Genomic DNA, 71828 nt, shown 5'->3' on the forward strand with positions numbered 1-71828 from the left:
TGAGACACGGCTTTCTCCATGGTCCTCTCCATCTGTTTGCGGTAGCCCCCCCTCCCGTCCACACCAAACTGCCTCTAAACACACACACACAGCAAGGGGTCAGGGTGAGGTCACCACCACACTCAGCATACATAAGCAGACACACATATACTGTAAACCATGCTTGCTGACGTGCAGAAACACAAATATACCACACACTCCTACATAAGCCATGTGACAAAGCACAGACACGCATCATATTGTGCATCATGCAGCAAGGTCAAATCCACTACTCCAGGCGTATTATGGTTGTGCTTTATAAGGACCTGCAGCTTCTTGAACTCCTCAGCCTCCCTCTTGGCCTCCTGCTCCTTCCTCCTCTGCTTCTCCTCCTCCTGCAGCCGTCTGGCCAGCCTCAGGTCTGAGCCAGGGCTCACTGCAACACACACAGCGTCAGTCACAATTCCCTCTCTCTAATACACCATGGGAATCAACCTAGTAGACACAAAACTGATGTGAAGACAGCTGCATGTGTGAGCTCAGCGGCATGAGCTGGCAGGTTGTATAAGTTCCATTCAGTTCAAACTTTATAGTCCCCAGAGGGAAATTCATAGTTCAAAACTGATCACACAAAGGACAAATTACACATCATTATATTGCAACTTCAGGAGCTGCCTGGCAATAAAGTGCATGTGCAAATCAAATCAAATACGGGGTACTACACCATTCTCTATCTCTACCGAGACCCTGTGTTTACATGTTTATGGTATAATAACAGTCATAACATTGTTATAACATGGCTACATCTAAGTAGGAGATAAAACATGTTGGAAGCATAACTAAATAGATTTCTCATGAACCCTTTACACCCATATACAGGTAGAAAATAGCCGATTTGGGCACTAATAAATGCCTAAACTGGAACTCACTGGCTATACAGTAACATGCTATACATGACATCAGAGCTCTGGCTCTGCGCTTCACAGCACTGTATGGGTTTTGCCTGACAGCAGTTCTGAACTTGAGCATCTCGCGCAACAAGAAGTTGTGCCGATACCTCCCGCTAATTGGGCAACTTTTGCAAATGTTTTGTTGTCTGAGTGAGGGAAATGCTGTAAATTAAAAGGACTCCATGTATTTTGAAAGATGAGACATCGATGATTAGAATAAATATCGCTTTGATGTCATACAAGCAAACCACACACCCGTGAGTCCAAATGTGCACTTCACATTTCTATGTCATAAAACTTGTGTCAAATACAGTGTCAACATTTATGATCGCTATGTTTGATATGCAGTTACAAGATGACATGGCGTAATATCCTGGGCTGTTCTGAACAGAATGAGCCCATGTTTGTTAATTGTGAAGAAAATTTGCAGAGGCACACACACCTGAATGCACTCATGACTCGTTTCTATGCGCACCAAAATGATGATCTGGTTCTCTGAATTGCATTGTGAAAGCCTATCCCTGTACTGTTGTATTTTATTACTTAGCTAGTCATGTTGGCAATAGAACAGGCTTTCAAATGATGCCCATCTGACCCAGATTGCGATTTATAAATGGACAATTTTTGGATTGTGTAAACAACAGTAATTGTGTGATGGCGGGGACGCAGGGCTGTGTTCCAAACAAAACAACTACAAGTGTGCTTGCTCTAGTTCCTCAATGGCACAACTAGGAGAGCTCAAACAAAGCACCTTATAGTTGAAGACTTTTCTTTGAGTCAAAAGTGCATTGAAATTACTTAGGAACTTTGCACACTTTGGAGAGGTGTGTGGCCACTAGGAGACACCAGTTAGTCCTCTCACTCAAACCTTTGTATTAATTTTGTCTTATCTTGCACCTATGCCCACATTTTCCAGGAATATTCTTATCATGTTACTGAATGTATCCAGAGTATTTTCAGATTTCGTTATCTACAAATGCAGTGAAAGTACAGTAAATGTAAAATGCACATACAAACAACACTAATGTTTGGATTCAGTCTGTGAACTGTTGTGTCCTCACCTTTGGTCTAATAATTTCCCCATAATCACCAAACTGTTCCCCTTCAACTGCTACCATGGTTATTCATCTGCTTTTCATATTTCTTCCTTAAGATACACTTCTAATTCAGCCCTATAGGACAATTCCCACAAGTGTAAACACAAAATCCCAATTAAACCTGTGTTCCCATCACATATGATTGTTTAAATCAAGCCATACCTGCACTAGTGGCTGTACCATAGTCAAGATGCAGCTCCACATGTTCCTGTAGGGAGTAGCAGTCTCCACACACCACAGAACACAGGGGACACTCATAACTCTTCCCACCTGAGGACAAGGTCAGAGACACACACAGTGGTTAAAAGGGATATCAACGGGGCATTTTTATTCATCCAGGTTATTCTTGTTGAGATAAAACCTCTCTTGCAAGTTCATTTTGCTTTTTGGGGGAATATTATACCTTAATCAGTAAGACATGGGCAGAGAGAGAGCCTCAACCTCTGTGGATCTGCCATAGGCAGGCTTCTTCCTTTGTTTGGTTGAACTATATTTGTTCCTATGAAGAAAAGCATGAGACAAACCTGAGCTGTTGCTGGTTGATGCTGCCTCGGTTGATGATGTGGCCCCCAGGACAGCCTCTGAAAAGACAGATACAGATTATGTCGGAGTCAGAGACTTAACACAATGGATTGGGCCTCATGTTCTGTCTGTGCTGAACTGTGTAGACTCAGACTGTCATGAGTTTGTACAGTCACAGTGTGTTCTGTGCTGAACTGTGTGGTCTATATGTTCTGAACTGTAGATACTGCACCTTCAGCTGGGCTCTCTTCCAGCAAGTGCAATTCAACATGTTCCTGTAGGATGAAGGCATCTGTGCAGACCAGAGCACACATAGGACAGGAAAACTGCTTCTCTACAACAACAGACACACAGTACATAACAATGAGACACAGGATGATGAGAAGACTAATGCAATCCATAGCGAGGAGTTTTTCAACCCACTCCACACAGCACTTGAATGCCGCACAGTAGCAGCTTCGGTAGCAGGTTCATCCTGCCCAGAAGCTCCACAGAGCAGTTCAGAAGACCATTTTTACCCACAGCCATGAGGCTTTTTAACAAGTGTAAATGACTCATTTATGATGCCTTCTCAATAGGAATTGCCTTCTTAGGTGTCTTCTAAATCATTTTTATCATGTGTTTGTCATTGTCTTTGTAATTTATTAGTGATGCTGAGTGAAAACTATTTCCCAAGTTGGGATCAATAAAGTGCTACTCTACTCAAACCAAAGATTATGGATATACTGACAATATACATCTCCCCGCCCTAACGATGGGCGTCGTTGTCCGCAAAGCGGCAAGGCAGACTGTCTAGCTCCTGCCTATCTTTTCTTTGGATTGGTGGATTATTGTAATCCTTTTTTGAATATTCGACAAGGGTTGTTGACGTTAACTGCCTGTATTCAATGGCGAGAGATGCTGCTAGCCTCATCCCATGAATATGCATAGCCATCTCCGAGATAGTGTTTGTTCTCAAGTGACAATGATGTAATGTGTCCTACTTATATCAGTACACTCATAACTTAAGCATTACAAAACTTATATTACAAATAAACTTCTCGTAGCAAATAAGCCATTCATTTTATTGTTGGCTAAATTCGACAATCTCTTGCTTGGTGGACGAAACAACAAAAAACACCACCTGATGGAGACAGACAGATTGTCCGCTGAGTTGGGCCTCTCTCTTCCGCTTCGGTACAACAAACCAACTAAACCTAATATCAGTCAGTACAAAAAAACAAACTGATGAGGTTTAGAAAAACGTGTTGCAATCGAAGACTGATTAAAGTGAGGCAGAGCTCGCGAGCACCAGATAGCATGGACTGTTAATGGGATGCATTGACAGTTCATCAATGGGCTATCAAACCACCTAATATCAGCCAGTACGACAAACCACCTAGTATCAGCCAGTACGACAAACCACCTAATATCAGCCAGTACGACAAACCACCTAATATCAGCCAGTACGACAAACCACCTAATATCAGCCAGTACGACAAACCACCTAGTATCAGTCAGTATGACAAACCACCTAGTATCAGTCAGTATGACAAACCACCTAGTATCAGTCAGTATGACAAACCAACTAAAATCAGTCAGTACGACAAACTCTACTTAAAAGATTAAAAGGTCGCAAAAATGTTAAATATCGGTTATCGGTAAGGAAAATATCGGATATCAGTACCGGCCAAAGATGTCATATCGGTGCATCACTATCAGTTAGTACAACAAACCACCTAATATCAGTCAGTACAACAAACCAGGACAGATGTAACATGTTGAATAAACAAACACACTTCGGACACCCTCTAAAATAAACCTTTAAGTGGGGAGGAGAAACGCTTCTGTTTGACTTTGGTGTGCTCTGCGGATCCCACTCCCACAGAGTCCTCAGCATTACAGTGTCTGCTAGTAGGCCTACTGGAGTCCTGAGCTGATCTCAGAAAGCCCGTAGACACTGAAGAGGCGGGTTCAACAATGGCCACTGCTCTTCCTCCACCGAACTCCCCCCTACTAAAAGCTTGGGGGGATACAGTCATTCGCTCCTTAGACTCCAGTGTGCTATTGGATGTCCTGAGTGAGACCCCTCCTCCAATGGTGTCAAACCTGTTCCCATTGGCTACTCCTTCTTCAGAACCCTCAAACCTAGACAAACCAATTGCTTGTTTGCAGTGACTGTCCACTATGGTGGTAGTGGGAGTAGGACTTGAGCTGGGCCTGACAAGACTGTGACCACCTCTACCCTCTGCTCCTCCGTCATGGTCCGGTTTCTCTTTGTGTGTGGTATTGATGTGGAAGCAGAGTTCGTCATAGGCGACTCCGGACCAGGAACAGAGGGGGCAGCCCATGTCATTCTCCATGTGGCTCAGGAGGAGATGGGTCTTCATGTCCTCCTCCAACACCAATTCCTCGCCACAGATCTCACACGTCAGCATGGCTTGTTGTTTCTGGTGCTCAGCTGTCACACTGACACTGAAATGAAGATAAACGAAGATAACATTAATTGTCAGTAAATAAATAGGAATTAACAGGATGGATATCAATCCAATGTACACCAAATATACCCAATAACGAAACAACGCAATGCCCACATTTGTCAGCCAAGATGCAACAACGCAATTCCCATCTTTGTCAGCCAAGATAGCTAGCCAAATTCTAACTCAGCTATCATAGTTAATTCTGAATTTGTCTAGCTAGTCAACATGTCAGGCTATGGACTAAAACGTGACTTCAAAACGCTGAAAGATTGCTAGCTATCTAACCATCATGTTACTCACCGATTTCAAGAATATGGACGATGTGCCGTACTAATGCTTGACTTATGTGACTACTTTCAAAATACATGTGTTTCTGTTTCACTTTTCATTCATATGCCATCTTAGCAACGCTAGCTAGCTAACAACTTGACTTGTCAGCCCTGTTGGCTTCTCCTCCTTCAGTTTGAGCTGATGGATTTAACGTCACTGGTTGTTGATCCAAGGAGGGTTACTGGGAAATTTTGAAGCGATACAAGACGCCATATTGCTCTCAGCTGGACTCGGGAGTTTGCGTGAAGGAAATAATAATACCTAGCTACACCTAGGCGTTTCTGACATCATTCATCTTAAATGGGTAAGAGCAATACAATCGTCACAACCTTTTTATTGTTGTTTTCTTTTTTTTATCACGAATTATCTGGTAATTTGGCATGACGATGGTTGCTAAACGAGGGGACAGGAGAGGGGTGTAAAGGAGCTAACGTTAGCTAGCTATCTTGCTGGCTGTGTTATTAGCAAGAACAATCTCTTAAAAAGCAGTGGTTTGGGTCTAATGGCAGTTTTAACTACCGTTGCCTATTATAATTGGTTTTACAGCTGATTTAAGTATTATTTTGCTAACGATACGAATACGTTAGGTTTTTGAACACCATGTAATTTAATTCAATTAACACTAATATTTTTTTAGCTAGGTAGCCAGCATGCTACTACTGGTTACTGTGTGCTAGGCCAGTGGCTCCCAACCTTTTTGGGTTATTGTACCACCAACTGAATTTTGTTCTGCCAGGAGTACCCCTGAAGTACCCCATCATGTGCATTTTACCAGTAAGCCTAAGGTCTCGTGAGTCTTCTCAAGTACACCCTTTGGATAGGCCAGGTACCCCTCCCCAGGCCAGGGGTCCTACTAGGTAGTACCGCTGGTTTGGAACCACTGTACTAGGCCGTACTGTACTACTAGCTAGAGAGGAACCCGGTTTCTTGCGATTGGAGATATCCAGCCTGGAAGACGACTGATTCCCCAAGAAAATACAACAAACAATGTAAATATGACGCTGCAGCAAGACAGTGGTTAATGTTAGCTAACATTCATTAGCTGGCTGATGCGCATGTCATCTTTATCTAGCTAACTAGCCAGCCAGGAATGGCATTATTTGACTCGCTAGCTAACACAAAGATTACTAACAGCTGAGATCATCGAACACTATTTTTGTTTTATCTTGACTAATCTAACGTTGATGATATTATGATGACAGCGAGCGAGAAACATTTGGTATTGTGTTTCTTTGATCACCAGTCTTCTTCATCAGCTGTCAAACTGTTACCCAAACTGCTGTTTTCGTGTGAAGATGTGCATGGCAGGGTTTGTCTTCAAATCCCCTTTTGGCCAACAAATCCAAATTCACATCGAGAGTTATTTCATTTATTTGAATTTCCATTAAGCGCCTATGTTAACAACAACCTTAGCTAGCTAGTCAGTCAAGTTTGCCTGGTTGTGGCTGCTATGAATTCACAAGTTTGTATATTTGATTGTTTAGGATAACATTATGTTTATCCTTATTTCCCCAGACGAGATGGCAAGCCCAGGGAATGACCGAATGAAGAGTTACAAGAACAAAGCGCTGAACCCACAGGAGATGCGCCGGAGGAGAGAGGAGGAGGGGATCCAACTCCGCAAACAGAAGAGAGAAGAGCAGGTAGGGTGCTTCTAGTTCTTATGCCTGGACCACTGAATCAGCTACTCTCCATTTTATTTATTTAACTAGGCAAGTCAGTTAAGAACAAATTCTTATTTACAATGACGGCCTAGGAACATTGGGTTAACTGCCTTGTTCAGAGGCAGAACGACAGACTTTTACCTTGTCAGCTCTGAGATTTGATCTAGCAACCTTTCGGTTACTGGCAAACGCTCTAACAACTAGGCTGCCTGCCGCGCGATTCTGTGGAGACAAACCTAATCTCATTCAATTTGACCATGTAAATGCCTTTTGAATGGTAAATCTTCTCCAGATATGAGTAATTTTTTTATTGGCCTGTTATAGTTATTTTTGGTTTGTTTGTGTTGTATTGAGTCAGTGTCCTACTAACACTTACCTCTTCCCCCCAGCTGTTCAAGAGGAGGAATGTGTGTGTGCCCTCGGGTGATGAGTCCATGTTGGAATGCCCTATCCAGGACCCTGACATCAGCTCCACTGCACCAGTCTCAGGTGTAAGTGACCATTACTCCAATTGTCACATTTTCTTACTCTTATGGTCTACACTCTGCACTGAGGGACAAGTTACCTGTTGAAAGACATTGCCTTTACTCCATAAAATAAGTAAAAAGAATGTTGGGGAAACAGAAGATTCTTAAACACAGTAACCATGTGTTTAAGAATCTTATTTTTCCCCAACATTCTTTTTACTTATTTTATGGAGTAATGGCATTGTCTTTCAACAGTTAACTAGTCCCTCAGTGCAGAGTGTAGACCATGTCTTTTCTCTTCAGTATCCAAACAAGACAAGAGTTTTTGGTTTTCAAATCAATCTGTGATTAAAACTAGATGAAGGTTGTAAGTCCTAAGTGCACTTTACGTGATCAACCTGTCAGGTGTAGCACTACATCGCTTGCCCTGCAATATGTGTGTGTATTGTCAGAGTACATGGTTTTGTATGTCATTCACGTCTTTATGTATGTTGACTTGTGTAGGAAGGTGTCATAACTCCAGACATGATCCAGATGATCTTCTCTGAGGATCCAGACCAGCAGCTGATCGCCACACAGAAATTCAGGAAGTTACTCTCCAAAGGTCTGTGTGAATCATTCAATTCATAACACCCCCAATGGAGGGCTCATGCCACCTGTATTTTCTAGGTTGCTTCCCCGATGGTACACAATTCCCTATTTAGTGCACTACTTTTGACCTGGGCCCACTATATAGGGAATAGGGTTCCATTTGGGACAGACACATAGTCTTGTATAGTATGTTTTCTCAAAAACAAAGATGGATTGTTCTTTCCAAATGCCTGCAAGTAATGCAGGCATTGTTGGAAATGATGCTATTCCTTCCACACCGTATTGGAATGTTTCAGCATCACTTTTCAGCCATGAACCAGGATGTATTTAAGCTAGTAGTGTGATGTCATTGTCTTGCACTCTTCTCCCTCCTCATCAGAGCCCAACCCCCCCATCGATGAGGTCATCCTCACCCCAGGGGTCGTCAATAAGTTTGTGGAGTTCCTCAAGAGGAGTGAGAACTGCACTCTTCAGGTTGGTCAGGTGGCTGGGTCTCTGTCTGTTAGTTGGATGTGCTGGGAATTCTTGGTTTGGTCTTTTAGAAATCGTAAAATGTAAAAGACATAGCTAGTGAACTTTCCTCTGCCTCTTTATGACACTCAGTCAATCGTAACTCTTCAGCCTGTGTATCTGTCTATGAGGGCTTGTACTATGCTCCCCATGTGACCGTGGTGTAAAATGTGTTTGTGACACAGTTTGAGGCAGCCTGGGCCCTGACCAACATTGCCTCTGGGACCTTCCTGCACACCAAGGTGGTTATCGAGACGGGAGCCGTACCCATCTTCATCGAGCTGCTCAACTCAGACTACGAGGACGTCCAGGAGCAGGTGACTGAACAGCCTGGGGCTGGGCAAGGCCCTGGGGGGGAGGCTGAAGCCCTTGGGGCAGGGTTGCAGCCAGATGGGACACTAACACATGGGTCACAGTGATAGCTAGCAGGAATGGGAATAAGATGTCATTGGATTTGTCCCGCTAAGAAGATTCTATCTGGATAGTAAACCAGCTATGTTTGCGTTCCCTAAATATAAACGCTGTGGCTGCATTCTGATTTTCTACCGTTCTCCCTGAAGTGTTCTCTTATTCACTCCCCTTCCATGGGTTTTAACGTAAACAAATACTAAGCAATCCCAGCCCAGTATGGTCCTAGCTGTGTGGTTATATAGCTGTAGCAGTATATGGTATGGCCCTCCAAGCCCAGCTCTATATGGTGCTGACGTTTGTGTGGAAATATGGCTCAGCTGCAGTACTGTATACTATGGCTCCTAGCTGCATGCAAATATAGCTGCACTGTTACAGAATGGCAATATGCATGGCTGCTGAGTTAGAGGTGATGAGTGATTGGTGTATTTCAGGCCGTGTGGGCCCTGGGGAACATCGCCGGGGACAACGCAGAGTGCAGAGACTACGTTCTCAACTGTGGCATCCTGCCCTCCTTACAACAGTACGTGTGTGTGTGCACACTTGGTTTTATCAATCTGTAGGCCCATGTCGTTTTAACAAGGAGAAGTAGAGTTTCATACCATTACCTAATATGTTGTATAATCCGATTAGTCAGGTTTAACAGTTTAATTGTGGTCAGAGAAACAAGGTGTACTAAAAACTGTTCTCTGCCCCCGCAGGCTGCTGGCTAAATCCAACCGTCTCACCACAACTAGGAATGCTGTATGGGCTCTGTCTAACCTGTGTAGAGGGAAGAACCCCCCTCCAGACTTCATCAAGGTAATAGGGTCTATTCCCACACTGCCCAATCAGAGGACAGTTCTAACAGTCCAACAGATCTCACCTGTCAAATGCACAAACCACTCTGGGATTTTGACAAATTTCTCTCAAAGCCATTCTCTTAGCAAAACTTAATGTTCTCCTTTCACCATTATCCCTCTTTCTGTCGTCTTCCTCCCCCTCGCTCTTTTCTTCTTCTCTGCTCTCTCTCTCCTCCCCAGGTGTCTCCCTGTCTGAGTGTGCTGTCCAGGCTGCTGTTCAGTAGTGACCCAGACGTGTTGGCTGATGCCTGCTGGGCCCTCTCCTACCTGTCTGACGGACCTAATGACAAGATACAGACCGTCATCGACTCTGGGGTCTGCCGCAGACTGGTGGAGCTACTCATGTAAGTACTGCTAGACACAAACCCACACAAGAAATTGAGATGTTGGTGCACACTGACTGGTGTTTTTGGTCTTCCCCAGGCACAGTGACTATAAGGTGGTCTCTCCTGCGCTGCGTGCTGTGGGAAACATAGTGACAGGAGATGACATTCAGACTCAGGTAGAACTCGTTTTTATTTTCTTGCTACCTCCTCAATGGCTTTGTCTCTCTTCACCCTGATGTGTGTGGAGTTTTGATCCTTCACATGGTCCTAGCTGTGTGTGTTGATTGTTCCAGGTGATTCTGAACTGCTCGGCGTTGCCATGCCTATTACACCTGCTCAGCAGTCCCAAGGAGTCCATCAAGAAGGAGGCCTGCTGGACTGTGTCTAACATTACAGCTGGGAACAGAGCACAGATCCAGGTGTGTGTGTGTGTACCTGTGCTTGATGGTAGCACGGTGTTTTAAGTAGTTGTCTGAGGGCTTTTATCATTGAGTTATACACTGAGTTTACAGAACATTAAACACCTTCCTAATTTTGAGTTGCACCTCCTTTTGCCCTCAAAACAGCTGCAGTTCGTTGAGGCATGCACGCTACAAGGTGTCAAGTGTTCCACAGGGATGCTGGCCCATGTTGACTCTGTTGCGTCACACAGTTGTGTCAAGTTTGCTGGATGTCCTTTGGGTGTTGGACCATTCTTGATACACACGGGAAACTGTTCAGCGTGAAAAACCCAGCAGCGTTGCAGTTGTTGACACAAACTGGTGCGCCTGGCACCTGCTAGCATACCCTGTTCAAAGGCACTGCAGGCTTTTGTCTTGCCTATACTTTTGCCCATCGTTTGTCTTGCCCATTTGTCTTGTTCAATCCAGGGCTCAAGGCTTAAAAATCCTTCTTTATCGTGACATCAATAAGGGATCATAGCTTTCACCTGGTCAGTCTGTCATGGAAAGAGCAGGTGTTCATAATGTTTTGTACACTCTGTAGGTCATTATTGCTAAAGTGTCACAAGGTGCAGAGCGTTCAATTTGCCTCCTGGGGTCAAGGAGACCCCCAGCTCTGGAAAAACCATTGACAACTACATGCTGTTGTCAAGGGATTGTTGAAATAATGTTAACTATTTGGTTGTTATAGCATCCCCTTAAAAAAGTACTTGCTTTATAACTCTGATAGAGCTGAATGTGGAATAATATGAACTGTGTAGTTCTGGGGGGAGAGGGGGTGTGTATATAATATGTCATCTCACTGTTCTATCTCTCTGTCTTGGTCAGACTGTGATAGATGCCAACATCTTCCCAGTGCTGATAGAGATTCTTCAGAAGGCAGAGTTCCGCACCAGGAAGGAAGCAGCGTGGGCTATAACCAACGCTACCTCTGGGGGCACTCCTGAGCAGATCAGGTAATAATGCACGTCAAATTCTTAAATAGAACCGGAGCATCATTTTGGAGACTTGTTGCTTACACCAAGAATTCATGAAATTAATGGGAGTAGTCTCATGCACGGCAAAGGTTTTGTCCCAGTGTAGCAAGCCTGTATAACCGTATATCTGCTAAACCAAATTTAACAAATGTGAGTAAATGTAAATCTGTCTGTCTTGCTGTCCCTGTAGGTACCTGGTTAGTCTGAACACCATCAAGCCCATGTGTGACCTGCTGACAGTGATGGACAGTAAGATAGTGCAGGTGTCACTGAACGGCCTGGAGAACATCCTGAGACTGGGAGAGCAAGAGGCCAAGCAGAACGGCACCGGCATCAATCCTTACTGTGCCCTCATAGAGGAAGCCTATGGTATGTTCAACATACACACACACCATAAGAGAATGGGACAGGCATCAACCCTTAAATGTACGCTCAATTCTGTTTCTCCACCTTTTCCTGAAATTGCACATTTCTCGTGGATTTATAAGGAATGCACTGACATAAGGAGGCAGAGGGAACGATTGCACTCTTCAGGGAGAAGGAGAAATGTCATTAGGCTATGGATAATCACTTAGCCAGTGGATTGCACACACTGTTCCACTAGATGGCAGTAGAGATGTTGCTGTGATGTGATTAGTGTACTCTGTAGTTCTTATCTAATGAGATGCAAGGACACATGCTGCCAAATTTAAACAGCCATTAGTTAGTGATTATGACTCAGTATTGTCATGCGAGTCACTAAGGCCTGATATTAATTTGTGTGCGTATGTGTATCCGCTGGCTTTTCTTACAAGCACTGATTTTAGCTTATGGCTGCTTTACTTGAGGAAGTTTTATTTGCAATGACTGTGTGGATGTCGTACCTACCTTCGTTGAATGCACTTGACTGTAAGTCACTCTGGATAATAACATCTGCTAAATGTAAAAATGTCCACGGCAGGTCTGGACAAGATAGAGTTCCTGCAGAGCCATGAGAATCAGGAGATCTACCAGAAGGCTTTTGACCTGATCGAGCACTACTTTGGTGTGGAGGAGGAGGACGCTAGCATCGCCCCGCAGGTGGACCAGAACCAAGGCCAGTTCATCTTCCAGCAGCAAGATGGGCCCATGGAGGGCTTCCAGCTCTAACCACACCCTGACCTTTGACCTTCACCCCTCTGAGTCTGTCTCTTATACACATCTAGATGTGTATAAGAGACAGGTTTAGACCTGAACTGATGACACTACCCCATCTCTCCTCTCTCACTGGACACACCTGCTCTACCTCTCTCTCCAAATCTTCCTCTCCTGCAAGGCTAGCCTTGCCCTGCCACAGCACCCTATCTGGAAAGAGCAAGAGAGCGAGCACGAGAGAGAGAGCCTGACTGACTGAAAGACTGACTGAGGACAGCTCATTCTTAGTGTTTGAGGACAGCTCATTCTTTCTATTGTAGACTATACCGTCTGTGCAGTGGCAAGCCTAACATGGTAGGCATAGGAAAGAAAGAGTTGGCTAATATTTTGTCTTACTCCCTAAAATGTTTTATTTTATTTTATAATTTCCTGTGATATTATTATTACGACACTGGTGTCTCAATCACCCTCCATATCTCCTTTTTAAATGTGAAACTACCTCTTCAGTCTTCAAAAAGAAAACAAAAGATATGAAGCATTTGACTGAGGATTCTCTGGATTTCACCAGATAGTCCAAGTAAAACTCCTATCCCAACTAGTGTCCTGAAGAGGTTTAGTGACTGTATCAGCTCATTTCCTAACTTCTTGTACCCTTTGACCAGAGCTGAGAGAACAGTTGGCTACAGACAGCCTACTGTTTTCGTTGGAGGATGTACATTGTGTCAAGATGATGATGATGATGTGTGTATTCCAGTGACATTATTATTTAAGTTGGAAAGCAGGTGGACATCTTTCGCTGGGGTCTCTCTTCAATGATAAAATTGACAATGGTTGACCTGGAGATTCCTAATCTTATTTATTCCGTTGAAATGTCTTTCAGTTCCTTGACCTTGGCTGCAATATTAACTTTAGAATAACATCAGAACACCAGTTGCATCGAACTGACTGCAGTAATGTAGATGCATTGTGTAGGGCAACACTGCATGTCACTTGCTGCGTTAGTCAGCATAGCGTTCAGCCAGGCTTATGCTTATCTGTAACAACGTTACGGTAGGTTTGACACAACGTTAGGGCAACGTTGAGGAGTGTTCTGCTTGTGTGAGTTCTCCTTTATTGAAGTGCCGCCAGCCAGCCACAGTACAGGGCCAGACGGGTTAGGTTCAGTGACTAGTATCTGTTGTGTGATGCAGTGTCTGTCTGTAACAATCTCCAGGTGAATAAAAACACAGGCTCTCAGAGTTCTTTTGTAGTTGTWGTTTTTTCCCGTCATCTCACCATGAGTTATTATGATGTCATGACTTATTTGTTTTGCTGAAGTCTTTTTTTTGTTTTATCGGTGGTGGTTAACCTTACATTGGACTTAACGCTATTGGACGTTGATATAAAATGCTCAGTTGAACTTGAGTGCTTTGTATATTATATATACATGTAAGAAATTATATGGGGGAAAAAAATACCTACTAATTGGAAGGGGTGATTTATTAATTGCAGTATAATGTGTTTTCTGACTGAGATATGCAATGTTGTACTTATTGTTGAGTCTTTGCACACTTACCTGTTGCTGCTTTATTCTGATATTTTGTTGGGTATGTGTTTGTCTCCTCTGGTTCCCCTCACCTTTACAACTGCTTCTGGAACATGTTTTGTTTAAAACTGCTTCTGGAACATGTTTTGTTAAGGACTCCTTACATTTTTTTAAATAAAAAATGATATGAACTCTTGATTGGTGAAGGAAACCCAACCTGGCTAAACTGAACTGCTGAGCCTTTATTAGTGTGTGACCAAGTATTTCAGCATTCTACTTTTCTTTTAGTTTTAAACTCATCACTCCTGAAACCTGGCTCGTTACTTTTGGCATGTTACATTTTTTTTAAATTGATGCTGTATACATTTTGAGTACCATATTAATTGATCCTAGGACTTGGAAATGATATATATTTACGTGAGATGGAAACAGTTTGTAGTGCTACATTTTGTCATGCACATAAAAAATTGTGTATAGTTTTCTAATATTTCTTATGTTTGTACGATTGGATGATATATTATTTTTATGTTTTAGGTTGATTTATTTCTCCCCCATTTGGGAATTGTTTTGGCTTTGATACAGAGGCTATAAGGACTGCTGTGGTATTCTGTCCAGAATCCCGTAGTTTAGGTGATTACCGTATCATGCCGCCATTGTGGTTCTGTTTCCTTTAATCCAATGGACCACAGAGGGCTGTGTGTGAAGCTGGACTAAACAGCTCCTCTCTGTGTTACTCATGGAGCTGTTGTCTGGCTCTACTTTGAGGGGTTCATGTGGAGTTGACTGTAAAATAATGAAGAATAAAGAAATACAATGATCTGTTACACAAGGCCTCTTGTCGACTGGAATATTGGGGATTTTGTCTTCAATTTGTTTTCATAGGAACTTGTCTGTTCAATTCTTATGAATGAAACACACACGACCTTACAATAGACCTTGTCTAGCCTGTTACAGTTCCTAAGGAGGACTAGTAGGGACTCTGACTGCAGCTGATTTTAGAAGTCTGGTCCTGGCCCTGTTATCAGAGCCTCTTTGCGGTAACAGTGCATACACTACATGGAGGCATTAGTCCTATGTGTGACTGCTGGAAGTACAGTGCCTTCAGAAAGTATTTACACCCCTTGAAGTGTTACACACTGAATTAAAAATTGATTAAATTGAGAGATTGTGTCACTGGCCTATACACAATACCCCATAATGTCAAAGTGGAATTATGTCTTTAGAAATGTTTACAAATGAATAAAAAATGACAATCTGCAATGTCTTGAGTCAACTATTGAAATCCTTTTGTTCTGGCAAGCCTAAATAAGTTCTGGAATACAATTTTGCTTAAGTCACATAAGCATGGGCTCACTCTGTGTGAATTAATAGTGTTTAACAATATTTGTTAATCACTACCTTATCTTTGTACCCCACACATACAATTATCTGTAAGGTTCCTCATTCGAGCAGTGAATTTCAAACACAGATTCAACCTCAAAGACCAATTAGGTTTTCCAATGCCTTGCAAAGAACAGCACCTATTGGTAGATGGGTAAAATTAAGTTATTAATTACATTTTACATTTTAGTCATTTAGCAGACGCTCTTATCCAGAGCGACTTACAGTAGAGTGCATACATTTTATTACATTTTTACATACTTAGACAAGGATATCCCTACCGGCCAAGAGCAGACGCTCTTATCCAGAGCGACTTACAGCTTGGATGGTGTATCAATACATCCAGTCACCACAAAGATACAGGCGTCTTTCCTAACTCAGTTGCCAGAGATGAAGGAACCGCTCAGGACAATGGTGACTTTAAAATAGCTACAAAGTTTAATGGCTGTTATAGGAGAAAACTGAGGATGGATCAACAACATTGTAGCTACTCAATAATACTAACCTAAATGACAGAGTGAAAATAAGGAAGCTTGTACAGGATAAAAATATTCCAAAACATGCATTCTGTTTGCGATAAGGCACTAAAGTAAAACTACAAAAATGTTTGCAAAGAATTTCACTTTGTCCGTCATACAAAGCGTTATGTTTGGGGCAAATCCAACACAGCACATCACTAAGTACCACTCTTCATATTTTTAAGGTGGTTGTGGTTGCATCATGTTATGGGTATGCTTGTCATTGGTAATGACTAGGGAGTTCTTTTTTGGTAAAAATAAACAGAATAGAGCTAAGCACAGGCAGATTACTAGATAAAAAAACGGGTTCACTCTGCTTTCCAACAGGCACTGGGAGACAAATTCACCTTTCAGCAGAACAATAACCTAAAACACAAGGCCAAATATACACTGGAGTTGCTTACCAAGATGACATTGTTCCTGAGTGGCCCAGTTACAGTTTTGACTTATATCGGCTTGGGAATCTATGGTAACACTTGATAATGGCTGACTAGCAATGATTGACAACCAACTTGACAGCGCTTGAATAATTAAAAAAAGTAATGTGCAAATATTGTACAATCCAGGTGTTTAAAGCTGTCAGAGACTTACCCAAAAACACTCACACAGCTGTAATCGCTGCCAAAGGTGATTCTAACATGTATTGACTCCGGGGTGTGAATGCTTATGTAAATTAGATACTTTTATCCATTATTAATTCAGGCTGTAACACAACAAAATGTGGAATAAGTCAAGGGGTTTGAATACTTTCTGAAGGCACGTATAACTTTTCTGTATGTGGGCACTGTATACGCAGCTGATCCAGTTCCACCCCCAGCTGATTCAAATAATCAACTAATCATCAAGCTTTGATCCTTTGAATCAGCTGTTTAGTGTTAGGGCAAAAAACAAAAGTAGCACCCCTCGGGGTCCCGAGGACCGAGTTTGGGAAACGCTGACCTAACGAAACCTCAGTGTGATTACAAGAAGAAACTAGTAGGAGTCTACCTGAGTGCGTCATACAGTACGTCACAGGATTGGAGTCATCTACTGTAAAACAACAACAACAACTTCACATCACACCACCGTTTACCACAGCTAGACAGACACAGATGCTGCGTCTCAAAATTACTCCCATCAAAGGAAACTGTTGTTTATTGTATATTTTTCACATCATGATAGCAGGTCTACAGAGCTTGCATATGTTGCTCTGTAGTTCTAACTGTTGTGTTGCACACACAAACACCTAAACTCTCCCTATTTATAACTGTAAACAGTTTAATGCTACATTTTGTCAAGCACATCAAAAATTGTGTATAGTTTTCTAATATTTCTCATGTTTGTACGATTGGATGATATATCATTTTTATGTTTTAGGTTGATTTATTTCTCCACCATTTGGGAATTGTTTTGTGTTTTCGTTTTGGCTTTGATACAGAGGCTATAAGGACTTCTGGGGTATTCTGTCCAGAATCCCGTAGTTTAGGTGATTACCGTATCATGCCACCATTGTGGTTCTGTTTCCTTTATGCCATTGGACCACAAAGGGCTGTGTGTGAAGCTGGACTAAACAACTCCTCTCTGTGTTACTCATGGAGCTGTTGTCTGGATCTTCTATGAGGGGTTAATGTTGACTTGACTGTAAAATAAGGAAAAATAAATACATAAATGATCTGTTACACATAATGCCTCTTGTCGGATGGAACTTAGTGGATTTTGTCTTCAGGACATCTGTGTATTCTTCTGCACAAAAGCGATGATGGTTTCGACAGAACTAGTTCAGTTCCTATGAAACACACACACACACACACACACACACACACACACACACCCCCACACACACACACCACACACAACACACACACACACCACACACACACACACACCACACACACACACACACACACCTAAAGCACAACCAGCTCTGTATGTGGGTGCTGTCTATGCAGCTGATCCATTTCTACCCCCCAGGCCTTTCACCTAACCCAACTACGAGAAGAAACCGGTAGAAGTCTACCTGAGAGGGTAATACATCACAGGATTGGAGACAACCACTGTAAAACAACAACGACAACGACAACTTCACTTCACACCACTGTTTACCATAGCTAGACAGACACAGACTGTGTCTCAAAATTGGTCCCATCAAATGAAATAGTGTTGTTTGTTGTATTTTTATGTTTGACTGTGGAAGCGTATTTTTTGTTCACACCATGATAGCAGGTCTACAGCGCTTGCATATTTTGCCTTGTTGTTCTAATTGTTGTGATCCACATAAAAAACACCCAAACTATCCCTATTTATAACACATTGTCATCTTTTTCTCACTAACAAGTTGATTAGCAATCCAGAATCAGGATTGCTGTCATAGAATAGTAAAGTATTAACACATTCAGTTAAAGCTGTCTCTTCCTGCTCAAGGGCAATTATTTCCTCAGAGTGTTAGTGACTAGGCATTCTAAGAGAAGAATTCCATCCACATCCTATTTCAGTGTAGAATTTGTCCAATGTCAGTTAACCGGAATTGAGTTTATGGTCTGTTGAGATGGGTTCAAAGTGTGAGAATGGTCTAAGCTGAGTTTCTGTGGAACTCTTTCTGACTAATATTTAGCTGTTATATACTTAGTGAGGGTATCATCTGAATTGATTAGGACACCCATTCTTGATAAAGATATTCTTGACAGAGATCATGGTTTCATTTTGATGCTGCCTGTAACCTCAAGGCTTCTTTCTACAAGACACAATCCCTAGGGACACCTGTTACCCTCTCTGTACTCTACCAACTCTCTTTCTCCCTCTCTTGCTCTCTTTTTCCATCCCTTCTCTCTCTCCCTCTCACTGTTTCTCTCCTCATGGTGTTTTTGTGTCATAACCAGACAGGCAGGTTCAGAATGGGGAATTCTCAGAGTAGAAGAAACTACATGACAGTAGATTTGCCAGAACCTATCATCTTACGCTAGCAGACTGACGACAATGAGCTGCTATTATCCATGGTAAACCAACCCTCTCCTCCCATATTAGACAATGAGTATATTGTTTTTACCTTGTACCTCTGAATGTACGTACATATGGTACATACATATAGTTACTATTTCTTATTCAAATACATTGGCTTGTGATGAATCTTTGAGATTCTATGAATGTCTGTCGGTTTGCATGCAGGTTTGCTTGCGGTTTGCATCAACACACAGAGACATGTACAAGGCTCTCCCTCGCCCTCCATTTATCAGGAATCAAGGTAAGACCCAAGTGCAGACTGTGTGAAGTCACAATGTTTATTGTAACCACAGGGGCAGACAAACGACAGGTCAAGGCAGGCAGGGGTTGATAATCCAGAGCAGAGGCCAAGGTACAGGATGGCAGGCAGGTTCAGGGTCAGAGACAGGCAGTGGTCAGGCGGGCTGGTACAGTGTCAGGACAGGCAAAGGTCAAAAATCAGGAGGACGAGAAAAAGAGAGACTAAGGAAAAACAGGAGCTGAGACAAACCGCTGGTAGGCGTGAACAAACAAGACAAACTGGCAACAGACAGACAGAAAACACAGGTATAAAGACACAGGGGATAATGGGGAAGATGGGTGATACCTGGAGGGGGGTGGAGACAAGCACAAGGACAGGTGAAACAGATCACGGCGTGAAATCATTTGGAAAATCTGACCATAACTCAATCCTCCTGATTCCTGCTTACAAGCAAAAACTAAAGCAGGAAGTACCAGTGACTTGCTCATTACGGAAGTGGTCAGATGACGCAGATGCTAAGCTACAGTACTGTTTTGCTAGCACAGACTGGAATATGTTCCGGGATTCTTCCGATGGCATTGAGAAGAACACCACATCAGTCACTGGCTTCATCAATAAGTGCATCGATGACGTCTTCCCCACAGTGACTGTATGTACATACCCCAACCAAAAGCCATGGATTACAGGCCACATCCGCACTGAGCTAAAGGGTAGAGCTGCCACTTTCAAGGAGCGGGACTCTAACCCGGACGCTTATAAGAAAATCCGCTATGTCCTCCGACAAACCATCAAACAGGTAAGGCCTCAATACAGGACTAAGATTGAACCGTACTACACCGGCTCCGACGCTCGTCGGAAGTGGCAGGGCTTGCAAACTATTACGGACTACAAAGGGAAGCACAGCCGCGAGCTTCCCAGTGACACGAGCCTACCAGACGAGCTAAATGACTTCTATGCTCGCTTCGAGGCAAGTAACACTAAAGCATGCATGAGAGCATCAGCTGTTCTGGAGGACTGTGTGATCACGCTCTCCGTAGCCGATTTGAGTAAGACCTTTAAACAGGTCAACATTCACATGGCCACAGGGCCAGACGGATTACCAGGATGTGTATTCCGAGCATGCGTTGACCAACTTCACTGACATTTTCAACCTGTCCCTGACCGAGTCTGTAATACCAATATGTTTCAAGGAGACCATCTTTGTCCCTGTGGCCAAGAACACCAAGGTAACCTGCCTAAATGACTACCGACCCGTAGCACTCACATCTGTAGCCATGAAGTTCTCTGAAAGGCTGGTCATGGCTCACATCAACACCATTATCCCAGAAATCCTAGACCCACTCCAATTTGCATACCGCCCCAACAGATCCACAGATGATGCAATCTCTATTGCACTCAACACTGCCCTTTCCCACCTGGACAAAAGGAACACCTATGTGAGAATGCTTTTCATTGACTACAGCTCAGCGTTTAACACCATAATGCCGTCTAAGCTCATCACTAAGCTAAGGACCCTGGGACTAAACACCTCCCTATGCAACTGGATCCTTGACTTCCTGACAGGCTGCCCCCAGGTGGTAAGGGTAGGTAACAACACAACTGCCATGCTGATCCTCAACACGGGGGCCCCTCAGGGGTGTGTCCTCAGTCCCCTCCTGTACTCCCTGTTCACCCATGACTGCATGGCCAAGCCCGACTCCAACACCATCATTAAGTTTGCCGACGACACAACAATGGTAGGCCTGATCACCAACAACGATGAGACAGCCTATAGGGAGGAGGTCAGAGACCTGGCAGTGTGGTGCCAGGATAACAACCACTCCCTCAACGTTATCAAGACAAAGAAGATGATTGTGGACTACAGGAAAAGGAGGACCGAGCACGCCCCATTCTCATCGACAGGGCTGAAGTGGAGCAGATTGAGAGCTTCAAATTCCTTGGTGTCCACATCACCAATGAACTATCATGGTCCAAACACACCAAGACAGTCGTGAAGAGGGCACGCAACGCCTATTCCTCCTCAGGAGACTGAAAATATTTGGCATGGGTACTCAGATCCTCAAAAAGTTATACAGCTGCACCATCAAGAGCATCCTGACTGGTTGCATCACCGCCTGGTATGGCAACTGCTCGGCCTCCGATCACAAGGCACAACAGAGTGTAGTGCGTACGGCCCAGTACATCCTTGGGACCAAGCTTCCTGACATCCAGGACCTATATACAGTGAGGCAAAAAATAATTTAGTCAGCCACCAATTGTGCAAGTTCTCCCACTTAAAAAGATGAGAGAGGCCTGTAATTTTCATCATAGGTACACTTCAACTATGACAGACAAAATGAGAAAAAAAATTCCAGAAAATCACATTGTAGGATTTTTAATGAATTTATTTGCAAATTATGGTGGAAAATAAGTATTTTGGTCAATAACAAAAGTTTATCTCAATACTTTGTTATATACCCTTTGTTGCCAATGACAGAGGTCAAACGTTTTCTGTAAGTCTTCACAAGGCTTTCACACACTGTTGCTGGTATTTTGGCCCATTCCTCCATGCAGATCTCCTCTAGAGCAGTGATGTTTTGGGGCTGTTGCTGGGCAACACGGACTTTCAACTCCCTCCAAAGATTTTCTATGGGGTTGAGATCTGGAGACTGGCTAGGCCACTCCAGGACCTTGAAATGCTTCTTCGAACCACTCCTTGTTGCCCGGGCGGTGTGTTGGACTTCAATGCCTTTGCTGATGGAAGGAGGTTTTCACTCAAAATCTCACGATACATGGCCCCATTCATTCTTCTTTAACATCAGTCGTCCTGGTCTCTTTGCAGAAAAACAGCCCCAAACCATGATGTTTCCACCCCCATGCTTTACAGTAGGTATGGTGTTCTTTGGATGCAACTCAGCATTCTTTGTCCTCCAAACACGACGAGTTGAGTTTTTACCAAAAAGTTATATTTTGGTTTCATCTGACCATATGACATTCTCCCAATCTTCTTCTGGATCATCCAAATGCTCTCTAGCAAACTTCAGACGGGCCTGGACATGTACTGGCTTAAGCAGGGGACACGTCTGGCACTGCAGGATTTGAGTCCCTGGCAGCGTAGTGTGTTACTGATGGTAGGCTTTGTTACTTTGGTCCCAGCTCTCTGCAGGTCATTCACTAGGTCCCCCCGTGTGGTTCTGGGATTTTTGCTCACCGTTCTTGTGATCATTTGACCCCACGGGGTGAGATCTTGTGTGGAGCCCCAGATCGAGGGAGATTATCAGTGGTCTTGTATGTCTTCCATTTCCTAATAATTGCTCCCACAGTTGATTTCTTCAAACCAAGCTGCTTACCTATTGCAGATTCAGTCTTCCCAGCCTGGTGCAGGTCTACAATTTTGTTTCTGGTGTCCTTTGACAGCTCTTTGGTCTTGGCCATAGTGGAGTTTGGAGTGTGACTGTTTAGGTTGTGGACAGGTGTCTTTTATACTGATAACAAGTTCAAACAGGTGCCATTAATACAGGTAACGAGTGGAGGACAGAGGAGCCTCTTAAAGAAGAAGTTACAGGTCTGTGAGAGCCAGAAATCTTGCTTGTTTGTAGGTGACCAAATACTTATTTTCCACCATAATTTGCAAATAAATTCATAAAAAATTCTACAATGTGATTTTCTGGATTTCTTTTTTCATTTTGTCCGTCATAGTTGAAGTGTACCTATGATGAAAATTAACGGCCTCTCTCATCTTTTTAAGTGGGAGAACTTGCACAATTTGTGGCTGACTAAATACTTTTTTGCCCCACTGTACTAAGGCGGTGTCAGACCAAGCCCAAACATGGTCAAAGACTCCAGTCACCCAAGTCATAGACTGTTCTCTCTGCTACCGCACGGCAAGCGGTACTGGAGCACCAAGTCTAGGACCAAAAGGATCCTTAACAGCTTCTACCCCCAAGCCATAAGACCGCTGAACAATTAATCAAATGGTTACTGGACTATTTACATTGACCCCCCCCCCAATGTTTTTACACTGCTGCTACTCACTGTTTATTATCTGTGCATAGTCACTTTACAAATTACCTCAACTAACCTGTACCCCCACACATTGACTTGGTACCTGTATATTTTATTTGACCTTTATTTAACTAGGCAAGTCAGTTAAGAACAAATTCTTATTTACAATGACGGCCTAGGAACAGTGGGTTAACTGCCTTGTTCAGGGGCAGAAYGACAGATTTTTACCTTGTCAGCTTGGGGATTCAATCTTGCAACCTTTCGGTTACTAGTCCAACACTCTAGCTACTAGGCTACCTGCCGCGTTATTGTTATGTAACTATCTTGTGTTACTTTTGTTTTTTCATTAGTTTATTTAGTAAATATTTTCTTAACTCTATTTCTTGAACCGCATTGTTGGTTAAGGGCTAGTAAGTAAGCATTTCACAGTAAGGTCTACCCCGTTGTATTCGGCGCATGTGACAAATAAAATTTGATTTGATTTGGGCCTATCCGTTTGCACAGAAATGTGCTCTCCGGTCTGCAAACGGCTCCTTTACTACAAAAACATAGTGACGTAGACTAGAGATGCTGTTCAGCTAGTCTCGAACAGCTGTGACTAGGGTCTGGTTTCAATAACAGACTCTTTTGGCATAGGGGAATTATGTCACTACCTAATTCACTACCTTATCCGCTTGAATAAATTAGTAGCTAGCAAGATAGAGATCACAGAGTCATTTTAATAAGTGCATTTTGCAAGGAGCTAGTTTGGATCAACTACTTTCACTAAAACCACTGTAAATGTTTTGCCTGAAAACTTTGGTTTCCAATAACTCCGTTCTGGCATGTCTACCTTGCGATTTGTTAGGAGAGTTGTCTGTCTGAAGACAACCCACACAAGATTTTCTTTTCCCTCATCAAAGTTGCCAAAATAGTTTGTGATTGAAACTAGACCCTAGTCTCTGCTGTTGCCTAGGGTCAGGTTTCTGACTGTTCAGCAGCAGAGCAGCAGCCCAGAGTTCATTCATGGTATATTCTACTACTGTCGAAGACTTTTGAGCTTTGAAGGACAGGGCTCCAGGATATGGAGGGAAGAGCTCAGTGTATATACATTTACTACAAGCACATGTGTTTGGGCTCTAGGAAAATGCCAGCAGCACTCTGACTCTCTCTCACTCTCTTTCTTCCCGTGTCACTGTGCCATTAGGCCAGCAGCCTAAATAGACAGCATATGTGTGCTCATCAGGTGAGCAGACAGTGAGAAGAAGCAGATACGGTGTCAAGATGTCAACAGACACAGAGAGAAAAGTTACACCTGCTTAAATGGGTAAATACAGTGCATTTGGAAAGTATTCAGACCCCACATTTTTGTTACTTTAATGAATTTTTTCCCCTCATCAATCTACACACAGTACCCCATGATGACCATTTTTTCAAATCTATTCAAAATAAAAAACAGAAATACCATATTTACGTAAATATTCAGACCCTTTGCTATGATACTCGAAATTGAGCTCAGGTGCATCCTGTTTCCATTGATCATCCTTGATGTTTCTACAACTTAATTGGATTCCATTTGTGGTAAATTCAATTGATTGGGCATGATTTGGAAAGGCACACACCTGTCAATATAAAGTCCAACAGTTGACAGTGCATGTCAGAGCAAAAACCAAGCAATGAGGTTGAAGGAATTTGTAGAGCTCCGAGACAGGATTTTGTCAAGGCACAGATCTGGGGAAGGGTAACATTTCAAATTTAAAAATGTCTGCAGCATTGAAGGTCACCACGAACACAATGGCCTCCATCATTTTTAAATGGAAGAAGTTTGGAACCACCAAGGTGTAACGCTCGTCGTTAGGTGGAAGAGAGGAGGACCAAATCGCAGCGTGGTACGTTTCCATATTTATTGGAACACTTATAAACCCGAACAAAACAATAAACAGAATGAAACCAACGACGCTACAGACCTGAACATGTGAACCTAGTGAAAACAAAGAACGCAATGAACAGGAACAATCACCCACAAACAAACAGTGAACACAGCCTACCTAAATATGGTTCCCAATCAGAGACAACGTAAAACACCTGCCTCTGACTGAGAACCATATCAGGCCAATCAGACACACCTAAACCAATGAGACACAAAACATAGAATATACCCACCCAGCTCACGTCCTGACCAACTAAACAAAGACTAAACAAAGGAAATAAGGTCAGGAACGTGACACAAGGCCCTCCCTAGAGCTGGCCGACCGGCCAAACAACATTCTTATCCATTGCTTGCTAGCCAACTACGAATAACTTAGAGTCACGTCAAAAAGTGCACCAAGAATATCAACAAAGTAGCTGCATTTGAATTTGAAAGGCTGTTTTATAGTGACATTTATTTGGATACATCCACAACAATGAACTAATGAAGCGCGATTTTGCCTTGCAAAGCAAATGTGCTCACTCGTCAGGACACTGTGGTTCAGAGGAGCTAGCCAACAACACAGCTAACACAATCACTTCAAACTGAAGCTGGAAAGACAGCAAACTAGCTGCACTTCGTTTTGTTTGACTTTTTATCAGCAAGGTTAACAAATCTCCGCTGTTGAAAACTAAATGTTAGTCTAAAATAAATGTGAGATAATGTCTAGATGCTTTTTATAGTGGATATCAAGTTTATAAATTGCTTGGCTGGGCTGATGAGATAGTGGATTGTGCAGTCAGATGGAACAGACTAAATAGGCATTTTAATGTAATAGATTTAGTCTGTGGTAACTTGTGGAATAGACACCAGCTGGAATGTGGTTTTAACCAACCAACATTCAGGATTAGACCCACCTGTTGTTTAATATCTCATATGTATCCTGCTGGATCAGCTCCTAGAAAAATGCTGTTTACTGTACACATCGCGTACAGAAACTGCCTATTTAGGGATCCAACACACGACATGACAGTATGCCCATAGCAAATTCCAACATCCCCCATGATTTTTACAGTTAGAACATTTCACATTAATGTGGGTTTAGACACCATATGCAGTTCACAAATAAATCAGCCCTGTATACCATAGAAAATTAACCAATAGAAATATTGATAGATAAACACAGGGGCTTTTCACTGGGGATGGGGGGGGGTCCCCTTCACATTCTGAAATTGCATTTCCCCCCCAGTTTTATAATTGGAATGTAATACAAAACCAAACAACAGTGTGCTTTAGGACCATGCGGATGCCTCCAAGCGGTCGGGTAGGCTGTTTGGGGTGTTTATCCGGCTGGATAAAAAAATATACACAACCGGTCAAAGGTTTTCAAATAGCTACTCATTCAAGGGTTTTTCTTTATTTGTACTATTTTCTACATTGTAGCTATGAAATAACACATATGGAATTATGTAGTCACCAAAAAAGTGTCAAACAATTCAAAATATATTTTATATTTAAGATTATTCAAAGTAGCCACCCTTTGCTTGATGACAGCTTTGCACACTCTTGGTATTCTCTCAACCAGGTTCACCTGGAATGCTTTTCCATAAGTCTTGAAGGAGTTCCCACATATGTCATCTGATGCAGCACTCCATCACTCTCCTTCTTGGTAAAATAGCCCTTACACAGCCTGGAGGTGTGTTGGATCATTGTCCTGTTGAAAAACAAATGATAGTCCCACTAATCCCAAACCAGGTGGGATGGCGTATCGCTGCAGAATGCTGTGGTAGCCATGCAGGTTAAGTGTGCCTTCAATTCTAAATAAATCACTGACAGTGTCATCAGCAAAGCACCCCCACACCATAATACCTCCTCCCCCATGCTTTACATTGGGAAATACATATGCGGAGATCATCCGTTCACCCACACTATGTTTCACAAAGACATGGCGGTTGGAACCAAAAATCTCAAATTTGGACTCCAGACCAAATGACAAATTTCTACCGGTCTAATGTCCATTGCTCATGTTTCTTGGCTCAAGCAAGTCTCTTCTTATTACTGGTGTCCTGTAGTAGTGGTTTCTTTGCAGCAATTCGACCAAGAAGGCCTGATTCATACAGTCTCATCTGAACAGTTGATGTTGAGATGTGTCTGTTACTTGAACTGTGTGAAACATTTATTTGGGCTGCAATTTATGAGGCTTCTAACTCTAATGAACTTATCCCCTGCAGCAGAGGTAACTCTGGGTCTTCCATTCCTGTGGCGGTCCTCACCAGTTTCATCATACCGCTTGATGGTTTTTGCGACTGCACTTGAAGAAACTTTCAAATTCTTGAAATGTTCCATGTTGACTAACCTTCATGTCTTAAAGTAATGATGGACTGTCGTTTCTCTTTGCTTATTTGAGCTGTTCTTGCCATAATATGGACTTGGTCTTTTACCAAATAGAGCTATCTTCTGTATACCCCTCCTACCTTGTCACAACACAACTGATTGGCTCAAACGCATTGAGAAGGAAACACATTCCACAAATTAACTTTTAACAAGGCACAGATGTTAATTTAAATGCATTCCAGGTGACTACCTCATGAAGCTGGTTGAGAGAATGCCAAGAGTGTGCAAAGCTGTCATCAAGGCAAAGGGTGGCTATTTGAAGAATCTCAAATATAAAATGTTTTGATTTGTTTAACACTTTTTTGGTTACTACATGATTCCATATGTGTTATTTCATAATGTTGATGTCTTCACTGTTATTCTACAATGTAGAGAACAGTAAAAATAAAGAAAAACCGTTGAATGAGTAGTTGTTTGAAAACCTTTGACCGGGAGTGCAAATATATATATTATCACCCCCCCATTTATAAAACCAAAGTTGCGCCCCTGGATAAACATGACACTGTATGACAGAATTTATGCCTGTTTATCATGTCCATATCAGTGTCAAATAAAGTGTTACCTAAATTGCCTTGAATGTAAAATCCACAACCCACTTGGGCAAAAAACATGCCAGTAGACTAAGCAAAATGGGAACAGTCAAACCAAAGAGAAAATCACAGAGACACACTGTGTGATGTACCGTAAGACTTAAAAAATCCAGACAGTGGTCCACTCCACTCATAGGCTCATGCTTCTCCTCAGACGATGTGGTCGAGTCAGCTGACCTGTGAAAAACACTCCATGGTCTACTACGGTGCAATGGGTTGCAGGGTCAATGCTCTGAATGTCCTGGCCAACGGACCAACAGTTCTGAGGTGCTGTGGGTTCTATTGGTGTAGTAGACATGAAGACGGAAGGTGAACTGATGGAATAAGAGTTACTGATGCACTTCCCTTCTGTCTGAGAGACTGAAGTCTCAGAGACAGAGCTAGAGACAGTAATGCCCTTTCTGGAATACTCATACACGTTCTTCATGAAGGCACTCTTGGTATTGTGCTCCTTCTTGAAGAGGATGACGTAGCACTTGGGGAAGAAATGACAGCTGAGGACGCCATAGTTGGAGATAAGGATGACCACCATCTCCACCGCTGGCAGGTACTTCCCCGAGGTGGTCACATAGACGGGCACGAACATTACCCAGGACATGAGGTAGAGGAGCATGCTGAAGGTGATGAACCTGGCCTCGTTGTACTTCTGTGGCAGCTTGCGGCCTTTAAACGCACAGGCGAAACAGACAAGCGCCAGGACAGCGATGTAGCCCAGCATCACGCCAAACGCCACGTGGGAGCCCTCGTCACACTCGGCCAGCACAGTGATGGCGAAGACGGTGGCCTTCTCCCGGGGGCTCTGCAGGACCAGCCACAGGGTGCAGGTGAGGACCTGTAGGGCCACGCAGAGACAGATGATGGCATAGGGTTGGTAGAGGCGGCGGAGAACGTCCTTCAGGTCAGGGTTGAGCTGGAAGGCCAGCAGGATCTTCAGGGACTTGACCAGGATGCAGGAAACACACAGGGTGAAGCTGAGTCCAAACAGCACCTGACGCACCTTGACAATGAGATGAGAAGAGATGAGACAATGAGACAGAGCCGTATTCTCTCTTTGTATTTAAATTTGCTTTCCGTTTACAAACTAAATTCCTTACCACAAAGGTACAAAAGGTTCAGAACAATACACACACAATAAACCATGAATTTACAAAATAACACTGGTACATTCAGACAACGTCACAGAACACTGCGTTACAGCAGTGTTTCCCAATGTGTGTGTACCGTACATACCTTACACTGTAGGCTGCTGGGATGTCCTACAAAGAACACAGCACTAACAAAACTTCCCACTAGAGAGAGCAGGATGATCTGGGAGAGAGGCCCCCCGGCAGCCTTCACAACGGGGGTCTGGTGGTGGTGTAGAAAGAGCGCCCCCACCAGGAGAACCAGGACGATGCCCAGGGCCGAGAGCGCCAGCAGCACCACTGCGAAACTATCCTGCCAGGAGAAGAACTGCAGGGTCTTATGGGTACACCCAGAGCTCCCTTCCAGGGACCACTCTGTCTTTGTATCACAAGAGAGACACTGGTCCATGTCTGGAGAGGAGGGTTGGAAGGGAGGATAGTACTTGAACAACTGTTTAGCATTTAGAAATATGTGTGTTGTTGCCTAGTACTAACTGTTTTGGATAAGGACAGTGTTGGGAAATCTTAGAAATGGAGGAAGATTGTGTGAACAACAGGGCAACTCCAGTTTACTGAGGAGAGTTAGAGTACACTGGTGTGTATAGAGAGACAGTACCGGAGAACTAACCAGTGTTGTTGGAGTAGTGGTTCTCAGTGCAGTTGATGCATTCATAGCAGCAGGTGTGCCGACCCTCAGCAGTCTTCTTGAACTTCCCAGGTTCACAGCTAGCTGAGCAAACAGACACCACATCCTGCACCGGGATACAATGCACTCATTTAAATGGATGACCCAAGAAAACTGTGACTGAAATCTATTAATAGTAGCATTCAAACAAGGCTTTATATGTATGGCCAGTTTCCTGGACACAGTTTAACCTAGCTCTCGATTTAAAACCATGTTCAATAGACCAGGTGTATTCAAAGTATTCAACCAATATGCTCTGGTAATTATGAGTTTTGTGTTTTTGTTTTGTTTTTAGATCATCACTGAGATCCAACAAAAATGTGTGATAACAGACAGGTGCTCCCAGTGTGTGGAAGGTATGTGGTTTTCAATTTCAAACAATCCCCATTGTTTCATTAAGTAGGGGTTATTTAATTTCCATCTTTACTTGTTGTAGTTTGGCTGAGAAGTCTCTCAAACAGGTATGTTTAGTTTTCTTTCGTCACTTTGAGGAAGAAAAAGTAGATTGTTTGTGTTTATGTCTCTCTATGTCAAGTGGGATAGCTTAATATGGATGTGTACTTTGTGTGGCAGCCTAGAAAACAGACTAAAGGAGAGTGAGACCTAACCTTAACCCTAACCCTAACCTTAACCCTAACCCTAACCCTCAACCTAACTCTTACCCTCAGGTTAGTGATATTTTTGGTGTTTCCGCTGGTGTAGCTGAAGCTGATGTTGATTGGATGGTACTCAGCTACAACGTCATGTACGTTGATGACCCCTCTCGCAGACCTCCACAGTGTTACATCATAGCCCATGTTGATGTCTCCTTTCTGGTCAAACGTGTAGCTTTTCCCCTCCAGCTCAAACCGACTGCCTCTCAGGGCTTCAAGCACCTGAAATGCAAGTTCTCATACCATAGACCCAAGCCATTTCCAAAATACACTGAGTATACAAAACATTGAAAACACCTGCTCTTTTCATGACATCGACTGACCAGATGGAATTCAGATTAAAGCTGTGATTGCTTATTCATGTCACTTGTTAAATCCACTTCAATCAGTGTAGATGAAGGGGAGTAGATAGGTTAAAGAAGGATTTTTAAGACTTGAGACAATTGAGACATGGATTGTGTATATGTGCTATTAAGTGCCTTTGAACGGGATATGGTAGTATGTGCCAGGTGTCAAGAACTGCAATGTTTCTGGGTATTTCACGCTCAACAGTTTCCTGTGTGTATCAAGAGTGGTCCACCACCCAATGGACATCCAACCAACTTGACACAACTGTGGGAAGCATTGGAGTCAACATGGGCCAGTATCACAGTAGACCACTTTTGACACCTTGTAGAGTCCATGCCCTGAGAAATTAAGGCTTTTTTGAGGGCAAAAGTGGGGGTGCGGCTCAATATTAGGAAGGTGTTCCTCATGTTTGGTATATTCAGTGTATATTAGATGAGATACAGTATATAAGTAAAGTTTGATGTGCTGTAGACATGAGGAATTGTGCATTAGCTACCTGCCAGGGTTGGACAGTGCCTGGTGTCTTGCAGTCCTTTTTGCTGCAGATATTAGCCACTGCATGGGCGATGGCACTGACAGCCATCTCCACGTTGAAGACTACGTTCGCATAGCTGTTGTTTAACAGAATCTCTGTTGCGGCTGTGGAGGAGGACACAACCTTGGGGTCTCCCGACCCATTTGTCAGGGAGTAGAACTCCTTTAGGAAGGAGTTGTTTCCTATGATATCATTGCTCTCACTCAGATTCATCAGGTAGTGATGGAAAGGAGCCAGGTTCCCTCTTTTGAAGGTGAAGCCTACCACATGACCAATATCTTGGAGGTCCATCTTTCCCAGGACCTCCTTGGACGAGGACCAGCTGTCACTGGCCACCCACACCCTCTCTCCCAGCCCCGACCCCAGACTCCTCAGCTCCTGGTATAGGTACATCATCTGAGTAGGCTTGGCGAATGACACCACCACCTTGACATTGGGGTTCCGGCGGAGGGTGGCAGCGGCTTGTCTGACTGCTGATTCACCGCCAGGACTGGTTAGCGAATTAGGGAGGATCTCCTTGAAGGCCACACAGATGCCTGAGGCGGTTGCCTGGGAGACGAAGCTGTCCAGGGCAGAACGGCCGTAGTCTCCATCCGTTGTGACCACGCCCACCCAGGTCCATTTGCTTGTCGCTAAGCAACTGGACCATGGCCCGTGTCTGGTACAGGTCGCTAGGTACGGTCCTCAGGAAAGTAGGGAAACGGTTCTTGTCACTCAGGATGATGGCGGTGGAGGCGTAACTGATCTGTGATGATTCGAAGAGAGAATGAATTTCGTCTACATTGTGTTGAGTGATTTTGTCATTCATCTGTATCATCATTGCTGTCATTTAATTTATTCAACACAACTCAGGTCTTTATTATTTAATCAACCCTTTTGTTACTGTCCATCAGTCGTCACTCTGTGGGTGGGTTTTGGCTGCTTACTTGAGGGATGAGCTTTAGGTTGAGTTGCCGGGCAACGGAGATGGAAAATCTCGAGGAAGAGGCCCCAATGACGGCCATGATCGGCGGGGAAGAGTTAGAGGTGTTGGCCCCTCCCCCACAGTCTGTGGTAGCTCCTGTGAAGTAAAGAATGTACACCATTTAAATGAAATGCTGGCTAATGGAAGATAAACTATACAAATGAAAAACAGGTCACACACTATCTATACTTGCTGTGGATTGATTTTGACCAACGTTTCAGCTAAAGAGCTTTACCTGTGTGAAGTCAGCTGAGGCCCTCAGAGCGGTGGTGACATCAGAGGCAGAGAGCTGGATACGATACCCCAGAGAGATCCCTAGTGCAGTCAGGACAGGGATCTGTGGGCCGACTCTACAGCGTGGATCATAGCCAATGCCTGGGTGAACCCGTCCGTGGTTGAACCGTGTGTGTGTGTGTGTGTGTGTGTGTGTGTGTGTGTGTGTGTGTGTGTGTGTGTGTGTGTGTGTGTGTGGTGTTGTGTGTGTGTGTGTGTGTGTGTGTGTGTGTGTGTGTGTGTGTGTGGTGTGTTGTGTGTGTGTGTGTGTTGTGTGTGTGTGTGTGGTTTGTGTGAAAGGTACATAAGGCGTGGTTGGATCATCACACTTGTCGGTGGTCAACCTGTCGGAGTAAATCAACTCTCACGAACACTTAATCTTATCTTGGCACTCACCTGACACACTGTGATGCATGGGGTGCTGAGAGGTTGGCGAATTCCTCTACTCCCTCATGGATGGCAAACAGCCCTCCAATGATGATATCTCCTGGTGCTGTAGCTCCTGGTGCTTTGAAGTCTCCCACTTTGGCATTGCCTGTCTCCAACAAGGACAGGATGACTAACAGGTGGAGAACATCACCCATGGGTTCCATCACGTCTCTCTGGTGGTACTGTCCAATTCTCAATTTCGGTGTCTCTCCTTTGCAGTTTCTCTCACACACTACCGCTCTCTCCCCGACTGTGTCTGTCCGTCTCTCTCTCTCTCACTTATCTCTCTCTCTCTCTCACTGCCTCCGTCTCTCTTTCTCTCTTTGTCTCTCACTCTGTAAGCTCCTCTAGCAGACTGACACAGTGACCTGTCAGTATCTTCAGTAAAAACACACCTGTTGCTTCCTCCTAGTCTCATCTAATGTCTGCATAACCCTGCCCCCTCCCAGCCCAGGCTAATATCTCTGACAGACATCCACACTGACTGACTCACCTTCTTTCAGCTACAGATGACAGACAGAAAAGTCACACAAATGTAAGTCACAGCTGATCTCTATCTGAAGTACAATATAAACATTTCTTGTTGAAGGTGAAAGACCTTGTTGACTCACCTCTTTTCCTGGAAATGTTCTCACAATACCCAAGTGTTTTTTGGATCTTGGATCTTTTTCACTTGGATCTTTTAACACTTGGATAACACTTACAGTGCATTCAGAAAGTATTCAGAACCCCTTGACTTTTTCCACATTTTGTTACGTTACAGCCTTATTCTAAAATGAATTAAACGTTTTTTTCCCTCATCAATCTCATCAATCCCTCATCAATGATCGGCGATGAAAAGCCAACTGACATTTATTCCTGATTATTATTTGACCATGCTTGTCATTTATGAAAATTTTGAACATCTTGGCCATGTTCTGTTATAATCTCCACCCGGCACAGCCAGAAGAGGACTGGCCACCCCTAGTAGCCTGGTTCCTCTCTAGGTTTCTTCCTAGGTTTTGGCCTTTCTAGGGAGTTTTTCCTAGCCACCGTGCTTCTACACCTGCATTGCTTGCTGTTTGGGGTTTTAGGCTGGGTTTCTGTACAGCACTCCGAGATATTAGCTGATGTACGAAGGGCTATATAAAATAAACTTGATTTGATTTGATTTGATCAATCTACACACAATAACCCATAATGACAAAGCGAAAACAGGTTTTTAGAATTTTAAAAAAATGTATTAAAAATAAACTGAAATATCACATTTACATTATTATCCAGACCCTTTAATTAAAACCTCTTAAGGATCAGACCCTTTTTTCCAATTTTTGCCTAAAATGACATACCCAAATCTAACTGCCTGTAGCTCAGGACCTGAAGCAATGATATGTATATTCTTGATACTATTTGAAAGCAAACACTTTGAAGTTTGTGGAAATGGGAAATGAATGAAGGAAACTATAACACATTAGAAATGGTAAAAGATAATACAAACAAAAAAACATGTGTTGCTTTGTTGTCTTTTGTTCCATCATCTTTGAAATGCAAGAGAAAGGCCTGAATGTATTATTGCAGTTTAGGAGCAATTTAGATTTTGGCCACTAGATGGCAGCAATGTGTGTGCAAAGTTTCAGATTGATCCAGTGAAGCATTTCAATACTGGACAATATTTTGTATCAAGTCTGCCCAAATGTGCCGAATTGGTCAATTGATACATTTTGAAGCACATAACTATAGAGAACATACAAAAATGATATGGTAAGACAAAATGTAAGTCAACACACTCCCAGGAATGTCATGATGGATCATTAGCTTATACACTAACTTTCACACATCTAGATGGCCGGGTGGGGTGGGTGTGGAGCCAGACACAGCAGGGATTCAAACTGTAGAACCCAGTTCCTACAGTTGAATATAAAAATTTATTTTATCAAACAAAACTATGCTACATTTTTATCTCAGGGACCCTCAGGATGACAAATAAGAGCAAGATTATTGAATGTTAAGTACATTATTTACCTTCAGAGGTGAATGTATCAAACCAGTTACCATGATACAAGTTTGTGCACTCTCTTCAAACAATATAATGTTTTTTTTCACTGTAATAGCTACTGTAAATTGGACAGTGCAGTTAGACTAACAAGAATTTAAGCTTTCTTCCCATGTAAGACATGGGTCCTGGGAAATGTTCTTGTTGCTTACAATCCCATAGAGGTTAAGGGTGCCTTGATTAGGTCTCGCTTTGCTACCCTCAAGGATATGGATACTCCTAGTGCCTTTTGTTTTTTACCTAGGGCAGTAGACATTGCAACGCAAACAGATGGTCTGCCTTCGTCTCCCTGATGGGAAGGTGACCATGGATGATGGTGAGATGCGCCAACATGCTGTGGATTTCTACTCTGCCCTCTATAAGGCGGAGGATTGTGATCCTCTGTGTGCTGAACAGTTGTTACATGGACTTCCTCAATTGGGCCCTGAGTAGAGAGCTACTTTGGACTCTGACATTACTCAACAGGAGCTGTCCACTGCAGTTATGCAGCTCTCATCAGGCCGAGCCCCTGGCATTGATGGTTTACCACTGATTTCTATAAGCACTTTTGGGGGTCTATTGGGGGGGATTTATATGAAGTGGTGTGTGAGTCTTTTCATGAGGGTTCTCTTCTTGTATCCTGTCAACGTGCTGTGCTTTCATTGTTGCCAAAAAAGCGGGATTTGGCTCTTTTTAAAAACTGCCGACCTATTGCATTGCTGTGTGCAGAATATAAAATGATATCTAAGTGTCTCTCAAACAGGTTGAAAGAATATCTGGGGCTGTTGGTCCACAAGGACCAGTCCTACTGTGTACCTGATCGCTCTATTGTTGTTTCTAATAAGAGATGTTTAAGACATTTGTAAACTGTCTGATGTGAATGTGGGTTTGCTTTCTTTGGATCAGGAGAAGGATTTTGACCATGTTGACCACCAGTTCTTGTTCAAAACAATGAAAGCCTTTGGGTTTGTGGATGTTTTTTATGTCTTGAATGAGTTTACTGTACACTGGGGCCTCATGTATGGTGAAGGTGGGGGGGCGGTTTGTGCTGTCCCATCCCCGTCCATATGGGTATTAGGTAGGGCTGCCCAATTTCAGGACAGTTATATTGTCTGGCAATTGAACCAATGCTTTGTTTTTTAAGAGCGAGGCTTACTGGTTTCTCTGTGCCAGGGGTTATGAAGGGTCCTACGATAACACTGTCTGCGTATGCAGATGACGTGATCGTTCTTATTACAGGGGGTGAGGATGTTAAGGTTCTCTCAAACGCTCTGAAGGTGTATGAGGGGGCCTCCCCAGCTAGAGTTAATTGGGAAAAGAGTGACTCGCTGTGGGAAGGTCAGCTTCAGATAGGGTCCGCTCCACGGTTACCAGGGGGGCTCCAGTGGGGCAGAAATGGGATGAAGACTTTGGGTGTTTTTCTAGGCTCTGAAAAGAACTGGGAGGGTGTATTGAAGAAGGTGTGTGCCAGAAGGTGGAAATGGGTGCTACCCCAGCTGTCTTATAGGGAAAGGGTGCTAATAGCCAATAACCTAGCTGCTTCTACCCTGTGGCACAGGCTAATGATGTTACAGCCACCGGGGGGGCTGATACAAGAGCTTCAGAGGACCCTTGTCAATTTCTTATGGTCTGGACAACACACTGACTGACTCACCTTCTCTCAGCTAAAGATTACAGACAGACAAGTCACATAAATAAGTAACAGAGGATATCTATCTGAAGTGCAAGATAAAAATGTATTGTTTAAGGTGAAAGACGCAAGTGTGATGACTCCCTTCTTTTCCGGAAACGTTCTCACAAGACCCAAGTTTTTAAAAAACATTTTGACACTTGGATAACACTTAAGTAATAATTGGGTCACAATGTTTAAGGGTGACATTTAAGAGAGAAATTGATTGATTGACTGTCTCCTGTTAGCCACTCCTCCATCATCAATACTGTCACGACTTCCGCCGAAGTCGGTCCCTCTCCTTGTTCGGGCGGCGTTCGGCGGTCGACGTCACCGGTCTTCTAGCCATCGCTGATCCACTTTTCATTTTCCATTTGTTTTGTCTTTGTTTTCTACACACCTGGTTTCATTCCCCAATTCCATGTTCATGTATTTAACCCTCTGTTTCCCCCATGTTTTTTTGCGTGATTGTTTCTATGTTCTTTCGGTACGTTATGGCTGGATTTCGACGGGTGCTGTTTTCACCCGTGCGTAATTGATTACCGTTTATTGTTGGTCAAGTGTATTGTTACCGTGTGCCTTTATTTTGAGTAAAGTACATTGCTCACTCATTCTGCTCTCCTGCGCCTGACTTCATGCACCAGCTACACCCACCTTCTGACAAATACATTGATTTCACAAGACATGCCACCATTTGTCTTTTCCCCCTTTATTAGTTCATCCACAGTAGAATACATGCATAAAATACAAATAGTAGAAATAGTTATTCTAGAGGGGGCTAAAATGTTGTACTTATGGTAAGCAATAACCCTCATTCAGGCTATGTAATAATAACTGTTCAAAGGTCAAATAGGGGTGGTTATATTTTTCCTGTTACACACATGTACAAGTGTGTAACCTATTCATTGTGTGGTGAAATGGACATGTGTTGTTTGCATATCCCACTCCCCCTGAGACACCCTGGGAGAGTGGAGTCACAGCATGGAATCAGACATTATTGACGGCAACCCGGGCACTCAAATAGCACAATACTGTCACCTACAGCATAATTATCATGGTCACAGCTTTGATGGAAATATATGCTGCACCTACTTTAGTACTGAAAGCTCATAAAAATAAGCAGCAAATAGCTTCGTCCCCTCAATGTAGTTGTACCTGAGAGAGAAAAACAATATTCAGTATTTTACTGAAGATGATGTTTGCCATGATTCATCTGCCATGTAAAAAATTAAAAACGAATTTAGGGGAGAAACGTCTGGAATCTTATCTCTTCTTTTTCTCATCTCTCTTACCTGCTGATCTTCTCATTCTGAGAGTGCTCTCCATCATCATGGCCACCTATGGGCAGCATCATCACACTCTTGCCTGTCTCCTCCTGGAAGTTCTGAGCGATAGGGATGGTGGAGCCCTCACGGATAAGCTCCGGGTCCACTCCAAACACTAGCACAAGGGTAAACCGCATCTTAACTTAAACCATGAAGTTAGACATGGTTTCAAATGAGAGAGGTTATGTAAATGGCCTCTACAACTGACCCTCTCTGACTGCCCTTTGTCCGGCAACGTACTGTGGGTCCTTCAGGTTAGCCACCCATGGTTTAGCCCCAACAGTTGCGGTCACCCTCAGCCTGTTAGGGCTTTTTAGAGTGGAGAAGACCTGCTGAAGGTGCTCCTTCACCTGTGAAACATGGCATTGTGACAAGGGAGAGTTTGACATGGAGGCTTGAAGAGGGTGGTTATGTTAACATTGGTCTCTGGGTTTTAAATATACACATTGACTCTTAGAGTGACCAAGATAGAGCGAGCCAACTTTTCTATACTGTACACTTACTCAGAGACCAATACATTTACATTTTGGTAATTTAGCAGACGCTCTTATCCAGAGCAACTTATAATCACTTACTACTCACTCACTGGTTACAGGGGTTACGGGGGTTACAGGGGTTACGGGGGTTACAGGGGTTACAGGGGTTACGGGGGTTACCGGGGTTACAGGGGTTTGCAGGGGTTACGTGGGGTTGCAGGGGTTTTACGGGGTTACAGGGGTTGCAGGGGTTACGGGGGGTTGCAGGGTTACGGGGGTTGCAGGGGTTACGGGGTTACAGGGGTTACGGGGGTGCAGGGGTTACGGGGGTTGCGGGGGTTACGGGGGTTGCGGGGGTTACGGGGGTACAGGGGTTACAGGGGTTGCAGGGGTTACGGGGGTTACGGGGTTGCAGGGGTTACAGGAGTTGCAGGGGTTACGGGGGTTACAGGGGTTACGGGGGTTACAGGGGTTAGGGGTTACGGGTTACGGGGGTTACAGGGGTTACGGGGGTTGAGGGGTTCAGGGTTACGGGGTTGCAGGGTTACAGGGGTTACGGGGGTTACAGGGGTTGCAGGGGTTACGGGGGTTACGGGTGTTACGGGGGTTACGGGTGTTACAGGGGTTACGGGGTTGCAGGGGTTACGGGGGTTACGGGGTTACGGGGGTTTACGGTGTTACAGGGGTTACAGGGGTTACGGGGGTTACAGGTGTTACAGGGGTTACGGGGTTACGGGGTTACGGGGGTTACAGGTGTTACAGGGGTTACAGGGTTACGGGGTTACAGGGGTTACAGGTGTTTACAGGGGTTACGGGTGTTACGGGGTTACGGGGGTTACAGGTGTTACAGGGGTTACAGGGGTTACGGGGGTTGCAGGGGTTACAGGGGTTGCGGAGGTTGCGGGGTTATGGGGTATCCGTGCTTGTATTTGATCCTAAAAGGGTTTGTTATGGGTGTTCTCCTGTCTCAAGCGTGCTACCCCTGTCATTCAAACCATGACAGGTAGATACTCTGTACCTTCCTCTCCACATCTGGAGGGTCCATGTTGGAGACCTGTCGGATGGAGAACTTCCCTGTGACCTGTTTGGGGATGACAGTTTTGGTGCCTGGATCTGAGAAGGCCCCCTGGATCCCGTGGATGGACAAGGATGGGTTACGCCATCGAGCCATGAGGACTTCCTCCTGTATATATATTAACACACTTTGTTTGTATCATGTTATACAGCTCAGATAGTGTGTATCCCCAAAAAAGTTATCATCCTCTGTCAAACATCGACTTCTACAGTACCCACTGACAAAACATGTCTTCCTCCTCATGCCCAGATTAGTTTAGTATGGGGCGGCAGGTAGCCTAGTGGTTAGAGTGTTGGACTAGTAACCAGAAGGTTGCAAGATTGAATCCCCGAGCTGACAAGGTAAAAATCTGTAGTTCTGCCCCTGAACAAGGCAGTTAACCCACTGTTCCTAGGCCGTCATTGAAAATAAGAATTTGTTCTTAACTGACTTGCCTAGTTAAATAAAGGTAAAATAGTATAGCCAACTCCAATGGTTGTTATGCCATTATCAATGTTTGGCATGACAATGACCATAATTGGTAAGACAAGTACCTTAGTGTCCTGTAGAAAGTGTTTGACCCCAGCCACACTCTTCATCTCCTCCAGGTCAAAGCTGATGTTGTCATAGAGCTTTCTCTCATCCTCAGTGAGGGGCGCGACATCATCAGTGACCCCAGGAACCAGGATCTTACCTGTGTGGTCCAACAGACTTCCTGTTTGGGAGGAATAAGAAATAATAAAGACATTTTGGAATGAAACATGTTTTAACTAGAACTGAGTTTGGGTAAGCACCTTAGCTCACATACACCTTTATCTTATTTTTTTGCTCGGTGCAGGGATTTCTGACCTGAACTATAACGGAATGAAATTATCATTTTTACTATCAGACAAGAGTTGCGCCTATATTTTCTTGACGATTGGATAGAGCTGTCAGTCAAATGCCTCTGTATCGCACCCAGTAAGGCTATCAGATCTGACATGGGCTCCTGGATAGAACCCCCATACACTCCAGAATGGAAGTCCATTTTAGGGCCATCAACCTGAAACACATAACAGAGGAAGATACTGAACAAATGGTGCCCTGGTAGAGTGTGTCATATTTTTATTTGACCAATCAAATKAGCTATATCATCACCTCCACAAAGAAATAGCTGCTCCCTCTGGCTCCATAGGTCAGGGCTGGGGTTCTGCTCGCCCACACGTTGTCAGAGATCACTATGAAGTCCACATCTGCAAAGAAGCTGTCGTTTCTCTTCCTGGTCAACTCCAACAGACCGTATGAGCCCACCTCCTCCAGACCCTCAATGATGAGTTTTATATTCACTGGTATCTCCTGAAACCAATAGATCCAGGCAATACTACCAGTCAGTGACCCTTCTCTCATTCACATACTGTTTGACTCCACTACAGTCCCACAAATGGTTTTATATTCAGACTCACAGATTACCCCAAACATTGAGGTTATGATACATACATTACAGAATCCCTTTAATAATCATTGCTATGTAAAGCAACATTGCATGGGTTAGATAATGTCTAAAAACTAACTAGAGACTGCAAGCAGAACATTAAGATTCAGATTTCAGCTGTGCTGTTTCAGGGCAAATCCTAACCTTCTTTGTGGCCTGGTAGGCCTCCACAGCATGAAGCCAGGCCAGGACCGGCCCTTTGTTGTCCGTGGCCCCTCGCCCATACAGGTTACCTAGGGAACCAAAATCTTGAGCCACCATCATCGTCATATTGTCACATTTGTAATACCAGGGTACATTATCTAGCTGAAGCTGGCCTATGAATAACAGGCAGGCAACCTGGTTGTGATTATATCATCTAAGGTTTATTAAAAGATCCCGTATGGGAGCAGCAAAACAGTGAGTGGACATTCCTCTTCTCCAAGTAATCAAACTTTGATTTGTTTAAAATATCCCATTTTGGCCCAGGAAAACAGTGAGTGGACATTACGTTCTCTCAAAATTGACTTTATTTTTGTCCAGCTCCTGTTATTATTTTGGATGTACATCAAACCCCTCCATTCATGGCATGTAACATGCAGCAATACCTTTGATTTCTGTTAGATTGAAGGGGTCAGTGGTCCAGCCGTCCGCCATCTTGGCTGGCTGGACATCCACATGGCCGTAGATACAGAGAGTATTTTTCTTTGGGTCCCTCTCAAACTCAGCCAGTATCACCGGTGGAAGTGGCACAGTTTCCCCACTGGGCAGCTTATGTGATAGACCGGAAAGGTACATTCTTTTTAAAAGGTATTTTAAGACAAATTATTACACCCAATTTTGTGACATTATCTGGAGAATAATACACTTGACTGGTGGTGTGTATTGTAGCCTACCTGATGAGTGCCTACATCTGCAAAATCCACTGTGCCTCCCATCTCTTGGATCCTCACTGCTGTCATATTCAGGATCCTTTCAACTTCTCCCCATTTTGTGTGATCTCCTGAGTCACTCTGAACAGCAACCCATTCCTTCAGCCTCTGAGTCAGGCACCAACCAGGAGAGGGTCAGAATATTGCATAGACTGTATAATAATAACTAGACACAGCCATAGATTGTCTAGGTCAGGGATATGTGCAGAGAACACTGTAACAGCACCACTGACCCACATTCAGAATCATTTTGATGGTTTAATCAGAGATCACAGTATTTATCATGAAAGTGTTAAACCCCTTCCCATTTCTTCCCCCTCTCTCTCTCTCTCTCTCTCTCTCTCTCTCTCTCTCTCTCTCTCTCTCTCTTTCTCTCTCTCTGTCACGCCCTGAACTTAGAGATCCTTATTATTCTCTATGTTTGGTTAGGTCAGGGTGTGACACGGGTGGGAAAGTCTATGTTTTCTATTTCTTTGTTTTTGGCCGAGTGTCGTTCCCAATCAGAGGCAGCTGTCTATTGTTGTCTCAGATTGTTTTCTGTTTCATGTCTGTACCTGACAGAGCTGTGCGCTTTTTTGTTTTTTTGTTTAAAAAAAATAAAAATCATGAACACTTTCCATGCCGCGCTTTGGTCCACTCCTTTCGACGAGAGCCGTTACACTCTCTCTCATTATTTTGCTTCGGTTTCTCTCTATTCACCTCGCTACAGCACAAAAACATTTCTATTTGTATCATTCTACAGTTCAGTAACAGAGATTAGGTATGAGTCCCAACTCCAAGTAGAATGTCATAATAGTGCTCGTTCCTCACCTGAACAAACTGATTTTGGTGGTCATCTATGTATTGAAACAGTGGTTTCAACATGCCTGCTGCTCCAGGAGAAGAGGAAGAGGAGGAAGAAGAGGAATACGATGTGTGGAGTAACAGGAATGCAGCAACAATGAGCTTTGTCTGTGAGGGAGAGTAAGACACCACAGGAAGCCAGTGATAATAATAACCAAGTAATAACTTACTCCATACCGTACTTTCTAGCAATATTTGCCTCAATCTAGTTCTACTGGCTTCTACTTGTCTCTAGCTATTGATTTATATACTTGTACAGGTGTGGGTGGTTTGGTGAGTTTAGATTTCCATGTTCCTCCTGAGAGTGTAGGGGCATAGAAATAGAATTCCAAAACAACACACAGCAGTGACTTGAATGGAATTGTCTGTTCTAGTAATTCAATTTCTATGGTTGTAGGTGGTCTCTGGTATCTGATTGACTTGATTGGACTCTGCCAGGGCTCGAGGATCAAAGATCAGGGTGCAGTATGACACAACACGCGACTTAGCACTGTCTCAACTGGGATTACTGTTTAACTTTCTAACAGAACTAATACAGAGACCGGGAAGGATGATCCCAGAAGTTACAGTTGGTGATGTCATAATACTGTTTTAACAATATCTAGGCTACAGTACACTACACCAGCAAGGTTAGCTGCTCATGCAAACCCTGTTATGCATACACACTCACGACCCCACTCAGGTCGTCATACAATCATATTGATGTTCAATATCACACACATTTTTCTGTTAAGTAATTTCACCCTTCTTCTTCATCATACCATCTATGAACATGCTGCCACTTCTGTTTTTCCATGACAAAGTCTTTGTAGTGCACTTAATTAAGGAAGTCCATGAAAAAAAATTATACATATTTTGCTAAAATAGTAAAGACTCACCATAATGCTGAAGAAAAGAGTGTCTATGTGCCAGACATAAAGAGAGAACTGCAATTTTTGATGCTCTTTGTTTTTGTGGCTACTTTTATGTCTTGGATTCAGTGGTGGTATTGTGAAACACTTTTTATATCTTGGAGTGGTTTACACTTGACAATGTTCTTTCTAAGGAATCCCAGATGAAAAGGATTAAGAAAACATAGTGCGTCAAACCAATTTTATTTGCTGTTTCAAGTAGATATTTGTGTGAACGAGAGAGAAATTGAGAGAGAGAGACATTGAGAGAGAATGGAGGAAAGTGAGGGAGGAAGAAAGATACAGAAAGAGAGAAAGAGAGCGAGAGAGAGAGAGAGAGAGAGAGGCAGAGTGTTGAGGCTATATTAGATGCCAAGAACTCACAGGGTTTCTGGAATGTTTTGATTAGAGGGAAAGAAACAAGAAAAGTTAAAAGTTAATTTCAGGAAAATGGCTAAACAAAGCCAGACTCCACTGATGGGATCACATACAAGCTAAACATTATAGAACTGTCTTTCAACAGTGGTGATGAAAAGAGGTGCTCTCAGTCCTTCTTGAGATGGGCCACTTCATGGAGGTACGCGATGAACAACTTGGTCCCCTCTATGTAGTTGTACCTGGGAAAGGAATGGGTGAGAGAAAACAATATGTCCTCAACCAATCCTTTAAACAGAAATAAAACTGTTGATACATCTGTGTGTGTGTGCATGCGTAAAAATCTATAAATGTTCAGGGTTAAAAAATGTATACATACAGGACAGTATTAGCAGATTGAAGGGCTAACCTGCTCATCTTCTCGTTCTGGGAGTGCAGGCCGTCGTCGAAGCCTCCGATGGGCATCATGATGATGCTCTTCCCGGTCACGTCCTCAAAGGTCTTGGCGATGGGGATGGTTCCCCCTTCACGGATCAGGTCTGGCTCCACGTCAAACACTAGAGGAAAACAATGACAAGTCTGACTGCGTCATAATGCATTATACCTGCAGTAGAGGAAAACCAACTGCAACCAGTGGGATTAGAAGCCAGGTCTCCTGCTCACCAAGTCAATGTCTTAACCGTTAGACCAAGAGTACCTCTGCAAGGTCCAAGGGTGTCATTTGGGAATATAAGCCTCAGACAGGGCTACCTCTTCGAGAGATTGTCATTCCAAGTCCTTTCTGCTACACAAACATTACAATACCACTGCACTGTCATGCCTTAACCACTGATAGGTCTACAGTAGAACCACAGTACACTGGCTTCTTTTAGTGACAAGGATATGTATCTATGTCTGGTATCTTAACTCTAATGACTACAGATAGGCCTATGACTGTGAAGCTACTGTTGTGCAATAAATGTCCACAGTCAGCTACTATACAGTAATCCTTACCCCTATGACCACTGTTCATACAAACACACACACAGACAGCATAAGAAACGTCCTCTGAACATCTCCACAGCAGAGTTGACTAACTGTACCTCTCTTCACGGCTGCTTTCCCTGCCTCGTACAGGGGGTGCTTGGTGTCTGCTAACCAGGGCTTAGCCCCGATGATCATGGTCACCTTCAGCTTGTTGGGGCTCTTTCTCTTGGCAAACACAGAGTTCAGGTAGTCTGTGACCTACAACAGAACAAATATGTAACAGGCATACATGCAGTCTTCACGTCTATTTCATTAACTGAAACCAAACTGAAATAGTGAAAAACTGAATAGTAAATGAACTGAATGAGCAGAATGAGCAGAATGAGCAGAATGAGCAGAATGAGCAGAATGAGGGACATTATAATAGTGTAACAACCTGGATGAATGTTTCCTGATCTTGGATGTATTGTATATAGAGAGTCTGAAGGTGAGAACAATTCCAGAAATGTGTGTGAACCGTGTGTAACTGCATGTAACTGTGTTTGTTGCAACTGTACAATGCACTGGGTGAGAGGTGACTACCACCCACCTGTTTCTTGACCACTGCTGGGTCCATGTTGGGGACCTGTCGGATGGAGAACTTGGCAATGACCTTAGCAGGGATGACCGTCTTAGAGCCAGGGCCAGAGAAGGCTCCCTCGATGCCATGGATGGTAACGGTAGGGTAACGCCAACGATGGGCCAGCAGATCTACCTGAGAAATCAAATCAGATCAACTCTTATTTGTCACATGCACCGAGTATAACAAGTGCAGACTTTACCGTGAAGTGCTTACTTACGAGCCCTTTCCTAACAAGGCAGTTAAAAAGTACGAAAATGTACAAATAGATAAAAGACAATAAAATAACACAATAAAAAAAACATAAAAAATAACAATAACGAGGCTATATACATACTGGCTATATACAAACAGAGAAACAGAGATAGGAGGAGCGAAAACCTTAAAAAAAACACAATAAATCCACTCCCCTGTGCATCACCTTGTTGCTGTACATGAGTTGGCTGACGCCAATCTTGGACTTAAAGCTCTCAATGTCAAACTCAATGTCCTGGTACATCTTCCACTCTTCGTCTGAKAGTGRGGCGACGGCCTCTCTGATGCCTGGAATGAGGATCTTTCCACTGGGGCTGATCAGTGTGTCTGGGGGGGAGAGATAGGTCAACACACAAGCAGTCCTTATGGACACACATTTGTAGGGATATCTAAWACTTTATTATTTSTGCCAATAGAGAGCTCACACAGACACACGGACGATAGCTTTGCGTGCAAACAGGACCCAGAGATAGCTATACAGTAGGTGTTGAGATAGTATTACATTCTGTCACTCAAAGAGGTTAAAAACTCACCCAATATGCCGATCAGATCTGTCATAGGCTCTATAACAGTGCCTCCATACACCCCTGAGTGTAGGTCCTGTTTTGGGCCCTCTACCTACCAAACATACAAAGTCACCATGGCTATACATTAATGATCTTGAAAAAGTAAAGGAGTTTCCTTGGGAAAGTCCCACAGAACTGGAAATGCCCCCAGCCCATCCTACCTCAGCAAAGAAGTAGCAGTTCCCCCTGGTCCCATAGGTGAGGGCGGGGCGTCGGCTCAGCCAACCACAGTCTGAGATGATGATGTAATCGACGTCAGAGAAGAACGTGTCTTTCTGCGCCACGATCATGGCGTCCAGGCCATTGGACCCGGTCTCCTCCATCCCCTCGATGATGAACTTCACATTGACTGGCAGGTCCTGCATAGGGAGAGGGCAGGGGGTGGAGAGGAGGAGGAGGGATTTTTTTTGTTATAACAAAGGAATGCTCACTAATAATGGGCAGATAGACTGCAACTTAACTTGTTTCACCACGTCTTATGTCTCTACATCTCCTATGAGTTCACTCTGATATCTCTTCTTACTGGACACTCACAATGCTGAGGGCCTGATAGACCTCCACTGTATGGATCCAGGCTAAGACAGGGGCCTTGTTGTCAGACGCCCCTCTGCCGTAGAGGTGTCCTTAGGGGTAGAATCAAAGTAATTATTTTCAAATAAATGTCCATTCTGTTCACCTTACATTGACATTTAACATGCATGTATCAATTACATCAGTTACTTTACATTGGTTCAAAATATGTATGGTAAAAATCATCCCACACCCAAGTACTTGCTTCATTCCTTCACGTTAGCTACAATATCTCATGGCTGTTAGTTGTAGATAGATGTTTCTGTGTGTTGAGTCTAGAATGGATTAATGTAAAGCACTGTAAAAAATCCTTATAATACATTTCACGAGTCACTTTAATAACTCTACCTACATGTACATATTACCTAAACTAACCGGTGCTCTCGCACATTGACTCTGTACCGGTACCCCCTGTATATAGTCTCGCTATTGTTATTTTACTGCTGCTCTTTAATTACTTGTTACCTTTATTTCTTATTCTTATCCGTAATTTTTTTAAAACTGCATTGTTGGTTAGGGGCTCATAAATAAGCATTTCACTGTAAGATCTACACCTGTTGTATTCGGCACATGTGACTAATACAATTTGATTTGATTTGATTGCTGTGATTGTGAATGCCTGGAATCCATAGTTTACACTGGGAACCCATTACCTACCCTTGGAACATAGCCTACTGTTGCAACCCATAGCCTACCGCTGGAACCCATAGTCTACCATTGGAAGCCATACCCAACCGTTGGAACCCACAGCCTACCGTTGGATACCATAGACTACTGTTGGAACCCACAGCCTACCGTTGGATACCATAGACTACTGTTGGAACCCACAGCNCGTTGGATACCATAGACTACTGTTGGAACCCACAGCCTACCGTTGGATACCATAGACTACTGTTGGAACCCACAGCCTACCGTTGGATACCATAGCCTACTGTTGGAACCCACAGCCTACTGTTGGAAGCCATAGCCTACCATCGATGTCTGTCAGGTTGTAGGGTTCAGTGGCCCAGCCGTCCTCTAGCTTAGCAGGCTGGACATCCACATGTCCGTACACACAGACTGTCTGCTTACTGGGGTCACTGCCAAACTGGGCTGTCACCACCTTGGGTAAGGCCACTGTCTTGCCATCAGGTAGCTAAGCATGGTGATAAAGACACGGTAGATGCAGAAAATGACCTGAATACAGTTTTCAAGGCAGGGAGCATTTCTGTTAACACCCAACTTTTAGTATTTATTTCTGCAAACCATTCTGATCTGCTACTAAAGGACTCTAAAGACTAAGCTAAAAGCAAACAAAAAGATCCTATAACATAATCATTAAGTTGACCACATTTCAGAAAACTGACCTCTTGTACGCCGATGTCCACTAGTTCCACCTTCCCTCCCATGGCTTGTAGTTTCTCAGCCGTCATATCCATCATGCGATGGCAGTCTGGCCTCCTCAAGACATCACTGGAGTCGCTCTCTACAGCAACCCAGTCCCTCAGAGTCTAACACACACACACACACACACACACACACACACACACACACACACACACACGACAACACACACACCACACACACACACCACACACACACACAGTATTTATTTATAATTAATTATCAGATAATATAACAGACTACATATTATTCTGTTTAGAAACTTGCCTGTACATATTCCTCCTGATGGCTGTCAACATACTGGCTCAGCTCATCATACTCAAATAAGTGATGAGGATGAGAGAGACACTTGATATAACAACAAGGAGCATGGAAGCGAGTTGCCAGATCGTCATCTCTAGAAAGAATAGAAGGATTTATTCACTGAAAATTAAGCAATGATGAAAGCAATTTAATAAGAGACATTAATTAACAAATTATTACATCTTAAAAAGCAATTGTTATATCTCATTATGTCTCACTACTCTTCTGTTCTTCAACTTTTAACTATAACGGCAAAGAAATACGTCTTACGTACGTAGCCTTGTAAGTTTGGTACTTCTTTAATGTTGCCCTTGTCTTCAGAACCCACTGGACTGGAGTCTCCGGGGACACAACGGGTTTTTATACCTTCGGTAACTGGTCCCTCCTGATGGGAAGGGTCGCGAGGTCAAGCCTTTCTGGAGATAAGCCAAGAAAGCTGACAAATTACATTTTCTCGCTGACAGGCAAATTGTGGCACAATTGATCCAACTCCAAGAAAGAATGCATGCTGTGTCCCCTCGACATGAACAACATTAAGTAATGAACAAAATACAGTGAAGGACTTAATAGTCCGGTAATTTGTGGGGCCTTGCCTAAGTAGGCTTTAAAAAACAGATGGTCTAACAGGGGCGTTGTAGAAGAACACTTGTTCACCTGCAACACTGGAAGCATAACTTCTGGCAGGGGTTAATAAACGCCTGGGTCTTTAACTGGCCACATTATACAAAATAGAAATGTTATAGAGTAAAACATGTAGGTCTACATTCTGCCTAGCTCCTGACCTAGGCCTTATTATATTCCAGAGTAATGGATTCTATTTCTCACACATCTAAAAGCCTTTTCTTTCTAAAGCCTGAGCCTTGGCCGGTGCCTATGATGAGGACGCTCTTGGCGGAGGAGTAAGGATCAGAATGGAGTCTACAAATAAAAATAACAAACAGGACGATGAACGAAACAGCAAATAAAAACTGAAATGGCCTAACTCAAATTCTAATACAGTAGGCCTACTCTGGGGCCTCATTATCAACCATGCGTACATTTCTTACTGAAATTCTGGCGTACGTGGAGATTCTAGGATGTACTAGAGGCTACACGTTTCATGTTTCCATTGATAAACAGAGCACAGTGGAGGCTCCTCAGAGGAGGAAGGGGAGGACCATCCTCCTCAGTGAATTTCATAAAAATAGTGAAACATTAACAAACATATCCTTTTTAGATGAAACTATAAAAACTATAAAACTATATACAGTGCATTCAGAAAGTTTTCAGACCCCTTCCCCTTTCCCCTTTTCCACATTTTGTTACATTACAGCCTTATTCTAATTTGGATTAAATAAAAAAATGGCCCTCGTCAATCTATACACAATACCCCATAATGACAAAGCGAACCAGGTTTTTAGATAGTTCAGCAAATTTATTAAAAATAAAAAACAGAAATACCTTATTTACATAAGTATTCTGTTTCCTTTGCTATGAGACTTGAAATTGAGCTCAGGTGCATCCTGTTTCCATTGAGCATCCTTGAGATGTTTCTACAACTTGATTGGAGTCCACCTGTGGTAAATTCAATTGATTGGACATGATTGGGAAAGGCACACACCTGTTTTAACAAGGTCCCACAGTTGAAAGTGCATGTCAGAGCCAAAACCAAGCCATTAAGTCAAAGGAATTGTCCGTAGAGCTCCGAGACAGGATTGTGTCGAGGCACAGATCTGGGAAGGGTACCAAAAAATGTCTGCAGCATTGAAGGTCCCCAAGAACATAGTGGCCTTCCATTCTTAAATTATAAGAAATTTGGAACCACAGAGACTCTTCCTAGACTTAGCCGCCCGGCAAAACTGAGCAATCGGGGTGGAAAGGCCTTGGTCACTCTAACAGAGCTCCAGAGTTCCTCTGTGGAGATGGGAGAACCATCCAGAAGGACAACCATCTCTGCAGCACTCCACCAATCAGGCCTTTATGATAGAGTGGCCAGACGGAAGCCACGTCTCAGTAAAAGGCACATGACAGCTCGCTTGCAGTTTGCCAAAAGGCACCTAAAGGACTCTCAGACCATGCGAAAGATGAACTCTTTGGCCTGAATGCTAAGCATCACGTCTGGAGTCAACCTGGCACCATCCCTACGGTGAAGCATGGTGGTGGCAGCATCATGCTGTGGGGATGTTTTTCAGCGGCCGGGACTGGGAGACTATTCAGGATCGAGGGAAAGATGAATGGGGCAAAGTACAGCGAGATCCTTGATGAAAACCTGCTCCAGAACGCTCAGGACCTCAGACTGGGGTGAAGGTTCACCATCCAACAGGACAATGGCCCTAAGCACAAAGCCAAGACAATGCAGGAGTGGCTTTGGGACAAGTCTCTGAATGTCCTTGATTGGCCCAGCAAGAGCCCGGACTTAAACCCGATCGAACATCTCTGGAGAGACCCGAAAAGAGCTGTACAGCAATGCTCCCCATCCAACCTGACAGAGCTTGAGAGGATCTGCAGAGAAGAATGGGAGAAACTCCCCAAATACAGGTGTGCCAAGCTTGTAGCATCATACCCAAGAAGACTCAAAGCTGTAATTGCTTCCAAAGGTGCTTCAACAAAGTACTGAGTAAAGGGTCTGAATTCTTATGTAAATGTGAAATTCCAGTTTTCTTTTAATAAATATGCAAACATGTAATTATGGGGTATTGTGTGTAGATTGATGGGGGGGACTATTTAATCAATTTTACAATAAGTCTCACGGATCCCTCCAGAACTGTGTCATTACGCACGCCTGGTCCCCATTCCCACTCATTGTGTATTGTATAAACGTGCCCTCTGTTCTCCATTGGGCTGTCAATTATTGTTCCAATGTCCGTTGGTCGTGTGAGTACCTGTGCTGTGTTGTTTTGGCTTTCATGCCGCTTATATTGCGCAGATGATTACGAGTCTCATCCCGTGTGGTATCATTGTGTGTGTGTGGTATCATTGTGTGTGTGTCTTTTACGGGTCTCGCCCCAGTGTATTTATTCGAGGTACTCCTCGCTCTTTTGTTTGGTCTTCGTCCCTGTGCTTTTACATGGCACGTTGTAATTTGGGTCAATAAAATCCCCTATTACGCATTCCTGCGCCTGTCTCCCGATCCTTTATACCAACGTGACAATAAGGCTGTAACTTAATCAGGGTTGTGTATGTTACTTTCTAAATGTAATCCGTTACAGTTGCAAGTTACCTGTCCAAAATTGTAATCAGTAACGTGACTTTTGGATTACCCAAACTCAGAAATCTGTTTACATACCGTTACTTTTAGATTACTTTACCCTTAAGAGTCATTAGAAGAAGAAAAAAATGTATGTTACCAATTGAACGACATCTATTGCAGGATAAATCAATGTTAAAGTTTACATAGCTGGCCATATATAATACGATTAAATTATATCTTTACATTACAAACCAAAGTCTATCAGAATTCCAGTCATTCCAATAAATGTTATACCCCTTGATCTTCAAGAATAGGACTTGGAAATATGGAAGTACAGATTAGCCAAATTGTTTTACCAGAGCATAACCCCCAAACTAAGGACTTATTAGCCTTATTAGCCAGCCCTACTCTGTTGTTTATGATTTTGTTGTCATGGAGGACTGATGGGGCTCAGTGATTTGAGTTGAAAAATAAATGCTGTGCTCATGGAATGGCATGGTTTGCCAAGAGTGTGCAAAGCTTTTATCAAGGCAAAGGGTGGCTACTTTGAAGAATCTAAAATCTAAAATATATTTAGAGTGTTTTAACACTTTTTTGTTACTACATGATTATTTGTGTTATTTCATAGTTTTGATGTCTTCACTATTATTCTACAATGTAGTAAATAGTAAAAATAAAGAGAAACCCTTGAATGAGTAGGTGTGTCCAAACTTTTGACTGGTACTTATTATATAATGTACCTATACATCCAAAAATAGATAGCAACTACAGATTGCCCTTTTAAGTCTATCAAAAGAGTGCAAGTTTGAGCATGTGTCCATTAGGCCTATGGGTTTTTATCAGCATAAATTAGATTGAGCAATAAAGCCCCACTTTTATTCCATAGGCTTGGATCTGCACTATGCAGCTGTTGCAAGAGCACATTTTCACTGGCTGTCCACTGGTTTCAAAAACAATGTATAGGCAGTTTAAACTTCTTGAATTCAACCATTATTGGGTTCAAATACACATTTAGATTTGTGAACAGCCATCCACAACAACCACAATACGTAAGGCGCAAATAGCTACATGAGAGAGCAGCAGTGTGATTTACATCAATGCGCTATGTAGATATCAATAATAAGTGATATCCATATGCCGTAGACTACACGACTACTGTCATCCTTACCTCCAAGCGATAATTCAAGTTGGATAATCCTTGGATGCCGACAGCAGTCACACCATTGAAAGACATAGCTTGGACTGTAGCCTACAAAAACCTACTCCAGCTCTTTTCCCGAGATCCATCAAACACATTTGGTGTGTCATCATATTGGTCTTTGACTCGCTCAGGTGGAATAAACTTAAACTTGCGCCTTTTTTAATGCTGATTTGAATGTCATTAAGAAAACAGAGAAGTGTCAAAGATTTTGTTTCGCAAACATCCTTTCTGAGTTCAAAAGTAATCATCTAGTTTTTCAAAAGTATCGGTAATCTGATTACAATATTTTTGCTGTTAATGTAACGGATTACAGTTACTGTTTTTTTGTAATGTAATTCGTTACTCCCCAACCCTGAACATAACAAAAAGTGGAAAAAGTCAAGGGGTCTGAATACTTTCTGAATGCACTGTAAATGTCAACAAATAATTGATTAAAACACACTGTTTTGCAGTGAAAGTCTACATTAGCCTCAACAGCACTCTGTAGGGTAGCACCATGGTGTAGACCGGTGTTATTCACAATTGTTTGTAAGGGGACCACTTTGGGTTGAGACAATCATTTAGAGAGCTGCACATATTTTTAATTTGTTGTACTTTTTCTTCCAATATTATCAATTATCAATTGAGAGCAAATTCAGAGCAATAGAGTACATGCAATTGATTTGAAGTACAGCACATCACAAATATATACATACTCACATAAAATAGGCTACATCACATGTACAGTATAAGACCAATATTCAGGGTTACCTCAGTAGCTGGATGAGCGAAAATATCCCTTCTGCTCCTTGACTGAATTAATTCTAAATGTATAGTCTGTTGTTGCTATTCTTGTGAGGAAATCCAAGTGTGCATTGATCAGTATGTTTCTCTGTTTTTGTTTCCCTATGTTAATTGTTGAAAATGTTGCTCCACATGAGTAAGTGCTGACAAAAAATGATGTCACCTTTTGCACACACTGCTTCAGAAGTGGATACTCTGTGTCTGACACAAGGCTCCAGAAATGGGAAACACCAGATCTTAGTTCACCTTGCAATATGTCATTTGCCTGCAGCTCCACTATCTTACTCTCTATTCCAGCACAGTCAGGACAGAGGGCTGTGGTGACTGGGGTCAGAAATGACACTGGCACATGAATGGGGTTCTCAATGATGTGGTGACTGTTCTTAGTTTTGGGAAATAAACAAACTGTCTGTCAGGTATGAACAGTGTGGTGATTTTATTTTGAAATGCTGTGACCACACACAGCATTTTGCCGGGAGTTTTAGTTTTCCCTTGTCCTTCGGGCTACACCAGTGGTAATCATGGACCGCAATGTATTTTTCTCTCACATTCACTTAGCTAGTGAATGCAGCTAGCTAGTTTAGCCTACTCAAACACCCGGCTCAAACAGAAAGGGATGCTATGTTAGCTAATTGGCTATGGTTATCCAACACTGGAACTCTTCCAAGTCAAGGTAAGCTTTTGGTTTTATTCATTTATTGCCATTGGGTCATGCCGGTGTAACCGCTAAACTCCTTGCAGCCTACACTGTACTGCATGATTGTAGCGGGTTTACAAACATGTTAGTTCTAGTAGCTACGATTATGTAGGTAGGCTGTGTGTAGCTGTTAGCGGTTATGATATGTAGGTTTGGCTTGGAATGTTATTTTTTTTTGCCTGGTCACAGACAGTTGATGTGTTGTACACTGAAGTCCACAAGCAAAGGGAAAAGGTGCGAGAAGCACAGCACGTACAGTAGATGCGAGAAGGAATTCTACAACTAGAAAAATGATCATGCTGTTTGTATGTGACTGCTATGAAGGTGAACTCCGTTTGCTTGTGATCAGTGTATTCATTCCACCGATTCTGTTGAAAAACATTTCTTAAACTGAAGCAAATGGAACGAAACGGGGCTAAACATACCTGAATTTGCCCAATAGAAATTCTCATTTGTAACTAATGCCTATGTATATATTGTATTTTATACCATCTATTGCATCTTGCCTATGCCGCTCGGTCATTGCTCATCCATATATTTATATGTACATATTCTTATTCCATCCCTTTACTTAGATTTGTGTGTATTAGGTAGTTGTTGTGGAATTTTAGATTGCTTGTTAGATATTACTGCACTGTCGGAACTAGAAGCACAAGCATTTCGCTACACTCGCAATAACATCTGCTAACCATGAGTATGTGACCAATAAAATGTGATTTCATTTGATTTGACTGCACCATAGATCAGCTAGATGCAGGCAAGAGTGTGCAAGGCGGTATTGAACGTGTCACTGCCTGTCACTGTGAGGACTCAAATTTTCCTCTCATTTACAACCTATGTTGTAAACGTACATTCATAGGCTAGGTTGCAGCAACCGCATGATGGGTATAGGGAAAATTTGAGTATCATGTAGTAGCCTGAACCTATCGATGCTACATTGAGCTGGGTATGACAGTCATCTAATATGCTTTAATAGAAATAAGGCCATGCTCATAGAAACGTATCGTCCTCCCTCATCTTAAATGTCACCGGCACTGTAGAGCCATTTTATATTTGTGCATCGTGGAAAACAGCCTCCATTCACACTTTTATAGTGACAAAAACATCTTAATTGTAAATATGGGACCCTCAAATTAGAGTGACATGTTAAGTTTGGTATGGTAACATAAGACAGATGGTTACTTAAGGCAAAAATTCAAGTGGGATGGTTGGTCGGGGTGGATCGGTGAGTGTATAACACAAACGTCTAGCAACCCAACGCTTGTGAGTTCGAATCTCATTGGGTGGGCTTATAACACATTTTGAATCTCTCATCACAGACAACTTTTGCATTTTTGCTAATTAGTACTTACTACTTTTTAGCTACTTTGCAACTGCTTAGCATATTAGCTAACCCTTCCCCTAACCCTAACCTTAACCTTTTAGCTACTGACCCTTCCCCTAACCCTAACCTTAACCTTTTAGCTAACCCTTCCCCTAACCTTAACCCTTTCACAGAACTCCTAAACTTAACCCTAACATTAACCCTAACCTCTAACCCCTAGCCTAGCTAACATTGGCCACTTAGCCACCTAGCTAGAATTTGTAACATTTAATACGTTTTGCTAATTAAAGCGCACCTTTGCTAAATGAGGCCCCTGGACTAAATAATGCCTGAACCTACATCAATCTCACAATGTCTCCTCAGTCTTCAGGACAGAAATAAAGTCGCTTAAATGTCCTTCTAACGTGGCCTTCACCTGGACCACACCAGTATTGATCAATTAGAAACGTCCCCACCCAACACCCATGATAATTGGTGCTTCCGAGATGCAGCTTTTTCTGAAATTCAAACCCCCTACTTCCTACCCAAGCACAGCAGAGGAATAAACAATTCACCTCTTCAATTCAGACAATATACACAAAAGGTAAGTTTGCAAACATTTCTTGTTATTGTAGTGCTGGAATCATTTTCATACAGTATTTAACTAATACGACTAAATATTTGATATCATTGTAAAATGTATGGATTCCATTATATATATTAAATTTTTATTTAACCTTTATTTAACTAGGCAAGTCAAATTATACAAGGCAAAACCATAAGTTACAAGGCATCACCGGCATTAAGGCATTCATAATCTATGCATGATCAGAGAGGGAGAGAGAGACAAAGAAATCATGGCTCATACAGTAGCTCAAGGAGGGGGTGGGGCTTTTCTCTTTTGTTCTCTATTTCTCCTCTATTGCTCCTCAAGCAAGGTGGAGGCCGATGACATCATGGATTCCCATCTGACCATATCCTTGAACTTTGCAGTTGTGTCTAAAAAAAACTATTTTGCTCCAAAAAATGTTTTCATCCTTTGCTGTGTGTACTTTACTGTATTTATACTTGGAATAGTCTTTTTGGTAATGTTTTATTTTGAGGGTCCCTAATAAACTATTTATAAGGCATTTATAAAGTGTTTTTACCATTTATTAATATTTACTCCCACATGCATAAACCATTTACTAATCATTAGTATTTTGCAGTCCCTAATCTAAAGTGACAGCTATTTATGCTTTATACATGTTTTGAGTGACCAATGTAATTTCTCACTAAAAGAGGGGCATGCCATTGTTAGACGTTACACCAGTACCTGGTAAAATACAAGCACAGAACACAGGATATTTAAGGAAATGTACATTTGTGAATAACTAGCTTACTAACATTGACAAATGTGGGAGTAATGATTAATAAATGGTGAGCAAACTGTTTGTAAAGGCCTTGCACTTTGTTTATAAATGGCCTTATAAATGGTTAATTACAGACCCTTAAAATAAAGTGTTACTCTGCTTTTCAACAGTAAGAGTTCAAAAATCGCAAGAGGTCATCTTTAAGTTAACTTCCAATCAGATCATCAGACCTACAGAATGTGATCACAACAGCATCTCTGCTTCCCAGACGTGTCAAGAGGGAGGCTCTGTGATAGCAACACATAAAAGGAAGAATTCCTGAGAAGACAAAGGAAACCTTGCATACAACATTGTTGAGAGTCATTTCGGGGTAAATAGCGGTCTAATTACCAAAACATCTGCTCTTCGTACATTCGTATTGGTAACATTTATTTGACAAAAGACAAGATAACAAGTGCTAATATTAACAGAGCAACAAACTGTCGGCGTCCGACTAGGCTGCAATCTCCTCTAACAGGGCCGAATCCTAATTTAAGATTTCTGCGCATGAATCAGATTTTAGCACAAATCTCTCATTGAAGTCAATAATGTAACTTTTGCATAACTGTATTGCCTGTTGATGCAGAATAATCACCACCAATAATGGCCGACACAATTGAGGGAATCCCTCGTGGTCACGCTGTGCGCACAGTATGGACACCAATTAAGAAACCAACTAATAGGAAAACCAAGTATAATCCCATTATCCTGCATGAACGTTGGACAATTGGTGCATATAAAAATAGGAACATTGCTTCCTGCTCTTTTGTGTCTCTGTAGTCCTCCCAACTTTATAGATGTTTCACTGTAGCCTATCCCACTGGGATTCAGACAACTCTACAGATGTCACAGACACTGTGTTAACACAGCCACCCTCAGAACCCAATTCAGATTTTCTTTCTCCATATCCAATCTTTTTTTCTGACTGTCTACACTCAGTTTTATATGGCTGCGTTTACAGAGGCAGCCCAGTTCTGATATTTTTCCCTCTAATTGTTCTTTTGACCAATCACATCAGATCTTTTCACATCAAATATTTTTCTGATCGGATTGGTCAAAAGACCAATTAGTGAAAGAAATATCAGAATTGGGCTGCCTGTGTAAACACAGCATATATGACCCATATCTTTTTGCATATGCACACTGATGTAGCCTCTGAAGTAGCACACAGATGCAATGCTTTTTTTTTCATTGTTCCTTTGAATGTGGGAGTAGTTGTCTTAGTAATGCCAGGTCATGTGCAAAAAAACAAACACTTCAGAGCAAAAAATCTGAGCATCTAGAGTAGATAAAATATGAACTCAAAAGATCAGATTCCATGTCTTTTTTGTTGTAGTTGCTGTTTACACATTACTGAAAAGATCAGATAGATATCAGGTATGCCAAATATTTCAATAGGGTCTGGCTCCTTTATATACCTTCTCAGGACACAGATGCTGTGAGACATGTGAGCTGAGAAAGAATGTTGAATGTTGCCAGAAAGCTAGCTTCTAGATAGCTAGTGTAGCCAATTTGTCAAGGTGACAGATAAAGCTTGGTTTAGACTCATTGTAGTGATTTTCACCAAAAAAGTACAAGTATGGTATTGACATTGTATGACAAAACTAAAATAATCCTGAACAATCAGCTCACTCTCCCAATTTTGACCTCTATGATACTAACGCTGACACCTAACTAACATTAGGCACAGATTTGTAACATATCATACAAATTGTAGGGACAGCTACAAGTGCAGACATATCATAGAAATGTCACATATATGAAATGGAAGGATACAAGAAAACATCTACTATGTTACGCCTCGAGTTCAGGTTGAGCACGAACATACCTTCGGAGATGCAAAAATACCATCTGAGACACACGCGCATTGATATTCACAGACTAGGTAGCTTCAGCCAACATAATCTGCAGCTGGATGCTTCTCAAAAAATGTGCTAAAGATTTCAATTGGGCTGACTGTGTAAACACAGCCAAACAGTTTAAAATAAGTTAAAGATGCAATCCAGCTATTTTTGACCTTCTCCTGTTGAAAAACAATACCCCAAGTATAAATACTGTCATGTACACAAGGGTAAAAGAACATGTTTTGAGTTTGAGTTTTTTAGGACTTGGTCTGATGCATTTACTCTGATGTCATTGGCATCTCCCCTTGCTTGTGGGAACAATAGAAGAGCAATAGAGAACAAAAGAGGAAAGGCCAACTCCCCCACTTGTGCCATGTCATGTCATACAGTACCTGGACCTCCTGTTGAGTTGTGCCTTGTGTTAAGTAAATCAGGTGATAAATGAGGTGAAAAGGAGCCTGGAGTGATTCTTTAAATGAAAATGCATAACAATATTACACTTGTGACAACACCAACTCAAGGTATACTCTAGTCTCTTTTAGCAGTCGTGTGTGTGTGTGTGTGTGTGTGTGTGCTTGTGATGTAGAGTGTTGCTATAGAAACAGATTAAGCGCATTCCTTTGAGATTAAATGTTAGGAAATAAAGCATGCACCCTCACTACTTTATTTACAGAGCTGAAAATCAGATTAATTAAATATAGCAAGATCAAGGACCCTTTAAAACTGACATATAATACATTTATTTATTCTAAAAGGTTGGAAAATAAGGGTTTACCTTCACTCAAAAGTTTAGATTTTTAACCAGAAAACGGTGTGATTTGGCCTACTTTGCCCTGTATTGTTCTTTGTGTTTCTTAGTTCTCTCCCTCATTCCCCTTTTCTAGCGTTTCTTTATCTCTGATTCAAGGTCAACAAAACACGTAGTTCTACCTAGCCAGAATGGGTCCTATTTGAGGTTCAGTGGTAAGTTCAATTTTCTCCTTCAGGTCGAAACGATACTATAACTATTTGTTGGCACTGCGGTGACGAATTAAGGATATGGCTTGAAAGCGTATCTTATTCCGGGATAGAAGATGTTGCTGTACTCCTATTTACTCCTATTAATACTCCTAGTTTATAAATAAACGTCATTTTTTTTGTCAGCATTCTAGGCTAATGCAATAGGAATTTCCAGGTGAACAAAACTTTGAGCAGTTGTTGATAAAGTCTATCAAAAATCTATCCGGTTTACTACATTTTATTTGTCACGTGGTGAATACAACAGGTGTAGACCTTACAGTGAAATGCTGACTTACAAGCCCTTAACCAACAATGCAGTAAAAAAAATATCCCCCCAAAAATAAGAATAAGATATAAAAGTACCAAATAACTAAAGAGCAGCAGTAAAATAACAATAGCGAGGCTATATACAGAGAGTACCGGTGCAGAGTCAATATGCGGGAGCACCGGTTAGTCGAGGTAATTGAGGTAATATGTACATGTAGGTAGAGTTATTAAAGTGACTATGCATAGATAATAACAGAGAGTAGCAGCCGCAAAAAAAGGAGAGGGGGGGGCAATGCAAATAGTCTGGGTAGCCATTTGATTAGACGTTCAGGAGTCTTATGGCTTGGGGGTAGAAACTTTTTAGAAGCATCTTGGACCTAGACTTGGCTCTCCAGTACCGCAGAGAGAACAGTCTATGACTAGGGTGGCTGGAGTCTTTGACAATTTGTAGGGCCTTCCTCTGATACCGCCTGGTACAGAGGTCCTGGATGGCAGGAAGCTTGGCCCTAGGGATGTACTGGGCTGTGTGCACTACACCTGTAGTGCCTTGTGGTCGGAGGTCGAGCAGTTTCAATACCAGTCAGTGATGCAACCAGTCAGGATGCTCTCGATGGTGCAGCTGTAGAACCTTTTGAGGATATGAGGACCAAAGCCAATTATTTTCAGTCTCCTGAGCGGCAATAGGTTCTGTCATGCCCTCGTCACAACTGTCTTGGTGTGCTTGGACCATTTCGTTTGTTGTTGATGTGGACACCAAGGAACTTGAAGCTCTCAACCTGCTCCACTACAGCCCCGTCAATGAGAATGGGGGCGTGCTCGGTCCTCCTTTTCCTGTAGTCCACAATCATCTCCTTTGTCTTGTTCACGTTGAGGGAGAGGTTGTTGTCCTGGCACCACACGGCCAGGTCTCTGACCTCCTCCCTATAGGCTGTTTCATCGTTGTCAGTGATCAGGCCTACCACTGTTGTGTCATTAGCAAACTTGATGATGGTTTTGGAGTCGTGCCTGGCCGTGCAGTCATGGGTGAACAGGGAGTACAGGAGGGGACTGAGCACGCACCCCTGAGGGGCCCCCGTGTTGAGGATCAGCGTGGCGGATGTGTTGCTACCTATCATTACCACCTGGGGGGCGGCCCGTCAGGAGGTCCAGGATGCAGTTGCAGAGGGAGGTGTTAAGTCCCAGGGTCCTTAGTTTAGTGATGAGCTTTGAGGGCACTATGGTGTTGAACGCTGAGCTGTAGTCAATGAATAGCATTCTCACATAGGTATTCCTTTTGTCTAGGTGGGACAGGGCAGTGTGGAGTGGAATAGAGATTGCGTCATCTGTGGATCTGTTGGTGCGGTATGCAAATTAGAGTGGGTCTAGGGATGGGATGGTGTTGATGTAAGCCATGACCAGCCTTTCAAAGCACTTTATGGCTACAGACGTGTTCTTTGGCACAGGGACTATGGTGGTCTGCTTGAAACATGTTGGTATTACAGACTCAGACAGGGAGAGGTTGAAAATATCAGTTAAGACACTTCTCATTTGGTCAGCGCATGCTTGGAGTACACGTCCTAGTGGGGCCTGGTAGCATCTGTGGGGGAAAACTATTTGATTTTGTAGCAGGGAACTTTTCTCACTGGATGTAGGCCTACTTTGTACAGCAAAAATGTTTCTATACTTTTCAGCACCTGTGGGTAGGCTGTCACCACAAGATGGCATGCTCCAGTTACTCATAGTGGGTCTCCTGAAGAGAGCAAGGATGTAATGGATGTTTCAATAATGACAGAACAGACCTACCTAAGGATGGTTTTGGCCATTTTTGGCCATTTCGGACCTATGAACAGCTACTTTGTTCACATGGATTAAATGGTGTATTTGAGGAGTTGATTATCATTTAATTGTTGTACATAGAGTGCATTCGGAAAGTATTCAGACCCCTTGACCTTTTCCATATTTTGTTATGTTACAGCCTTATTCTAAAATGGATGAAATATCATTTTTTCAAAGAAAAAAATGTGTTTTAGTAATTTTGAAAATGTATTAAAAAAAAAAAAAATGAAATATCACATTTACATAAGTATTCAGAGCCTTTACTCAGTACTTTGTTGAAACTCCTTTGGCAGCGATTACAGCCTCGAGTCTTCTTGGATATGATGCTACAAGCTTGGCACACCTGTATTTGGGGAGTTTCTCCCATTCTTCTCTGCAGATCCTCTCAAGCTCTATCAGGTTGGATGGGGAGTGTCGCTGCACAGCTATTTTCAGGTCTCTCCAGAGATGTTTCAAGTCCAGGTTTTGGCTGGGCCACTCAAGGACATTCAGAGTTTTGTCCCGAAACCACTCCTGCGTTGTCTTGGCTGTGTGCTTAGGGTCATTGTCCTGTTGGAAGGTGAACCTACGCCAAGTCTGTGGTCCTTAGCGCTCTGGAGCACGTTTACATCAAGGATCTCTCTGTACTTTGCTTCATTAATCTTTCCCTCAACAGTCCATGCCACTGAAAAACTTCTCCACAGCATGATGCTGCCACAACAATGCTTCACCGTAGAGATGGTGCCAGGTTTCCTCCAGACGTGATACTTGGCATTCAGGACAAGAAGTTCAATCCTGGTTTCATCAGACAAGTGAATCTTGTTTCTCATGGTCTGAGAGTCCTTTAAGTGCCTTTTGGCAAACTCCAAGCGGGCTGTCATGTGCCTTTTACTGAGGAGTCACTTCCGTCTTGCCACTCTACCATAAAGGCCTGATGGAGGAATGCCGCAGAGACAGTTGTCCTTCTGGAAGGTTCTCTCATCTCCACAGAGGAACCTCTACAGACAATTCCTTTGACCTCATGGCTTGGTTTTTGCCCTGACATGCACTGTCAACTGTGTGACCTTATATAGACAGGTGAGTGCCTTTCTAAATCATGTCCAATCAATTGAATTTACCACTGGTGGACTCCAATCAAGTTGTAGAAACATTTTTAGGATGATCAATGGAAACAGGATGCACCTGAGCTCAATTTCGAGTCTCATAGCAAAGGGTCTGAATACTTATGTAAATAAGGTATTTCTGTTTTTTAAGTTGAATAGATTTGCAAACATTTCTATCAACATGTTTTTGGTTTGTCATTATGGGGTATTGTGTATAGATTGATGAGGATTTCTATTAATTTAATCTATTTTAGAATTATTTCACCTTTATTTAACCAGGTAGGCTAGTTGAGAACAAGTTCTCATTTGCAACTGCGACCCGGCCAAGTTAAAGCATAGCAATTTGACACATACAACAACACAGAGTTACACATGGAATAAACAAAACATACAGTCAATAATACAGTAGAAAAATAAGTATATATACAATGTGAGCAAATGAGGTGAGATAAGGGAGGTAAAGGCAAAAAAAGGCCATGGTGGCGAGGTAAATACAATATAGCAAGTAAAACACTAGAATGGTAGATTTGCAGTGGAAGAATGTGCAAAGTAGAAATAGAAATAATGGGGTGCAAAGGAGCAAAATAAATAAATACAGTAGGGGAAGAGGTAGTTGTTTGGGCTAAATTATAGATGGGCTATGTACAGGTGCAGTAATCTGTGAGCTGCTCTGACAGCTGGTGCTTAAAGCTAGTGAGGGAGATAAGTGTTTCCAGCTTCAGAGATTTTTGCAGTTCGTTCCAGTCATTGGCAGCAGAGAACTGGAAGGAAAGACGACCAAAGGAGGAATTGGCTTTGGGGGTGACCAGTGAGATATACCTGCTGGAGCGGGTGCTACGAGTGGGTGCTGCTATGGTGACCAGTGAGCTGAGATAAGGCGTGGCTTTACCTAGCAGAGACTTGTAGATAACCTGTAGCCAGTGGGTTTGGCGACGAGTATGAAGCGAGGGCCAACCAACGAGAGCGTACAGGTCGCAATGGTGGGTATTGTATGGGGCTTTGGTGACAAAACAGATGGCACTGTGATAGACTGCATCCAGTTTGTTGAGTAGAGTGTTGGAGGCTATTTTATAGATGACATCACCGAAGTCGAGGATCGGTAGGATGGTCAGTTTTACGAGGGTATGTTTGGCAGCATGAGTGAAGGATGCTTTGTTGCGATATAGGAAGCCGATTCTAGATTTAATTTTTGGCTTGGAGATGCTTAATGTGAGTCTGGAAGGAGAGTTTACAGTCTAACCAGACACCTAGGTATTTGTAGTTGTCCACGTATTCTAAGTCAGAGCCGTCCAGAGTAGTGATGCTTTCTGAATGCACTGTATTTATCATTTCACTGCTTACGTTACTTATTAACTTAAATGACACTCCTATGTGATTAAGTCCTGTTATAAGATCAGTCTTGCATTGTGGGTCAGTCTCTTTCGATTAGCCTAGTCATTGTGCAAATTGAAGCCAGAAGATAATCTTACCCAACTTCTATTGGCAAGGCGACAGTAATGTGGCAAATCACCATTACTAAACTTGTTGAAACAATCATCAGACATGCAGCTGGATTATGCAACATGTTTCTCTCCTTTAAAGGCCCAGTGCAGTCAAAATACATTTTTTCCCTGTGTTTTGTATCATATTACATTAATGTGCTTAATTGTTACCCAGAAATGATACGATATTGATATAAAAACATCTACATTGGACCTTAAATTTGCAAAATTCTAAGTGGTCCTGAAGACCACTTAGTTGGCATATTTATAATAAACTGCTTTCACAGCCCCACACTAAAACATGGTTGTATTGAATCTAAACTACAATTCCATAATGCACATAAACAATAAGTTTACAAACTTAAATTCTAATCATTAGTGATTGAAGACCAACTGCGCTACCCCATGTCACCAAACTGTTCTGTTTTTGCATTCAACAACCATAACACATAGTCAAGCCACAGCAATAAGTTGGCTAAAGCAAAAAGCAAATAGGTTTACAGCCAGATTGTCATTATATAATTTTTTAAATAAAGTACATTGTACATCTTGAAGCACACAGATTGGGTCTGCAGTCATTTAAGAAATGCGTTGTGTTCTGAATGACAGAACCATAGCCAACAGTTCTGACCTGGATTCTATTGTCTTGGGTTTAAGTGAGATGCCATAGCCAAGATGGAAAACAGTTGAGTCAACTCATTAAGTTTTCAACATCAACATGTCACCCTGTTTGTTAAGAAACATGATATATTATACAATATGATAAGGCATTATAAATGATTCTATGTGCTTATAACACGTGATAACACAAGTGTTACTGAGTTATCTAGAATTATCTGAGAAAATCACAAGTGTGGATATTTTGTCTGAACAAATCACATTATGTGTGCATACTGTATATCCAGGTGATGCTATGATACTGACCCCATAACCTGACCAGGAAAAACTGGGCCTTATTTTTGAACGCATAGCCTAATGGGATATTCAATCAGATGAACATTTCACCAAGATTGACCAATTGACCAGTCTCAGTTGTTCAGTAGACCAAGATGGCTACATCAGCACAGGGTAGATGTAACGGCTTTCTTCCTGGGCTGAAGGAGAGGACCAACATGCAGCGCGGTTAGTGTTTAACATGTTTAATAGACGGTAAACTGTGAACACTTAACAACAATACAAAAACAACAAACGTGAAAGCCGAGACAGTCCTATCTGGTGCAGAACACAAACACAGAGACAGGAAACAATCACCCACAAAATCCCAACACCAAACAAGCCTCCTATATATGATTCTCAATCAGGGACAACGATTACCAGCTGCTTCTGATTGAGAACCATATTAGGCTGGACACAGAAACAGACAAACTAGACACACAACATAGAATTCCCACCCAGCTCACGTCCTGACCAACACTAAACAAGCAAAACACATAATAACTCTGGTCAGGACGTTACAGTGGAAGACATAGACCAGTCAATTATTACGCTGAATCTCTATGTGGTATACTTCTTTGTCATGTCCCTGATATTCTTTTGTCGATCTAATCTATTTGTTAAATAGTGTTGCTGCAGTAGTGGAACATTATGTTGGATTCAGCAGACTTTGATAAAAGAATCAACTGTTGAATGTTATATATGTAACACACTCTGTTTTAGGAACAGTAGTGTCTGCGCAAGTATCTATGGTAAGTTCGTTCAAGGAGAATTTGATACAGCGCACAAGGTTTGGATTAAAAATTACAAAAAACCTGGCACATTTAATAAAATAGACACAAATTCATCAACACATAAATTATTCAGTACACAAATATAAAAAACACAATAAAAATCAGTTACAAATAGAAAAGTATATAGTGTGTGTGTTCAGTTTGCAGGCCTACTACCCTGGTAGTGAGAGTGTGCACGTTGGAGCACTTTTCTTATCAGTATCCAATGACTGATCCAATGACGAGGCAGATCCTCAATGAGAAGAATTGAAGAAGCAGTACAAGCAGTGCAGCCTGCACTTGCCAGTCAGTCAAATGGGTTTGGATAGCTCGCCATTCTTTGAGATCATTGCTCTGGTCTCAGAATCAAGCAATACATTTTTTTTAAATCTGCCTAGAGCGGCACAGGATCTCACATAGAATGTTACAGTTACCGGTAAAAGTTCTCAATTCTCAATGTAAACAAGACACTGACTCCATAAAAACTGCTAGCAACAGTACTGTAGCTAACATATATTAATCAAATAAAAGCTAGAATATGTCACGAACGTCGTCAGGGTGGAAATGACCGGACCAAGGTGCAGCGTGGAGAACGTACATTTATTTTTATTATGAACGTCGCCAACAAAAATGAACGTGAAGCTTACTAGGGCTATACAGGCCACTAACAAAGTCAACTACCCACAACTAAGGTGGAAAAACAGGCTGCCTAAGTATGATTCCCAATCAGAGACAACGATAGACAGCTGTCCCTGATTGAGAACCATACCCGGCCAAAACATAGAAACAGAAAACATAGAAATAAAGAAACTAGAATGCCCACCCTAGTCACACCCTGGCCTAACCAAAATAGAGAATAAAAGCCTCTCTATGGCCAGGGCGTGACAGAATAGGGACGTTAGAATAACATATTTACATGAAATAGCATCTCAATATGATAAAACTCTTCACGAAGAAACAAGTTCATAACAGGAATAATAGTATCTCTAACATAAATAATAACATTTCCATTAAAATACCTTAGGTATCGGCATTTGACTGCATAAAAAAGCTTACAGTTCCACGAGCGGGAAAAATATACCAAAACACATTCTAAAACAGGGATGGGCAACTGGCAGCCCACCAAGTTCCATATAAATATATACAGTATATATATACACAGTACCAGTCAAAGGTTAGGACACACCTACTCATTCAAGGGTTTTTCTTTCTTTAGAATAATAATGAAGACATCAAAACTTGAAAATAACACATATGGTATCATGTAGTAACCAGAAAAGTGTTAAACAAATCAACATTTATTATATATTTTAGATTCTTCAAAGTAGCCACCCTTTGCCTTGATCACAGCTTTGCACACTCTTGGCATTCTCTCAACCAGCTTCACCTGGAATCCTTTTCCAACAGTCTTGAAGGTGTTCCCACATATGCTGAGCACTTGTTGGCTGCTTTTCCTTCACTCTTCGGTCCAACTCATCCCAAACCATCTCGATTGGGTTGAGGTCAGGTGATTGTGGAGGCCAGGTCATCTGATGAAGCACTCCATCAGTCTCCTTATTGGTCAAATAGCCCTTACACAGCCTGGAGGTGTGTTACGTCATTGTCCTGTTGAAAAACAAATGATAGTCCCACTAAGCGCAAACTAGATGGGATGGCGTATCGCTGCAGAATGCTGGGGTAGCCATGCTGGTTAAGTGTGCCTTGAATTCTAAATAAATCACTGACAGCGTCACCAGCAAAGCACCTCTACACCATCACACCTCCTCCTCCATGCTTCACGGTGGGAACCACACATGTGGAGATCATCCATTCACCTACTCTGCGTCTCACAAAGACACAAATCTCAAATTTGGACTCATCAGACCAAAAGACAGATTTCCACCGGTCTAATGTCCATTGCTGGTGTTTCTTGGCCCAAGCAAGTCTCTCTTCATGCAGTCTCCTCTGAACAGTTGATGTTGAGATGTGTCTGTTACTTGAACTCTGTGAAGCATTTATTTGGGCTGCAATCTGAGATGCAGTTAACTCTAATGAACTTATCCTCTGCAGCAGAGGTAACTCTGGGTCTTCCTTTCCTGTGGCGGTCCTCATGATAGCCAGTTTCATCATAGCACTTGATGGTTTTTGCGACTGCACTTGAAGAAACTTTAAAAGTTCTTGAAATTTTCCGGATTGACTGACCTTCATGTCTTAAAGTAATGATGTACTGTCGTTTCTCTTTGCTTATTTGAGCTGTTCTTGCCATAATATGGACTTGGTATTTTACCAAATAGGGCTATCTTCTGTATACCACCCCTACCTTGTCACAACACAACTGATTGACTCAAACGCATTAAGAAGGCAAGAAATTTCAATATTTACCTTTTAACAAGGCACACCTGTTAATTGAAATGCATTCCAGGTGACTACCTCATGAATCTGGTTGAGAGACGTCCAAGAGTTTGCAAAGCTGTCATCAAGGCAAAGGGTGGCTAGTTTGAAGAATTTCAAATATAAATATATTTGGTTTGTTTTACACTTTTTGGGTTACTGCATGATTCCATGTGTTATTTCATCATTTTGATCCCTACACTATTTTTCTTCATTGTAGAAAATAGTAAAAATGAAGAAAAACCCTTGAATGAGTAGGTGTGACTGCTACTGTATATATTTTGGAACTCAGTCGGAGTATCAACTTACTGTTGAGAATTAAAATAGTAGAATACAAAATGTGCAATTTCGAAATTTGGTTGTGCATCAGCAAATGTTCTCTTGTTATGTCTGTCACTGAGAGTCACTCAATTAGCCCATGTCCACAAATGTTTTTATTTATTGGTAAGTTAGTCTAACTGGGGAAAGCTATCTAAACTTGTAGTAACCATGGTCAAATTATCAGCCGGGGACCCCTCACTGATTTTGTTAATCACTCTCACTCAGTTATCATATTAAAAACTGCCAACATTTCTCTCCACCCTATGGCAAAATGTTTCGAATTGCAGGAAATGAATTCTCCGCTGTCAAGAGGGGGGCCGCTACAATGTTTTGCTCACAATCAAAGTTGCCCATCCCTGTTCTAGAATGACAACTCAGAGCTGGCCCCATCAGCAATACATGTAACTAGCTAGACATCATCAACACTTCACAAGAGCTAAAAACGAAAGTATACTTTATCTCATTTGCAGATCTGACTCATAAAGAAAGAAAACATCACTGTGCTGTTGATAAACAAGAATAAACACTTTCTCTGTCATGAAACAAAATAATCTTCAAACAAAAAAACTTAAAACTCTTGAAAAGAATATCGCTCAAAACACTGTATATTTCTATATTTCGATCTGGTGATTTCACTTTGTGGGGATTTCTACTAACTAGCTTGTGATGGTAGGTAGCTTATCTAGTAGACTTTTTCGAGACTAGGTCAGTGTTGCCTGAACCACAAATCTTTCAGCCTCCTGAGGGGGAAGTGGTGTTGTCATTCACGCGGCACGACTGTATTGGTGTGTTTGGACCATGATAGGTCCTTAGTGATGTGGACACTGAGGAACTTGAAGCTCTCAACCCACTCCACTACAGCACCACAAAGTTCCATTAGCCAGCTCTGCAAACCTTATGTCAAAATACGCTCGGTGCTCACCAAAATATGGAGTTTCGCAGAGCAACTATAATCATGCCGTTACGCACGGTGTGTACAATACTTCCAAAAAAGTACTAGTTTAAGTGTTGCCAACTATTTTTCAGTGAGAAATGCTATTGGCTCCTTGATCTGTCGCTAGAAATACAAGATTACATTTAGCCATTACCACAACGACACCACAGCACCAATTTGCTTTTCTGCAGCACAGCTGCGGACCAGTTGCTGTTGCAGACAGCTTCTCACAATCCCGTTTGCGGCAGAATTGAGTGAGAAAAGTCCCTAAATGCTATATAAACCATAGGAAATCTCTGTGGCAAAACTCCCCAAAGGCAGCCTGAAAAGTAGCTAGTCTCTTTTACCAATAAAAGTCGCTAGAGGGCTCTGAAAACAAAGTTGCTAAATTGGCAACAATGGACTAGGTACTGTAGTGTGAAAAGTACTCAATTGTCATACTTGATACCTTAGTAGAAAACGACTCAAGTTAAAGTGAGTCACTCAGTAAAACACTACTTGAGTAAAAGTCTAAAAGTATTAGGTTTTAAATATACTTAAGTATCAAAAGTAAATGGAATTGCTAAAATATACTTAAGTATCAAAAGTAAAAGTACAAATTATTTCACACCAGACGGCACAATTTTATTTTATTTTTTAATTGACGGATAGCAAGGGGCACACTCAGACATAATTTACAAACAAAGCATTTGTGTTTAATGAGTGTGCCAGATCAGAGACAGTAGGGATGACCAGGGATGTTCACTTGATAAGTTTGTGAATTGGACAATTTTCCTGTCAAAATGTAACGAGTACTTTTGGGTGTCAGGGAAAACGTATAGAGTAAAAAGTACATTATTTTCTTTAGGAATGTAGTGAAGTAAAAGTTATATTAAATAGTAAAGTACAGATACCCCAAAAACTACTTCAGTGCTTTAAAGTATTTTTACTTAAGTACTTTACACCACTGACTAGGTATCTGGGGCTTTCTCTTTTTACTCACAAACTGAGTAGCTAGAACATTCTATGCTAATTTCTAATGCTATAGCGCCCTCTAGGGGAACTACAATGTTTTGAGTAAGGGATAACAAATTATACACTGTTGCTGATTGTGGCAGGCAGATTGACATAAATTGTTGTCAAATTAGTTCTACGGGCAAAAATAATCTGATTGGTTTAGGGGGCAGAACAAATTTGATTGCTTCTAAAATGTCAATGGGCGGAGTTGAACAGATGCACAACTTTTGAAAACATGGCGAAGGTTTGAACTGAGAATCTTGTAAATAAAACGTTGAGTTACAAGTTGTAACATTTTGACCTGCTAAATTAATGGGGGTTACATGGTGCATGAGTCTCACAGATTCCATTTTGTATCACGACTCAGGATATGACCCAGATGCAGACACCGGAGGAGGATAGTACAGTTCTCAGATAATTTATTATAAACACGGGGCAGGCAAGGGGCAGGTCGAGGACAGGCAGAGGTTCGTAACCAGGTCAGAGACAGGCAGGTACAAGACAGCAGGCAGGCTCGGGGTCAGGGTGGGCAGAAGTTCGTAATCAGGTCAGAGTCAGGCAGGCACAGGAGGGCAGGCAGGCTCGGGGTTAGTGCAGGCA

General features: G+C 42.5%; 4 protein-coding genes and 1 pseudogene across 7 annotated transcripts in view; 1 reads left to right on the forward strand and 4 right to left on the reverse strand.

Moving 5' to 3' along the window:
• Positions 1-5396, reverse strand: part of zup1 (zinc finger containing ubiquitin peptidase 1) — a 12228-nt gene extending 6832 nt beyond the window's left edge. For both annotated transcript variants that reach the window (XM_023988808.3, XM_070443923.1), the window contains exons 1-7: positions 5308-5396; positions 4350-5002; positions 2781-2882; positions 2551-2607; positions 2189-2296; positions 306-415; positions 1-74 (exon numbers count right to left, since the gene is read on the reverse strand). The exon at positions 1-74 is cut by the window's left edge and continues 95 nt beyond it. In XM_023988808.3, coding sequence (XP_023844576.1) covers positions 1-74; positions 306-415; positions 2189-2296; positions 2551-2607; positions 2781-2882; positions 4350-4965 — 1067 coding nt within the window. In that variant the 5' untranslated portion in view covers positions 4966-5002; positions 5308-5396. The remainder of the gene's footprint in view (positions 75-305; positions 416-2188; positions 2297-2550; positions 2608-2780; positions 2883-4349; positions 5003-5307) is intronic.
• Positions 5397-5549: 153 nt separating this feature from the next.
• On the forward strand, positions 5550-12721 carry kpna5 (karyopherin alpha 5 (importin alpha 6)). 3 transcript variants are annotated; one of them, XM_023988811.2, is made up of 14 exons: positions 5550-5641; positions 6853-6980; positions 7391-7492; positions 7973-8072; positions 8439-8533; positions 8755-8886; positions 9412-9500; positions 9679-9778; positions 10000-10163; positions 10243-10321; positions 10439-10564; positions 11414-11541; positions 11753-11931; positions 12503-12721. In XM_023988811.2, the coding sequence occupies exons 1-14, from the start codon at positions 5638-5640 to the stop codon at positions 12688-12690; spliced, it is 1614 nt and encodes a 537-aa protein (XP_023844579.1). In that variant the 5' UTR covers positions 5550-5637; the 3' UTR covers positions 12691-12721. The 3 variants fall into 3 exon arrangements, with proteins under 3 accessions (XP_023844579.1, XP_023844580.1, XP_070300025.1); XM_023988812.3 differs by lacking the exon at positions 5550-5641 and adding an exon at positions 6235-6326; XM_070443924.1 differs by lacking the exon at positions 5550-5641 and having other exon boundaries at positions 6816-6980.
• Positions 12722-27928: 15207 nt separating this feature from the next.
• LOC111964621 (G-protein coupled receptor family C group 6 member A) lies at positions 27929-33581 on the reverse strand. Its single transcript, XM_070443926.1, is given in 10 exon segments — positions 27929-29168; positions 29402-29706; positions 29924-30047; positions 30643-30855; positions 31478-32143; positions 32145-32261; positions 32443-32552; positions 32691-32816; positions 32819-32879; positions 33149-33581. Coding segments are annotated over 10 exon segments (2787 nt in total). The 5' UTR covers positions 33347-33581; the 3' UTR covers positions 27929-28301.
• A 3974-nt stretch (positions 33582-37555) lies between these two features.
• Positions 37556-43927, reverse strand: LOC111964936 (beta-Ala-His dipeptidase-like). Its single transcript, XM_023988813.2, has 12 exons — positions 43821-43927; positions 42910-43050; positions 42064-42207; positions 41776-41938; positions 41333-41421; positions 40855-41052; positions 40675-40759; positions 40272-40432; positions 39682-39846; positions 38396-38537; positions 38155-38302; positions 37556-38017 (listed from the first exon to the last, which is right to left on the reverse strand). Exons 1-12 carry the CDS (start codon positions 43821-43823, stop codon positions 37951-37953), a joined length of 1506 nt encoding a protein of 501 aa, XP_023844581.1. The 5' UTR covers positions 43824-43927; the 3' UTR covers positions 37556-37950.
• A 92-nt stretch (positions 43928-44019) lies between these two features.
• On the reverse strand, positions 44020-48961 carry LOC111964937 (cytosolic non-specific dipeptidase-like; annotated as a pseudogene).
• Positions 48962-71828: the final 22867 nt, after the last annotated feature.

Source organism: Salvelinus sp. IW2-2015, linkage group LG6.1, assembly GCF_002910315.2.
Source record: "Salvelinus sp. IW2-2015 linkage group LG6.1, ASM291031v2, whole genome shotgun sequence".
NCBI lineage: Eukaryota > Metazoa > Chordata > Actinopteri > Salmoniformes > Salmonidae > Salvelinus > Salvelinus sp. IW2-2015.

Bases quoted from the DNA above. Each gene is read 5' to 3' on its own strand.
- kpna5 (XM_070443924.1), top strand. From the start codon at position 6,831: ATGTTTATCCTTATTTCCCCAGACGAGATGGCAAGCCCAGGGAATGAC. The intron at 6,981-7,390 runs GTAGGGTGCTTC...TCTTCCCCCCAG, and splicing joins AACAGAAGAGAGAAGAGCAG to CTGTTCAAGAGGAGGAATGT. The intron at 11,932-12,502 runs GTATGTTCAACA...TGTCCACGGCAG, and splicing joins CCTCATAGAGGAAGCCTATG to GTCTGGACAAGATAGAGTTC.
- LOC111964936 (XM_023988813.2), bottom strand. The intron at 42,208-42,909 runs GTGAGGAACGAG...TGCCTGACTCAG, and splicing joins ACCAAAATCAGTTTGTTCAG to AGGCTGAAGGAATGGGTTGC. The intron at 41,422-41,775 runs GTATTGCTGCAT...TTGGTTCCCTAG, and splicing joins CAATCTAACAGAAATCAAAG to GTAACCTGTATGGGCGAGGG.